Genomic DNA, 72,089 nt, shown 5'->3' on the forward strand with positions numbered 1-72,089 from the left:
ATGAATAGAGAAAATAAAAACAGAATAAATGAAATTAATGAAACAAAATTAGTGAAATGAAATAACCAAGTAAAATAAGTGGAATAAAAGTAAAAACTAAATAAAAGGAAATAACTAAAATAAAGTAAAATAAGTAAAACTAAACGAATATGAGAAAATAAGTAAAATGAAAAGAAAGGAAATTAATCAAATAAACACCATAATCGTTGAAGGAAACTGAGTAGCTTATTTGTTGGGCAGGATGCACTTTCCCACCTGCATCCTTGGGCCCCCGGGTGTCCGCCAGGGGTAAAGGTCGGCTCCAGGAAATGCTGGGTCCCCAACACTGCACCCCTCCGACGGGAGTGGGTTTCCAAGCGGGAGAACCGGAGCCCTGCCGGGGAGAAGGGGCGCCCCGGGCTTGCCCGGACCCGGCTCTTGCCGGGCTCGGTCACGGGCTGCCCGCGCCGCCGGTAGGTGGCGCTCGGCGCCCCAGCCGCCCGGCGCTCCAAGCCCGCGCCTCCGCCCCGCGCCCCCGCCCCCGCCCCCGCCCCCGCCCCGCGCCCTTTGGGCCGCGCGGCTCCCTCCTCGCCCCGCCCCCGGGCTCCCGGCTGCTCGCAGCCACGAGCCCCGCGCCAGCTAGTTTGCAGCCCCTGCAAAGTGTCACGTCGAACGCAGGGTTCTTGCCACCAGCACGTAAATGGGAAGCTGGACATCGACGCTGGAATACGCTGTTTGATATAAAATAATTGAAAGTGTTAAATAACATCTTGAAACTGGAGTAAAAAACGGTTCACCTGCCCGGCGCCTCGGGAAAGCTGTTCATTCGCAAGGGTCCCCAACAGCCACCTGTGGCTGTGGCGGGGATCGGGGACCGCCGACGACGGCAGAGCAGAGGACACCGCGGGCGCGCTTCGCGTCAGCCCCAGAAGCCCCGAGGAGCGCCGCGCTGGGGGCGGGGAGCGGTGGGGGCGGGGTGGGGCCGGGGCCGCTCGCATGCAAACGCCGCGGTGACAATCCCCGGGCGCCCCGCCGCGGGAGGCCGAGGCCGGGACAAAGCGCCCGCGCTCTGCATGTGAAAAGCCCGCATTCCTGCGCCCCGAGGCGGCGAGCGCGCCGCCCCCTCTCCCGGCTCTCGCCCGGACCACACAGAGCGCTTCTCCGGCCGCATGCTCGAAGGTTCGTTTCAGCTTTTCCTTTGACCCGGGCGATGCATACGAAATGGAGATATTTCCCTAAACGCCGGCTTTGACATTTAATGCGATCCTAAGTAGTCTGAAATGTGGACCGGATTAGGACGAGGCTTGGGGCCCACAGGGACACTTGGCCAAATCCCCCTAAATCCTCTCGGACAATTGTCTGTCACCACACGGATCCCCTTTGCCCCAAATGAGGGGGCTAATGAACTTCGCTGCCTCCTCCCGTGGCACCCCCACTCCTACGCCCGAGCCGCTATGTCGGCCCCGGTGTTCCCAGGGAGACAAGGAAGGGGAGTGTGTCACCTGCTTGCTCGTGTATGTTTGGGCCGGTTACCTTGGGCGGGGCCAGCGGGGTCTGACCAGCGACCCACCTGGGTTGGGCCACTGTTTAACCAACACTTGATAAGGCTCAGAGGGTCAAGGATGCTGAGGCCCCCTGAACCTGGGGATTATGTTAATGGGCCAGCCCAACCTTGCCAGTAGCAGGCCTAGGGAGAGACACTGGCAGGCCTAGGGAGAGAACATCATCAAAAATCCTGTTCAGCAGATTTTGTTGTTCATAGAGAGCAATCCACGCACTGTACAAATGAACAGCCCTGTCTTCGAAGTGCTCACAGTCCAGGAAGGAGAAAACAATTGACAGAACAGACATAGACTGTGCCTGCACATCTGCCAAGTCACCAGCGGCCTCAACGAAAAAGCTCATCAGCCCAGAGCCTGTCCTTGGTAAGCACGCATGGAACGAAGGAAGGGCTGGGGCAGAAGAGGCATCTCCTTGAAGGTCAGGGACACGGAGGGGCAGTGTGAGATGGTGAGGCTGCGGACACAGTGACACTGGAAGAGAGTTCTGGGGGTGCAGGAGACTGAAGCAAAGCTCTGGGGGTGGGAAATGGTGACTACTTTTGGGAGATGGCATTGAATCCCGCTTGGGTAACACGGGGGGGGGGGGGGTAAGGGAGGGATCCATAGAAGCGAGGTAGGAGAATGGAGCAGTTACCATGAGAAGACCCTGAAGCTCCTGAAGGAAGCCCTGGGCAGGAGTCAGAGATGTTGCAGGAAGTCACAGGGTGGTGAGGAAAAGGTGGGCCAAGGGACCTGAGGCAGGGAGACTTGGGACCTCTTGTCTTCACAGGAGAAGTGCCTGAGCAAGGTAACACTGGGATAACACTGCTGAACCAGACACTGGGCATATCCAGAGGAATTTATCCCAGAGCCCCCCTCTCCCTACCCTCACCCCGCTGTCCGCAGTGCTACCTCTACAGCGTCAGCGGTTCAGAAAACAGTCTCTGCTGTGATATCCGATATATTGCACAGTGAAAATTACGGAGTTTCTTTTTGAACCTGTGGAGTTTCAGGCACATCCAGCAACAGCAACAATGGTCAGGCCATTACACCTCATTCCAACCCTGTGTGGTAGGTACTATCAGTATCCATTTTACAAATGAAGAAACTGAGGCACAAAGAAGCAAAAGGATCTCTTCCAGATCAAACTTGTCCCAGTAAGAGTACATAGATTTGAAGTCAGTCGGAGTCTGGCTCCAGGGTCTGTGATGTCATCACTTTTCTCTAGGTGGCTTCCAAGGAACCGATGGGGGGAGAGGAAAACACTAAGTGCAGAGGGTGACTGGGCTGAGAAGGTCCTTCAGGCAACAGGATGGGTAAGTGAGCTCACCTGTATTCAGTGGCGCACTTTGCATTCACCATCTCATTCTAATCCTCACGCTGGGCACTGAGGAAAGGTTCCCTCATTTTGCAAACTGGTCTGAGAACTTCAAGAGAGATCCAGCAATTGCTCCAAGTCACGTGGGTTGAGTAAGGGGCAGAGCTCCTAGCTAACTAGTCAGATAAGGGACTATGAGTGCTGGAAGGATCAGTCAGGGCATATTGTTATGACAGATATGGCAGAATTTGAGCAGTGTCCCTGTGCAGGCAGGTGGAAGGGGATCAGGAAAGGCCACTGAAGGTTGCTTGGCCTACACGCCAGTCAAGGAAGTGGCCAGAGTAGAGCTCTGCGTTAACAAGGGAGGCAGGAAAAATAGGTGGGAAGAAACCTTCCTGGCTGACGCAACCAGGACGAAGTCACGGAGGTGAAGAGCTTACCATTAATGTGCTGGGACCTGCCAAGGGTGGGCAGTGGAAAGCAAAGCTGAGCTGCTGGAATCTTAACTTGACACAAGGAATCAGACGTAGTTCTCAGGCTGGGACAGCATTTAACTGGGCTGTTCCAGCAACTGCAGCAGACACTCGTAATAATTTCACTTCTTTCCCAGCCTTCCTTGCAGCTAAGGATGGCTACATGACTTGATCTGACAAAGTTGACGTAAGCTGAGGTCTGCTGGGGTTTTCTGGGAAAGCTTTGATCCCGACAGTCTCCTATCGAGATAGGTTGCCTTTGCCCTCTTCTTGTCTTCCATGTGGGTATAATACTGGAACATCTTGTGACCACAGGGACAAAAGCCCAAATGCTAAGAGTGACGTGGGAAAATAGAGCCAAGTTCATGATGGCCCCTGTATGCCCCCTTCTCAAGTGAGAGAAAAACATTCATCCTTTAAACCACGGACCCATCTTTGCTACTTGTAGCCAAATGTGCTCTTATTTAACACACCAACATGAGGTCTAACTGGTCTCAGAGTGATTCCTGCTTTCCCACAAACCAACCAGCAAGCAGGGAAAGTTCTGATTTCTTGAGATTTCTTCAAAGGTGTCTTTGAGTATAATTACAGGCCTTTTCCCACGTCACACAACCAAGGGCCCGGTGGGGCCCTGGCAATTTATGAGGCCTGTAGACTTACTCTCCAGAAGGTGCCAAGGCCAAGCAACTCTGAGACCACCCTGCAGCAGAAGAATGGGTCCCACAGAGCTGGGGCTTGGGGAAGCAGAGACTGCACACTTGGACCAATGACCAGTATAGCGTAAGGGTCCTCCTTTCATCTCATCTAGAAAAGGCTTTGAGAGGCCCAAGGAAGCTAGGGCCTATATTGTGTACCTACCTGGAAAGAATCTCTTTTGTGTATAAAACTGTAATGTGACAGCCATGGTTGGGTAGCTCAGTTGGTTAGAGTATTGTCTCAATATGCCAAGGCTGTAGGTTCGATCCCCGGTCAGGGCACATACAAGAATCAACCAATGAATGCATAAATAGGTGGAACAACAAATTGATGTTTTTCTCACTCTCCCTCCCTCCCCTCTCTAAAGTCAATTAAAAGCAAAACAAAAAAACTATAATGTGACAAAAGAGCAACAGAACCTGTGTGCACATCCATCCCATATAAGTGAAGGAAGAAACTCCCCCACGTCTGAGTCATTTGCAGGCAATGTGTAATATACCACAAATACTCAGTTCTGGATATAGCCCTATATACTCTGTTTGATTTCAGCTAGAATAATTCAGATAAAGTTCTGGATAAATCTTGTGCTATGCAAACATTCCCCGCTCTAGCTATGAAACCCAGGAAGCACATGAATTTAGCTAGTGTGATACCCTGTTACACCTGGTCTTCAAATCTGGGAACTGAAGAGATGTACACAGCAAGAGATACTCCTAAATGACTAGCGTTGATGAATCTACCAAACATGATTTTAACTGGGAGGTCACCCACTTTTTCTAAAGCAAGTCTATACTATGTTTGTGCGGGTTTTTTCCTACCTAGGGTTAGTATATCGACCCTATGCACAAATTTTTGTCTTGTCAATCCTGCAATACTTACCTGTCTCTTGGAAAGGAGCTTTTACATTTTTGTTTGCATTTGCAAAGGGGTTAGCAATAAACCTGGAAAAGTTTGCTGAGGGACTCCAGATTAATGCTTCTGCCCAAGGGTACAGGAGGGTGATGCAGGACCAGCCCTGAACCTTGTCTTCATTCATGATTGTCAAACAAACTGATTCCTTTCACATCAGTAATCTCTTCTTTTGGGCAGTCAAATACTTTACTAGCTCTATGGGTTTTATTTGCATTTTCTGGTCCTTTTACTCATAGCTAGGCATAAAACACACAATAACTTCTCCCCTCTGCACCCGGGTCAGTTTCTGGATGGGCTACTCATCTATTGCTGATGTTGTTCTCTCAATTTTATAAACCTTAACACTAAATCTCAGATGCCAAAATACTCTGAACACTTGCAAGAAAGACAAAATATGTTATATGAGACTGTTCTGATAAGACCATGATTTAATTGCCTCTGACACAGATCATTACATAATAGCTCCAAATTAATAGTCTAGCAAAGATTAAAGAAAAACAAATGAAAATGAATTTGTGAATCCTTAATTTTAAGAAAGCTTCCGGCAAAAGAAAATCAGAGGTTAGAATCGCTTCAAATTGTATCTCCAAAACTAGCACCCTTCACCATCTGTCTTTATTCATTTTGCTGTGATACAACTAAAAAGGCCCATAAGTACTCCCCTGGGTCTCAGGTAACAGTTTTCCAAGAGCAAAATATCACTTTCTCTGCACAGTGAAAGCCGGCATTTGGATGGGCTGGATCGGGTGGACGGGCTGAAACACTGGTTTCTTTCTCATTTCAGAGAGTGTTTTCACTGCAGGGAGCAGCTGATTCCTTTTGATGATCTGTAAGGCCAGCTGGGTATTACCTATAAAAACAGTTCCCATTAAAAAAAAAAAAAAAAAAAAAAAAGGTACGCTACAATACCACCACATACAAAGCATATCATCAGAATCCTGCAAAGGAGGTAAAAGATGTTCTAGAAGAGCTATACTCTGGAATCACATAATGCCTCTGTCCCATCCCCACAAGTTCGATTTAAGAGATCTCAGGTATGACCTGAGCAATGGGATTTTTAAAGCTCCCCAGTGATTCTAAGGTGTAGCACAGGTTGAAAACTTGTCTACAGGTAGGATGCACAGAAGGGATCTAGAACCATGCACTGACCCTAATTATGCCTTTCAGGAGGCCAAGGCCTGCTGGATGCCAGGCACTTAACGCCCCTTCTTCAGCTATAAAGAGGGGAGCCTTGTAAGGATTCCCACAATCCACAGGAAGGTACCACTCAGCTCTTACTATTTGTGTCTGCTCTAATTTCTCCCATTCAAATGTCTTTTCTACTTCATGCTACCTCTCATGTAGGACCCGTAGCCTTTCTTCCAGGGAGCCACATCCTGGAGGTTGTATCAGTGGTATACCCTGAATTTAGGTTTGGATAAATAATTTTCAGCAAAAACTGGCTTCCTGTAAAACTCATTAATGACACTGTTCAAAGTACTCAGGTATACAACTCAGAGCAAGTGGCATTCTGACTCACGACCGCAGAGTCATTTGGCTGCCTAAGAGAAAGGTTAATCAGTAGGGATTAATTGTAACTGTCAGAAGTTATGCTATTCTGCATTTTCACAGATAGAAGGAAAAACGCTTAACTTGCTAGAAGCAGGAATTTGTAAGATACCAAAAATTCCCTAGCTACATTTTTGTTTAGAAGAAACTGATGGGTAATGTCGTCAAGGAAGGCAAAGCTTCCATTTCAAAGAGAAAAAGTGGACACCAACAGGAAGAGGGCAGAATTCCTTACCGTTCTGCAGTTCGAGGTAGACTGCCAGTAGGATGGCTTCAGGGGGCACCTCTTTAGGATGGATCATTGAGGCCGCCTGTGCGCAAAACAAAAAAGACACCCATGACACCAGCAGCTTAGGATTCCAGCTCCAAGTAATGCCAAAAAAGAAAGGAAAAAAAAAGGGCATCAGCCTCCCAATACAAGTCAGCACACTTTTGAAGCTCATTCCCACATGACCTTCCAGGGACCACTACAGTTCTGCCCTGATGGCTCCCAGATGTCTTTGTCTTGATCCCTACCAATGAAACCAGACGTGTAGTTTTTAGCTAAGTGTTTATCTCCCCTTGCCTAATCCATAATGAGCTCTTTGCAGGGGAAAGTTTTTCTTTCCCCTTGGTTTTCACCTGCCTGGGGTTCACCTCTCTGCTGTCTTTATTCGGTTTTGAGATGGGGGATCAGACCCTCCCGACTGCAAACTCCACTCATCAGCCAGGCCTGCGGTGGCTTTCCACCACGGGTACAGTGGCACCTACAGTAGAATCTGCACGCCTGTTCATTCATTCGTTTTCCTAACAGGTCAGGACTCGAACCTGCAAGTTCCCAATGTTCGCAAAAGGTAGTCACACTTACAGGGCGGCGATAGAGAAAAGGGCATACCACTACGCATATCCCATGTTTACATTCCTAAGGACTGACACAGTATGGGGGGGGGAATTCTCCTCCAGAGCACATGCTCCTAAGTTCCCCGGGGAGGAAGCAAGGAGCTTTTTATTCCTCCCACCACATCACTGAGGTGTAACAACTCAGTTCAGAAAACGAGACTTCGTACTTCCAGGGCCAGCTTTATACAAGCAAGATCACCTTTATGGCATTTTGTGAATATTAAAGTCTCCATTTTCCCTCCAACCGGCTATTAACACAGGCCAGTTATTGTTCTTTGCACTGACCACAGTCTGTAGCTTTTTCTATTATGAGACTTAATGGTATTTTGCAAACTGACTGTTCAGAATGGTTAGTGGTGGGCAGGCAACCTCAGAAACATATACTCGGGAGCCCTTTCCAACCTCTCAATTCATTGTTCTGTTCTCCCAAGCAGGGTGGGCCTCCCAGTTAACAAAGGTCCAGCCATTGGATTAACCTAAAAACCAAGGGCCCAAAACCAACCCCTCTTCGGACCCAGAACCAGGCCTGACCCCATCTGTCTCCCAGAGTGGCAGCCACCATGGCCACCTGCTGCACGAGAACCTGAACTGCAACGTACACGCTGTAACTTTAGATCAAAAGCCCTGTTTGCTGCAGTCATCGGTCCACAAGCACATTCAAAAGGGCTGTTACACACCCCTGCCTTGCCACTGAGAACACTGAACCACTGGAACTCTTGCCCATGTAACTTGCGTATTCAACTCCTAGATAACATCGAACGTGTTTCCCTGGATAGTCCATCACTCTCAACTGTTCTGATTTTGGGTCAGAAATGCTGACCAGATACCAGTAAGTTGACTAAACATCTTTCCTGGTTATTTTCTGCATGGTAAGCTCCATCACTGCTGGAAATTTCCTGAAGCCACCATATCCTGAGAATAGGTTTAATTTCTTTTTTTAAAAAATATTTTTATTGATTTCAGAGAGAGGAAGGGAGAGGGAGAGAGACAGAAACATCAATGATGAGGGTCATTGATCAGCTGCCTCCTGCACGCCCCCGACTGGGGATTGAGCCCGCAACCCTGGCATGTGCCCTGACCGGGAATCGAACCATGATCTCCTGGATCCTAGGTTGATGCTCAACCGCTGAACCATGCCAGGCCGGGCGGTTTAATTTCTTTTAAAATATATATACATATTTTTTTGTTGAACCAAAAATGAGAGAGAAACATCAATCAGCTGCCTCCTGCATGCCGCTTACTGGGGATCGAGCCCACAACCAGGGCATGTGCCCTGACCAGGAACTGAACCAGCAACCTCTTGGTGCATGGGATGAAGTTCAACCAACAGCCACACCGGTCGGACAAAATAGGTATAATTTCAATTTCAGTTACTCTGAAAGCATGTAGGGATGTGGGCTCTCTCGTGCTGCTGGTCAGTATATCATTTGGCACAAACTTTCCATATTAAAAATCTTACAATCCGTATAACCCCGACCTTGCAATTCCTTTTTTAAATTTTTAAATATATATCTTTATTGATTTCAGAGAGAGGAAGGGAGAGGGAGAGAGAGAGAGAAACATCAATGATGAGAGAGTCATTGATTGGCTTCCTCCTGCACGCCCCCAACCCGTGATCGAGCCCCCATCCCGGTCATGTGCCCTGACCGGGAATCGAACCGCGATCTACTGGATCCTAGGTTGATGCTCAATCACTAAGCCATGCCTGGCAGGGCACGATTCCCTTTTTAATAAAGCATCTTCTAATTGTAAGGTCCACGGGGGCAGGGTTGTATCATGCCCGCTTATTTACTTATTCCCATGGCTGAGCACAGGAGTAAATGCTCAACAGGAAACTGATGAATTAATATCTTTTGGAGGAATGACTCCTTTCCGATTCTGTGAGATCCCTCTAGGGCTGCCAGTGGTGGGACCTGTTGCCCTACTACAGGTAAAGGTCTGTGTCCATGACTGGTTCAGGGATTGGCAGGTGACCTAAAGAGGTCCAGTCAGAATCTTCCTTGGCACTTGCTGATGATGCAACATTTCCATGGTAGAATTCAGGAGTCTATGTTAGTTACACATTGTCAGTAGCTTTCTTTAGCGTATGTGGAGTTTCTTTGGTACCAGCTTCCTGAACCCTGTCTTTCTGAAACTATAGTATATACTGTATAGTATATTTGTAATTTAACTTTTTGAATAGATATAGATTCACATAATTCAAAATTAAATTAAATTAAATTGAGCCACACCTGGCTGGTGTGGCTCAATTGGTGGAGCATCATCCCATGCACCAAAAGGTCGCCAGTTCGATTCCCAGTAGGGGAGGCAACTGATTGATGTTTCTCTCTCTCTCTCTCTCCTCCCTCCCTCCCTCCCTCCCTCCCTCCCTCCCTCCCTCCCTCCCCCTCTCCCTGAGCCACACTGGCCGGGGCTGGTTTTCAATCTTTTGAAATTTAAATTATTAAAACCATCAGAAAAAAACTCTCCATTAAGTGCCTGGGTTCATTTTCCTTTTTTCCTAAAACAAGTCCTAGGTTCATTTTCAATAATGATCAGTTGTTTACCTTGCATTTGTAAGCTTGGAAAATAATATTCCAGTGTTCAACAAACTCACCAGGAACCTCAAACAAAATAACAAAACCCATACTCCACACCCTTTGCTGGCTGCTCTTCCAGAGGGCCTGACCCTGCCCTCTCCAGCCTCACCTGGTGCAGACACTTTCGGGCCTTGTCGTACTCGCTCCTCAGGCAGTAGGCGCTGCCAAGGTTAAACAGCATCACGGTCCTAGCGGAGTTGACGGAACTGGGGTAGCACTGAGGGGCCCGCTTCCCAGCTGGGGAGAAAGAGCACACATGCTGGTGAAGAGGCCAGGCCAAGGGCAAGGGAGCAACCCAATCCACTGCCCCAAGAACTGCTCGGGATAAAGCACAGCTCTGCTCCCCAGGCCGACAAATGAAGGACACAGAAGGCTCAAGTCTAAATCTTTGGGATGCGGGCCAGGCTACGTAAGTATTTACACAGAGCTTCTCACTTACAGGATTCCATTGCTTCATTTTCTCCTTTGTCTGATCCTACAAAAAGTGAAAATAAATCTGAGGAAGCAGTACAACAGAGTATATATTCTAAGAACCTAATTTCCTTTATGAAATGAAAATCTAATATCCAGGCAATTGTAGCGGTATCTACTTTTCTTGTAGTGGAGGTTCTGTTAAGAGACATCAGGCCTGCCTGGGCGTGGCTCAGCGGTTGAGCCTTGACCTAGGATCCAGGAGATCATGGTTTGATTCTCACTCAGGGCACATGTCTGAGTTGGGGGCTTGATCACGGGTCAGGGGAGTGCAGGAGGCAGCCAATCAATGACTCTCTCATCATTGATGTTTCTCTCTCTCTCCCTCTCCCTTCCTCTCTCTGAAACCAATAAAGGTATGTCTAAAAAAAAAAAAAAAGACATTAGAATGCACCTACCACCCCATGCCGGAGACATAATCTTAAATAAAATGAATGCCAGTCTCACTCCCTCAAAAAAACTGAGCCATGATTTAAAACCATAGTTCTAACACTATCAGCCTTTTAAAAGATAGAATTTAGACCATATGATAACTCCTAGGTCTACTTAGCAAACAATTACTACAAAGTCAGTACAGACAAAAATGTGGAAAGCTGGCCTAAAACTTCCTTCCCTTCACAACTGTGCCCTTAAATTTCCACACATCCTGAGTTACAACAGGAAGTGGAAATGGTGGCCACTTCTGATCAAATGTGTCCTCACTAACCTTGGTCCTGCTCATTTGAAGAGATCCCTAAGGAGACATCAGTGACATTCTCCGGGTTCAAGTGAGTAATGGCATCAGATATTCTGTCCAGAGAGATGAGGGCTTCTGCAGCATATAAATGACCCAAAAACCTAAAATTAAAAAAACAAAAAACAGATTTCAAACTGAAAAGTAGGTGATCACAAAAGTACCCAATGTATAGTAAGAGTTGAGTGTATATTTCAGATATTCCAAGTCCTTGAACTGAAATCTAAGTTTATAAATGGATCATTTAAGGCTCAGTTAAATTTTATCTCTTTAAAATGATCTTAAAATATACAATATAATTGCCCTGTTTGGTGTGGCTCAGTTGGTTGTTCTCATGTAGGAAAAGTCATTACAATTGTGAGCAAGGGTGTAATATGCCTAAGCCGTACACCAAAAGGTTGCCAGCTCGATTCCTGGTCAGGGCACATGAACAGGTCATGGGCTTGATCCCTGTTTCACTCTCACGTCAATGTTTTTCTCTCTCTTCCTGCTCCCTCTCTCTAAAAATCAATTTAAAAATCTTAAAATACATATACAATAATCATTTTTATATTAGCTAAGTAGGAACAAATTACACATATCAATTAAGAAAACAGTTCAAAACTGGCAAATTTATGCTGTTCTATTTAAACACAAAGTAACACTGCTGTAAGAAGGTAATGAGCTCCTAGAACAAGAGGCAGATCCAAGGAGGAATACCCATCATGTGAAGAAGCAGAACTAGAGCTCCCAGTCCCTGCTGCTGGGAAAGCTAAAACACACCGGAGCACCAGGCCAGACTGAGACCAGACTGCAGCTGCACCATCCTTACTTCCATTCTAAAGGTTTCCGCTTTTCTGATCATCTATTTTCTGTCCACTGATGCTAGAGCAGATGCATATCCTCCTGGCTTACAACAGCCTGCTGCTTCCGGTTTCTTACTTTAACCTGTTTTCCTCATGATCCCGATTGATTTTTCAAAATTAAAACAGGCTTAGGCATATTACACCCTTGCTCACAACTGTAATGACTTTTCCTACATGAGAACAAAACAGGTGAAACTAAACTTTTATAAAAGCTTCCACAGTTTGGTCCCACTTTCATACATCCAGTCAATATTTACTCCCCTGAAGATTCCTCTGTTCCCATCAGACAGTGTCCCGGGCAGAGAACACCCACTGCTCCCCTGTGGCCTTGCCTTCCTGGGCTCAAAGCTGGGCTCATCTCCACAAGCCATAACTCCCCGTTTTAAAGGGCCAGCTCAGGTCTCACCTCCTCTAGCTAGCCGGCCCCAACTAGATAGCTGCAGGGTAAGGGGGGAGCGGACGGACATGCAACAAGTGAAAAAATTTCACCATCAAACATGAAATTACCAGTTGCTTTCCCTTAATATGTATTCATTCCACTGGAGGAGTAAAAAGAAGTAACATGCACCACAAACTAACGGAAAATCTCCAAACCAAACAAACCAGGGACACACAGGGCAAGTCACACTTACTTAAGAGATCCTGACAGTTTGGGCTGCTGAAGAAGTTTATCTGCGTGATTCAAAGCCATAAGATTATCACCCAAAGCCAGAGCCACGTAAGCACTACAGGCCAGGATGGAGCATCTGCAACATAAAAGGGGAGGGCTGAAAACCTGAGTTACAAAACTGACAATGGTTACATTTGTTAAATAGGAAAGAATGCCCTCATTATGACTGTGACAATCTGGACACCAGGAAAGCAGAGAGGAAGCCACAGTGCTAATGGTAAATAATTAGAAGGATGTATAAAACGAAATACTGTCTGAAGCACAGTATAGCTGTTTACCTAAATCATCTTTAGCTTCCATCCAATTGACCCCAAACCAATCTCCAACAAATTACCCAAATAGAGTTACAATATATATTTAGCTTGTAAGAAAATAATGTAGTTAATGGCCCAGTGAGAACTTAATTCCATAGGACATTTCTTTTAACAGCCTAGAAATAAAGCTATAGAAGCAGATGTTATTTTTCCTACATATATTTGCCATTTTGCTAAGAAACATAATTAAGTTACTAAAAATCCACTTAGCTACTGGAAAGTGTTCTTCTCTGAGCCCATTAAGAAGACTAGTTCTTACTAAGCAATAATATCAAGAGTAACAAAAAGAATTTCAGTCACATAGGTACTTATTATCCTAAATGAATATTCAAGAAAAAAAACCCAGGCTGAATAAAAACACGTGAGAATGAAAATTTTTAAGTTACACTGATTTTGCTAAGTTGAGCTGGAAACCTAAATTTGTTTGATTTTCTACTTAACGTGCGGCTCATTTAAAACAGTCTAGCTAAAGACTTGACACTAATAGATCACTTGAATGTTAAACAACCGTTCTGCAAAGCAATCTTAAAATAAACCCTTGTCAAATAGAAATGAAGTCTGAATGGCCGGCTGCAAATGACCTGACTCAGACATAGGGTTTTGAGTTATGTTTACAAATTACAATACATGTGTATATCATTAAGTGCATTTGGGCTATAATTTCAGTCTAAGGAAGAATGCAATCGTATCACCATACAGTTTTCTAACACTCTGAAGTCCTCCGAGTAGAAATGGCCCTTCCAGTAAAAGCCGGGCTGGGCCAGTTTGGGAGGGCTCTGCTGTTTCCTCTCACTGGCTCATCCCTGGCTGCTGGAACCTTAGAAAATTATCCACTAAAGGAAAAGTAGCCCCTCAACTTCTAACAGCACCAAGTAGACTGGTCCCAGAGAAGGCAAAAGGAAATTGAGATTTATGGCCATAGGCTACAATGGTAGGGCTGAAGGACTGCCTAATGCGGTTCCTTGTTTTATCAATGGAGAAACTGAGATTCCAAAAGTAATTAAATACACTATTCTCTAGCTTAGAGGGTGTGATTAGAGTCAGGCTAGCAGTCAACACAGTGGACTCTCATCTCACTGCTTTCCCCCATCCTATCACACTGCGTCTCTACCAATTCACAGGACTGCCCTAAAAATAAAGCAGAAGGGTAAGATTACATTATGATTTCTCTAATGCACATATAACTATGCACATATATATGCACCTACCATCTTTTTGAAAAGGAAGAAAACAATTTAACCAAATATTACAAGTTTAAATTCTGTTACTGAGCACAATTGAAAACCTGAACCCTGTTCGCAGAGAATTTGAGAGCAGGCAAGTGGAGTCATTTCCAAACGGATTTCCCTGACAAACCTACTGTCAGTATCCCTGTATCTCCAAGAGCTGTCCTCACCAGCAAGACCACCCTGTGGCCAGGGCCCCTGGGGGAGTCCTCTCCCTGACAGAAGACTCACAGGCCCAAAGGAGGGAGGCAGCGACTACTTATCTCCCATTCTCAGAAGCACTTCAGTGGTTAGCTCACCATGTAGTGAGATTAGGGTAACTTAATTTCCCCTGTTGGCTTACTTGTAGTTTTTATTTTAAAATGGCAATGAACATTTATCGGCCAGGTATGTATTGCTTATGAAGAAAAAGACTTTTAAAGCCCTGGGTCGGATTTTCCAGAGGCCTAAGAAGACTATCAACTCAGGGTCCATATGAATGACAATCACAGAGCTTAATACCCATTTTCATTGGTGACTTTGCCAAAGATGGGGGCAAAACATAAATAAGCTCCTTAAAAGCAGAGGCCCACGTCTTTTGTTCCCTCCACAATTTCTCACCACCTGCAGGAAGTGTTTAATATGTATTCACTGAAGACCACCCTTTTTTGTTTGTTTGTTTTTTTAAACATATCTTTATTGATTTCAGAGAGAGGAAAAGAGGGGGGGAGAGAGAGAGAAACATCAATGATGAGAGAGTCATTGATCGGCTGCCTAGCCCACAACCCGGGCATGGACCCTGACTGGGAATCGAACCCCGATCACCTGGATCCTAGGTTGATGCTCAACCACTGAGCCACGCCCGGCCGGGCTGAAGACCATCCTTTGTAATGTTTTAAATTTGTGGCTTCTGCCCTGGTCAGTTTTGCTCAGTGGTTAGAGCATTGGCCTGTGGACTGAAGGGTCCCAGGTTCTATTCTGGCCCAGGGCACGTACCTCGGTTGCAGGCACGATCTCCGCAATTGATGTGTCTCTCTCACATCGATATTTCTCTCTCTCTCCCTTTCCACTCTCTCTGAAAAGCAATGGTGAGGATTAAAAAAAAAATGTACTTCTTCAGGCACCCAGAGCGATGCCTGTCCCCCCAGTAGGCCACCTTGCTGACCAAACCCACTCCTTCCTGGCTCCACAGACAGGAGCCATCCTGAGTGCCCAGGTCCTAGAGGCTGGGACAGCCTCACCTCAGGCAGGCTCGCTGGGAAAAGCCTGCCCTGGCCGCTTCCCACAGTAGGGGGCTATTACTGCTCCAGCCCACTGTCAAGCCCACTTTGGGTCCAGAATTCAGTCATGTAAGATCTGCAGCAAGGATTCTGTTTCCCAGGAAGTCCAAACTGCAATTATGTACAAGGTAAAAATCTGTTTTCCTGAACTTCTGCCCCTTTCCCCATAAGATACCATATCAAATCACAGCAGGGTAAAAAGAGTCTAATACAATAATATTTCCATTAATAAAACTTAAATATGTAAATGCAAAAATTGAAAGCTGGCTTTTTGATCAAGAAACATTGGGATTGAGCAAGTTCTGCAGCATGAAACTTGAAGTATCATTTACGTTCCCCTTCTCCTAGCCCCTTACAGGGACTCTAACTCGCCTCTCATCACCCTCTCACTCATCCTGCTTTCTTCATAGAAAACAATCCTGTTGCCTCCTGCACAACTCCCTCAGACTGGGAACACTGCAGACGTGCACGGTTTTATCTACTAAGTCCTGGAGGACACACTTTACTTTTGATAGTTGCTACTTAAAATACTGACACCCCCCCACACCCCACTACTTCCTCGAGTCACTGTCCAATCTGCTTTGCCAACCCTTCAGTGGATCTGACAGTTCAGCAGACTGGAAGGACTGTACCTCAGGGGAAGAGACACACTAGCTTCTGCCCCCTGTGGAGGACCTGACACAACCCCACTCTCTCCTCCACATGCCGGGGAGGCTGGCTCTAGGTCCACAGAACGCTGACCCTCAGAAAAGAAAAAGACCAAGGAAAGAAAGAAAAGGGGGGGGGAACCCCTTTCCTTAAAGCACCAAATTACAGCAACAAGCTATATAAGACTGGGCATTAAAATTTGTCAAGCCATGTATTCTGTAAATTACATGAATCGATGACAAGTATCTAAGGTAGTTTAACCCTTATTAAAGAGGGGTTAGAACGGGGTAAACCCAGTAAGTCACCATTTGTCAAAGGAAAAAAAATTCACAAGGCAATCACATAGCAAACACTGTTTGAAAGCTTAACTGCAAAAAATTCAGTAAGATAATTTCTTCCAAAAAACTGCCTATGGTACTGGATTTTAAAATTTCCAAAAAAAAAGTATTTTTTTCAGGCTTTTCTATTTATCTGTTACCATCTAGAAAGTGTTAACCCTGTCAACTTTCAACTCTTAAGAAAATTCAAAAGTTAAATTAGGTAAGTTTTTCACTACATGTCTTCTGTAAACATTTTGCTTTCTATTAACAGTTCTGTGCAAGAAAAATCTTACTGACAAACACACCCAAATCCAAAACAAATAGAAGCCCAGTACAAAGAAGCTGGAAAAGTTTCTTCTTTTTAACCAAATCTAGCATCTCAGAGAACCCAGTCCACCAAAGGCAGCAAATAAATGCATAAAGTCACAGACGTCACATTTTATACATGGACAGGACCTTAAGATCACCCCATCCAATTTACTTATTGGACAGAAGAGAAAAGTAAAGCCTAGAGGGCTTAAATGATTTGTCCGATGTCAGCAGCGGCCCCGTGGGGTTTCCACAGAGTGGCAGACCTGTGAAGAATGATTCTAACCCTGGCCTTGATGACTCTGATCGCCAGTTCAGCTAAATGAAATCCTGGGACGCACATGTGAATCATGCCAATGTGAGCGTAAGCTGCTGACAACGTGAAGGAAATGTCCTACAGGCAGGTTCCTTCTTTGGTAGAGTTTATTAGATGGACGGGTTTGAGCAGGAGCACGCTCAGTTATGAGATTGAAGTGGGGCAAGGTCTCCAGCAAGAACAATAGAAGATTCCAAAGGTTACTAGCCACAATCCTGTTTTAGGCATGTTTTCCTGAGATGCAACAGAACCACTAGGCTAACACCAACAGAAATGTGATTCCTTAAGGACACCAAAACTGTCTAATATTTATGTTATCAACCATTTGTTTGATTCATTTTTCTCTTATATACACTGGGCCATGGGAGGTCCCTTTTAACTGAATGAGAAATAATTCACTGAGTGTCACATCAGAGTCTAAATGAACTAATGAAGGTTCCACAGTTTATGTTTGTGAAATGACTGAGCTTAATTGCATTTGGCCTGAATATTTCCTTTTACCCATTTCTGAGCCTCTCATTTTTAAAAAGACAAATTTCAATTTCAATTTTATTTTGTAGGCTTTAATTTTAATTTCTCATATAGACATTTCCCATGTTAGCCTCGACATTATTCTCCAGTTCTGTTATACTTTTTTCCAGGTTCTAGCGTAGCCTCCATATTAGTTTTAGAAATTAAAATTTCAGCTAATATCACAATCTCAGAATGAACAACAAAGATGTCCTACAATATGCTAAATGGAAGACTGAGTACATACCCATGACAGTTATTAATCCACTTTGCAAACATGAAATGTTAATATGTGACCAATCCTATGAACTTATTTAATATTATTAATAACATATCAGCATGCAAAAGAATTAAGTTGAGCCCTTATCTCATACGATATCTAAAAATTAACTCGAAGAAGACAAAGAGAAAGAAAAACATCAATTGGTTGCCTCATGCTTGTGCCCTGATTGGGGATAGAACCTGAAACCTGGGCATGTGCCCTGACTGAGAATAAAACCCGAGAACCTTCAGTGCATGGACGACAGTCTAGCCACTGAGCCACACTGGCCAGGGCTGGTAAAGGGTTCTTAGATATGACATAAAAAGCACAAAGAAAAATATAAACTGAACTTCATCAAAATGAAAAACTTCTGTGATTCAAAGGACACCTTCAAAATAGCTTAAAGACAACCCAGAGAATGGGAGAAGATATCTGCAAATCATATACCTGATAATGGTATTATATCTGGAATATATAAAGAACTCTTACAACTCAATAACAGAAAGATAAATAACCCAATTGAAAAATAGGCATGGGATCTGAATAAACATTTCTCTGAGGAAGACATACAAATGCCCGACACACACACACACACAGACACACAAAGCTGCTATACATCATTAGTCTTCAAGGAAATGCAAATCAAAGCCACAAGGAGATACAACATCACACCCACTACAATGTATAATCGATGCCCAGTTACAAGTGCTGGTGAGGATGTGAAGAAGCCGGAACCCTCAGACATGACTGGTGCAGCCACTTTTAAGAAGTCTGGCGCCCGCCAGCGTGGTTCAGCAATTGAGCATTGACCTAGGATCCAGGGGATCCGGGTTCGATTCCAGGTCAGGGCACATGCCTGGGTTTCGGGCTCGATCCCCAGCAGGGGGCGTGCAGGAGGCAGCCGATCAATGACTCTCCCATCATTGGTGTTTCTCTCTCTTCCTCTCCCTCCCTCCCTTCCACTCTCTCTGAAAAAGCAATGAAAAAAATATCCTCAGGTGAGGGTTAACAAAAACAAACAAAGATATCAGTAGATAGTCAATAAATGTTTGACTCTTTTTCTAAAAAAAGAGAATCTTAAAAGTACACCCTTATAATATAATCAATCACTGCTTAAGAAAATCATTATCTCCAAAAGCATGTGGCAACATTAATAATTAAATCAAAACATATGGCCAAAATATCAATCCTGCGCAACCTTATACATTCTAAGATTAATTTGGACATTAGGCCTTTTAAAGACAAATTTTTTTCTGAAGAGATTATCCAGCATGTGAGGAAAGTGGCATAGCAACAATATTACACATTTGCAGAAACCACATATCAACAATACAAACACTTCAAACACAGTTTGAAAACCCTGGAGCAGCACTCACTGTCCAATAGAAACATAACTGGACCATAAGTGTAATTTAAAATTTTCTAGTTGGCACATTTAAAAGAAGTAGAAAGAAATTGGCAAGATTTAATTGTATATATTTTAATTAACCCAATATATCTCAAATATTTCAACATACAATCAATACGAAAAGTGCTAAGATATTTTACATTTTGGGGGGAGTAAGTTCTGAAATCTGGGCATCACCCACTTAAAAAGCACACTTTGTGCCAGCCACATTTCATGTGCTCAGAAGCCACATGTGATGAGTGGATCAGGTACTGAATACTGCAGCCTTGAAAACTAAGAAATACATGTTAAATACAAGTAAAGGAATTCTTTTTTTATTTTTGGTTAAGAAACCAAGTTTTTTATGTCATGGCACCTCATAACATTATATTTCCCAAAAGAATGTATTTAGAATTATATTAATTTTGTAAAATTTCAAAATACTGTAAAAAATTATAAGTGAGATATAATTTATCTACATTAAAATACACAATTTTAAGTGTATGATTTGATGAATCTGAATTTTTTTTTTAAGACACAAGAACATTTCTGTCCCCCTAGAATGATCCCTTCCAGTCAATTCCCCAACCACTGTTCTAATTTCAATCAATATAAGTTATTTTTGTATAGTTTTGCCTGTCATATAAATGGTATAAATGGAATTATACAGTATGTACCTTAGAGCAAATAAAAAAACCCCACACAAACGTTTTGAGATTCAAATCATGCTAACTTGGGCATCAGTAATTTCTTTTTTATAGCTGAGTAGTACTCCAATAGGTAGAGTGAATTACAAACTGAGTTATCCATTCTCCTATTAATGGATACCTGGGTTATTCTCTAGTTTTGGTCTATCATGAGTAAAGCTGCTATGAAATTCTTGTGTGGACAAGTTTTCATTTCTCTTGTATAAATACCTAGAAATAGAATCTTTTATTTTAAAAACTTAAAATCAGAGCATTTATTTAATTCAAGGCTGCAGAACATGTGTATGTGTTTTCCTAACTGAATGAAAACTGACAGCTCTGCAGAGCTTTGTAGCTCAGGAACTGAAGCAATATTCTCACAGTGCCATTATATACATACCTTTCCTGATCCATGATATCAACACCTCTAAGTTCAGCTGAGCCTCCCAATTAAACTATTTAACTTCTGAGACATTTCCTTGATTTGGGGACAAATTTCTGTTTTAACTGTCAGTACAGAGTCTCACAACTGATTCGGGTGTCATATGCCTTCTGAAAACATACTTGTAACCTGGTTAGAATGAGTATTTTTTGGAGCCATCGTCCTTTGTGTACAAACAAGAAAAATGGAAAATACTCCAAAGGCTGTGAACCCATACCCTAAGAAGTGGCCATCAGAACAGTCCTGATAATTTACTACGCATTAGTTATGCTGGAAATAGGAAATGAGGTTTTGCATTGGTGCCTTGGGTATTATAGAGCACGAGGGGTCAAATATAATAGTCCATAAAAACTAAACTATACACTAGTCACACACATTTCCAATCACATACAAGAATTCAGGTCAGAAATAGATGAAATCTCTGAGAAGTTACCATCTTAACAGAACCAGTGTGCTCAGGCTCCTTCCCTCGATAGAAGACAGCTGGCTCCTGCCACAGAACTGCCCTTTATCACACCCAACTGCATTGTGAGCTTTTATAGCCTTAAAAATTACGACACCAATCTTTTACTACTCCTTCCCTGCACCATTTGTCTGCACATTACCATGACTACTGTCTTGCGTAGCAGTTCTTTTTATAAATCTACCCTAAGGCTTCTTCCATCTTGTTCCATTTCCTTTCTCCCATCTGCTCCATAAGAAAAAAAGGTTAATATATACCAGCAAACTCATCTTCGCCTCACTTTATGATGATAGAACTCCCTATGGAGATCCTTTGCCCCTTTCCGCAAAAATAGGGAAGTAATTTTATTTTCCCTGAAAATCACCAGTCCTCCTGCTAGGACATGTGGGAAGCAAAGAATCATGCCACGAGAAGTGCAAAACTCTTTGAGAGTATGCCACCCTGCACATAACCTCCTCTTTAATGCCATTTTCAGAATATAAAGTTAATTTACACAATTCTGCAGCTGTGCAATCATTATGAGATAATATGCTTAAGTTGCATGCAGAACTTAAGAATCCCAAGATGAGTGAGTACTCATTCAAATAAATCTGTAGAAATTAAATCAAGTTTTAAAATGGTTTCAAATACCTTTTTCTTGAAGGAGTCCCCATACAGATTGTATAAAATGATATTTACTGTAGCACTATTTGTAATAGCAAAGACTGAAACACTATATAAACAGCTAAATATAAAGGAATGTTAAATAAACTGGATACCATACAATGCAATTCTTTGCACCCATTAGAAAGACTGAAACAGAGATTTGCATTGATATCAAACAATCTTAAAGATACACAGTATAGTCAAACGGGAAAAGGAAGGCAGAGAGAAGTGTGGACACTATGCAACTGCTAGTATAAAAAGCCCCACCAAATATACTGGAACAGACAAATATGCTGTAACAGACATATATATAACCTACCCAAACTGACACAGATGAGACAGAAAATGTGAATAGAACTCATCTGTGGAAGAGTCTGAATTCATTATCGAAACTTTCCCACAGAGAAAACCCTAGGCAGATGGTTCCACTGGTGAATTCTATCAAACATTTGAGGAAAAAATAATATTTATCTTATATAAACTTTCAGAAAATAGAGGAAGAGGCACTTCCCAACTCATTTATATGTTCAGCATAACCCTGAAACCAAGACATTACACAGAAAGTGTGACCCAACCGTACTCGTGAACGTAGAAGCAGATATTCCTAAGAAAAGTATTAACAAATTGAACCCAACAATTTACAAAAAAGGTAACACATTCTGAATAATGGTGTTTGTCACAAGGCTGAAAGGCTGGTTTAACATGTGACATTCAATCAATGTCATTCATAATCTTGAGAGAGTAAGGGAGATTAAAAACAAGGTGCTCATTTCAATTCATGCAACACTAATTGTTGGGTACTCACTTTAAGTTTTCCAGTTCCTGTTTCCTTAATGGAGAAGACGGTGGAGCTGGAATGAATTTATCTCCCTCATGGCTTTTACTGCTAAAATAAAAATGGACTCTTAATTATGAAGGGCCACAAATAATAAACAATTAAATGTAAAATTCTGTCTCCCTATCTGAGCTCCCATACAATTTTTGTGTGACAAAAGTGTAAAAGAGCCAAAACAATGAAAAATGCTTATAACCTGGTATCACTGACGTGTTAAAGCTATCCTCTATATTAGTTTCTTTCCCCCAGCACACAATACTGCTTTTAAAAACCTCTCATTCAAAACAGTATCTCCACCATACAAAGAAAACCACTTCAAGATTTTCACACAGTTCTCATTCTGATGGCATTTTATCAACTACCATCAAATATAACTCATTTAGGGAGGGGGGGGAATCCCACAATTTTGTTTCAGATTTTCTGTATTAAACACATATTCCTATTGTAATTAAGAAAAAATGCTGGGATGGGAGACTTGAGTTTAAAGGTGCATGTGTAAGAACAACACTCTTGATATAAAACGGTATTTATGTATTACTAAACAAGCTGTCCCAATTTCTATAGATTGGTATAGTTTTAGAATTTAAGTATTTCAATAAAAGTAAAAAAATCTGTCCATAGCAACAGGATTTCTTGCAACTATTCCTCCCGTTAATAAAAAGCTGTTACGTTCCACTTTTCTCCTTCGAGGTTCGCTCCTGATTTAGCCTTCACCTATTTTTCTATTCCAGAGATACTTAAACATTCGTACTTTCCTTCCTTATCATTCAAAATAGAGAATTTTGGAAATTCGGGGTGAAGATTTTAGGAATTCGCCTAAAGCACAAAGAGGCTTTTACTAATCAAGTCTGAAAGGGATTTTGCCAAGGAGGCTCAAGGGGATTAGAATACCTGCACGTTTCACTGCTTTCGCTGCTCTCAGTGTTCCCACCTAACTGGGTACTGTTTTTAGACCCATTTTCCTGCTTCAGATCCTGCTGTTCTTCAGGTAACAGCAACAAGGCATTTCTGAGACAAATGGCTGCAAACTCCATACTGGCTACAGGAATGGCTGAAGACTGTCCGTCACTTAAAAGAACAAAACCAAATTAGCTAAGTAAAAAACATAAAAATAAATAATAGTTTTCCATTAGCAAAAATAAAACCAATATGACTGTAAATGAAAACTTTACCCTGTGATAGAAATGTTAATATGAGCAGTTATAAGAAAATGCTAAAAACCCAAATTCTAAATAGAACACACAAGGTACCAAGAGTATCTAGACTGCAAGTATATACATTATACTCATCACTGTTGTTGGATTAGAGGAGTTACAGACAAGGAAAATTGTAATGATGGCCAGTACAGATATAATAAGAATTGGAAACAAGGGAAGAAAGATTTTCACACTTGAGTCTTGTTTTGGTTGATTTTTACTTTTGAAAATGCCTTTATTTTTAAGTTTTGAAAAAGCAGCATTGCTTCTTGTCTTCTAATTTTGTTGAGGTTTTATATAACTTTACTTGCTTTGATATCAAACTGAATCAAAACTGAGTCAGTTTTATTAGGAAAATATATAAATGAAAATTAGTAACAATTTTGAAATTGTAGAAAAGTGATGTGTTATATATCAAGTCACTTTAAAAAAATCTGCATCATAGTTGAAACAAATTAATACCATATTGTGTGCCAGATACTATTTAAAAAGTTTGGGAAGCCCGGCTGGGCGTGGCTCAGTGGTTGAGCATCGACCTAGGATCCAGGCGATCGGGGTTCGATTCCCGGTCAGGGCACATGCCCAGGTTGTGGGCTCGATCAATGACTCTCTCACCATTGATGTTTCTGTCTCTCTCTCTCCCCCTCTCCTTTCCTCTCTCTGAAATCAATAAGGATATATTTAAAAAAGAAAAATTAAAAAAATAAAATAAAATAAAAAGTTTGGGAAAACTTTTAAATGATATTGAACAATTTTATTTTTTGAGAAAAAAATTAAAAAGCAGCGAATTTTTTTACAAAGCTTACTACTTTAGAAACAGTAACAACTCCAAACTCTTGATACAAGATAAAGATGTTCATATTTAAAAGTTGTTAGCTAAAGGTTTTATTTACATGTGACAGATTTATATTGCTTTGGATGTTTTATGTATTAGTACTTTTTTCTCCTAATACAAAGAATTAGCTTTAGGGACTCTGAGAAAATACCTAAATGAGAAGTTCACAATGATAAACTATACAAAGGAAAGAGCAAGATGCCCTCTTCTGGACATTCTGAATAATGGCACTGACTAAACCAAGGCTTCTTAGGCCATCAGTAATTTCAGCATCCCTGTATGTAACAAACCAAAATCCCATGTCAGGTAACATTCACTATGGACCTATTTTGAAGCAGCCATAAAATCTGGTTACAAGGTGGTTCCTCCTATGAAACAATAAGTCTAAATACACACACTTTCTCTTTGCGAATACTTACTTATACACAGTGTTCTGTATGGACTGTGATGCCAGAACGATTTTACGATGATAGCCTTGACCGACAATAGACTGTACGATTCCTTTCTTACTTGGAAGACCTTTAGTTTCTTGTTCAGAGGTCTACAAAATCCAAATAATTTCCATTTAATTTAATTGCACTGTAGAACAGTGTATGAAAAATGATCTAATATCTTTCCAGTTACTCTTAAGAAAGTTCTTAAGATGCATCAATGTGGAGTTTTTGGTGATAAGGGAAGTATGTTCAGTATTGAAGAAAAGAGTACATGGGGCTGAAAGTCTGTGACATATGCTATGTTTTATTAATATGAGGTTTGAGGTAATTCTAAGGAAAAAAGGCAATTTAAGAATGACTCAAACATATATTCAGAATGATTTATTTAGAATATTCTACCCCTCAGGCACCATGCTGCATATTATGGGCACGCTGACATCAGAGTCAAGAAAAAGAGAGTCACAAAAACACAGTGAAAAAGTAAAGGGGGAAAGCTCCACTTTCTAAAACACTGTTTTTTTTCCTTCTTAACTGAAAGTATTAGTTAAATTGTCAACAACATATGAACTTTAATAAGCTACATGTTCTACATGTTAAAATTTACATGGGTACAATTCTTGCCTTCCAGTAAATTAAAATCCTATAATCCTAAAAACATAAAACTGAAAATAGTAAAAGCTACTTACATGGTATGTATACATATAGTATATAAAATATATGTTAAAATATCCTAAAATACATAGAGAAATATAGGTATTTCACTAAGATACATTATCTCACTATGGGAGTTTGGGGCCAATTTCATTTCTCTTCCCCTTCACTCTGCCTCTGATTTACCTGTGGGTGGAATCCCAACTAGTTGTTTTGCCCTGCAAAAAGTCCTTCTCTAAACACAGCGTTTCTGCACTGTTACCGAGTGTTCCCTAATGTAACTGTATGTGACTTTTAATAAAACAAGGATTCACTATACATTTTTTAAAAAAGGAGAAACACAGAAAAAGACAGATAATTATTCATGGCAACTTTCCATTATTAGCACAGACTGAGTGTTCTGGTATCCACCAAGTTATGGCAACCATGTCATCTTGACCATTTTTTTAAAATTACAAATTTAAAACTTTCTAGGAAAAAATGGGGAGGGGGTGTCATTATCCACAGAACAAAGACAATCCTAAAAGTACTATTTCTAAAATTACATAATTTGAAAAGAAAATATTAAACCTTAATGTATGTATCTACTCCCAGGAAGATATAACTCCCTGCTTCCATTAACTGTACTACAAGAGAATGGCCTCTGACACTTAAATTCATGAATGGATTAAAGAAAACAACAATTTCTAGAGAGCCTTATATTTTCAAAAAGTATGAATTCTGCCTAAAATTGCCTGTCAGTTAATATAACAATTATCCAATAAGAAAGTTATGCTGCCAAGGGAAAAGCACGACGGGATAAACTGACGATGCAAACAGCCAGGCAAACGTACTTCTTTGAATCCTCAGTTCCTGCAGGTGTTTCGCAGGAAGTACTGCTTAGCAGGAGAGCCCAAACATCTTACATCAGCTGGCAGGCATGCCAGGCAACACTTCATACCATCCCGCTCCAATCTCCACAGACCCCAGGACCACCGCAAGGGTGGGGGGTGGTTAGAAAATGGGGTGATACAGACAACTGGTGATTCTGATACAACTGGTCTTCCCCCACCTCCCACTGACCACTCCTCACTTCAGTTACAAAGGCTTCCACCCCCTGCCATTTGGAGATAATCTAGACATGGACACTGGTGTAAACTGGCCTATTTCTCATAGCCACTGTGGATAAACATGTCAGAGGGAAGCAGCCTGGTAACTCAGCCAAGAACTCTGAGTCGTTTACTGAATGAAAAGTAAAGCTCCGAGCACCGAAGGAAATGCAGTGTAATGCAGCTCTCCCCACTCTCACTAGGTTGATGCCAGTCCTTCGTTAATCACCTGCAGGTGACATGGCCCCTGCCCCAGCAGCTGGCTGACCACTGTACCAACAGGTGCGACCTTCTGATTGGCTTTAACTCCTTAATGTGGCTGCTAATACATGCTGCCATACTTACCAAAAACCAGAATGTTAACAAATGATCTTATGAACCTAAATTTTTTGTCCAGTTGTTAAAGACCAGAAGATTATCTTTATAAATTCCCTGAGAGTTAAAAAGGGATGAGGTCTTCTAAGTTTCCAAATATTTTTTGTTTTCCACATAACAGTGTGTGTGTGGGGGGTGAGACAGGTGGAGGGAGTGGGTTCAAGAAGATATGCAGGCAGCACTCACCCCCTTATTGGCAGCGATGCAGCACTCGGCCAGCCGGAGCCAGAGGCGGGGATTTGCATGATAAACCTGAACAGCTTCAATCAGACACTCAAAAGCAGCAAGAGGCCTTCCAATGTGGAGAAGCTGAATGCCACAGTTATACAGCAGCTCATACCTCTTGTTAGTTAGTAATGTACACATGGGTCTTCCTGAAAACTTTTTGCCTAGTGATAAAAATTAGATGAGAATAAATCATTAGATTGAAAATAACAGTTACTTAGTGGAAAATGTTTATTCCACTAAGTACTTAAACACTACCTTGTTTAATACCACTGACCCCAATTTGAAGTTTAATAGCTCTCACCAGCGATGATCTCCAGCCCCAACCCACAAATATTCGCCAGAATCTGTTGCCAACAGATGAAAAGCTCCTCAGGCAACAATGTTTCAGGAAGGCAAAGAGAAGAGATAGGACCCACTCTTACTTCTTTGAATCTTACATGTTTTCAGAGTCTATAAGAAGATTCCACTCATTTTACTTTCATTTTGGTTAATCAATTTATTGTCATGTACTTTTTATTAACCAGAAGTATTCGGTTAATGTTAGGGTGTCACAGGATTTTACTATGGAAATAAAATTTAATGTGCTATACCTATGATGACTATCATTCACTCACTCATGCAAAGTTTCACAATCCACAATAAAATAAAACTATCAATGATTTTGGATACATTTTTCATCAATTAAAAAGTTTTTAAAAATACTTTTACAAAGCTAAATGATTGCTTGATTTTGAGCATTTTGAGTCAAGGATCTATCTATATACTATGAATATTAAATGAATAAGTTTCAGGAATTGCTTAAAGACTGCCAGGTGCTGCCAACAGTACCGCATGTGAAAAGAAGCTATAACACTAGTTTGGCAGTCAAGAAATCTTTGCAAAGTATTTTGTTTTTAACATTACCATATGGGATTACTGATTTTCAACTCCATGAAAAAGGGAATTTAAATGTCTTTGGTAATTACTCTTAACTCCTTATTATTTAAAGGAGCAATATCTACTAAAAATTGCCACAAACTTGTTGGGCAGGATGAGTGATAACTGTAGATGCACATGGCATGCATTTTGACCAGATGCTTGCTCTTTGAATTCACACTCTCCTCAGGTAGTAAAATATAAACTGTCCCCCAGCCAAGGGCATACCTGGGTCAGTGCTGCCAGCACTGAGCTGTGCACAGACATTGTCATTCTCCTGTAGAGCTTTTTTAAAGTAGAAAATTCCCAAATTGTGCTTGCTCATGGCAAAATGGATGCAACCAAGATTATTCCAGAACATACATCGCAAGCATTCACCTGAGAAAAACAAATACATTTGTTCATAAATTTTACTATTGATGTACATCATACAAGAATTGGGCTTATCTAACATGGGTTAATTCTATATGCAATTCCACATAGTCCCTATAGAACAGTTTATAAGGCATCTGAAATTTTGTAAACTCCTTTCCTTTTTTTAAAATCCTCATCTGAGGATATGTTTTTATGGATTTGTGGAGAAAAGGACTGGGGAGAAACATCAATGTGAGAGAGAAACATCGATCAGTTGCCTCGATACGCGCCGAGACAGGGGATTGAATCCTCAACCTAGGTATGTGCCTGGACCAGGAATCAAACCCGCAACATTCTGATGTGCGAGACAAGGCTCCAACCAACTGAGTCACCCAGCCAGGGTAAACTCCCTTTCTTTTTAAAAATCTCTTTTATTATTAAAAGTGATAAACCAACCCTGCATAATGATTTAATTAGCCTGCTTAGGTTTTTTCTGATGTAATTTTTAATAACTGTAGGCAACAGATACAAAAATTGCAAAACACACAAATACTTATTAGTAAATTTATATATATGTATTGAATCCACATAACAAAATATTATGTAGACACTGGAAAGAATGAAGCAACTATATATGGAAACAGTAAAAATACATTAAATGAACAATAGAAAAAATATGCAAAGCAGGAAACATAAAATATTGCCATGGCTGAGCACCTATTTTCTCATGTTGGGCATTTGTATTTCTTGTCCTGAACCCTGCCTCTTCCTGTTTTTTACTCATTTTTTTATTTGATTACAGATGTTTTTCTATTGGTTACCTGTTATAGAAACCTTCTGTCACATCTGTTTCAAATATTTCCCTCACTGCCAGTCTGTCATCTGTCTTCTGACTTGGTCCAGTGTATGTGTGTTTATGTTTATGTTTTTAATCATAAAAAGTTTTAAATTTTTATGTGGTCAAATTTAGTAATCTTTTCTAAGTGCTATGGTTCTTGAATTTTGGCTAATATTTAATCAAGGCTCCCTCACCATGAAATTAATATATTCATCTCCCTGGATTGTATTCTGGTGTAATGGAAGCAATCCAAGTTTTAGTTTTCTTTTTCTAAATGGCTTCCCAAACATTCTAAGCAACAAAGGGTAGAAGAGCCAGGAAAAATACAAAAATGTCACAATTTTCTTTTACCTGTTTTCAAGAATCCTGGATGCTCAGCAATGTTCGAACTATTTAATAGCTTCACAGCTTTTCGATAGTTGCCTCTTAAGTACTCAAAATTGCTTTTAAGAAACAGAGAGGGTGCAGACTGTAAAGAAAACATAAGTTACTTTTAATTTGCTTTTAGATGCCCAACGAGATCATAGTGACACTGTTGTGCTGGCCTGTGTTCAAGGGCATAAATGAACCAGTTAAGTCACAGCCACCAAAAGGACAGTCTCTCCTCCAATAGTGTTCCCTGACTCAGAGGATAACTATTACTTTGCATGACAATAATTTACTTTCCTGTTTGTCTCTTCCCTGACTATGGTATCCTTTATTTATTTATTTTTAATTTTTTTTTATATCTTTATTGATTTCAGAGAGAGGAAGAGAGAGAGACAGAAACATCAATGATGAGAGAGTCATTGATCGAGCCAACAACCCAGGCATGTGCCCTGACCAGGAATCGAACCCTGATCGCCTGGATCCTAGGTCGATGCTCAACCTCTGAGCCACACCCGGCTGGGCTGACTATGATATCCTTTAAAGCAGGGATTATGTTGTGTGTTTTTTTAATCTCAAAAAAGGTTTCATAATGACTGGCTGGCTACTTAGGCCTTTCCTCTTAGGTCTAGGCTACAATTGTTCTTAAAAATCACTTGAGTCCTGACCCAGTCGCTAATCTGAATCCTGCTTGAGATTTCTAAGGTCAGTTTTCCTGAACTATTCCTACTACACACCGTATCTCCTCATGACTTCATACTTTTAATGAACAGTTATCCTAAAAGCATCACGACTGTTCACAATTCTGTCTCTTCCCACTGCCATCTTAAAAATTATTTCTCAGTTGGGGGTTGGGGTGAAGGGGGTGGAAGGAAGGAGGTGGAAGGAAGGACTAATTATATCTCGAACTCTCTAGCATTAGTCAAATTGAAGGCATTGTCAAGCCAAAGATCATTTGGAAGGGGCAGGTTAGGGCTACAATTTGACTATCAATCTTTAATAAATGTTTTCAGTATAATCTAAAAAAAATCCTAGTGTCTAATAACAGTGAATATTTATGTGAACTGTGATAAACCACTCACAGAATACTAGGTAGCTATTAAAATGGTGGTTTGGAGGCTACATACCAAAGGGAAATGCTTGTTATAATTTTAAGTGAGAAACATATTACATTAAATTGTAGTAGACACAGTAGATCACTACTTCATAGCTCACTATCAAGGTTTCTATCTGGTAGTATAATATAAATAGACTAAGATACATTATTTAAAACTGACAAATACAAATTGTTCAAATAAGAAAATTTTAAGACATAAAAGACACAAAGTGAAAAAAAAGTCAGGAAGAAACTTACGTTTCCAGCTGTGTTCATGACTGACTTGATCTCCCTTTTGCATGCTTTCAGAGACTTCATTTGGATGTAAGCTCTTACTTTATACTGTCAGAGGGAAAATGCTAGTATGTAAGAACTATGGTGCATTTACACATACTAAAGCAGTTCTACTTTCTCGTTAAAGAAATGAAACCCAATCTGTTTACAACATGGTTATGCCAGTTTCTTGCAAAAGCAAGTTTAAAATTATCTTAAATAATCTATTTTTACTGTACTCTCAGAATACACCCTAAAAAACTAAAAACATGGTAGAATAAAATGTGTCCTTAGGTTCCAAGCAAAAATCCTATTCTTATCTGCACATGGCTAATTAACAAATGAATTTTAAAACTCTACAAACTCATTTCATCATCTAATACATTCCCAGACCATTTTTCTCAATCCTCTATCGAGTATACAAAAGAAATGATATTGCATTATCATCTTAAGCAAAGTATATTTAGAAGGATTAAATGGGCTTCTACACTACAATACTTCGAAACCGAATGCCTTAAATGACTTATTTACCACCTTAAATGACCCATCACAGTCTTCGTCATTTATAACTACAAGTAAACACCCATGATGTAAAACTTCTCTGAAGTTATGTTACCTGGTGTATCTTTGATTTTGCAGCTTCTATTAGAGCTCCACTTTCAGCTTTATGATTAGATCCATCTTTGTTGGTGTTATTACCAGTCTGGAGGGTGGTGAAACAAAGTTAACCAAAATTAAGTATTTCTGACCATAATTTAAATCACTGATTTCCAAGTGAGCTAATCTGAATCACCTAGAGCATATTTTCAAAATTCAGAATCCCAGGTCCTAGTCCCAGAGATTCAGGTTTAATAGCCTGGAGTGGGTGACAGGAAATTCCACCTATGAGAAGCTCAGCGTTGAGCATAATGATAGACTAGGTTTAAAACACATGGATATTACTCGGGCAAAACTCAGGTTATCTTCTTTAAAACGCAGAAGTGATAATGTCATTCCTCCTTAAAAACTTTCTCTGGCATAAACACTGCCAACATCATATCCTAAATCCCTAGCAAAGTATTCAAAACCCTTCATAGTCTGACCCATATTTGAGTTGCCCATGTCACCTCCTGCTGCTCTCCATTACATTTCTCAGGCACTACTACCCATTTCAGATGATCAGAATTCCACCAGCATGCCCGTCACACCTTTTGTTATCCTGCTCCATTCTCCCTTTTCTGATTTGTCGAACTATTGCATCTTTAAAGGCCCAAAGCAACCATCCAAACTTCTCTGAAACATTCCCTACCCTCCTTCCTCCCAGCTCCTGAACAGATTTGCTCAGTATTTTCCTCCCACAGACCTGAGTTCCTTGAAAAGCAAGAACTGCAAGGTCTTCACTGTTGTTACCTTAGCACCCAGCAGAGCACACAAGCATCTGTTGAACTGAATTACACTTCACCAACTACTACAAATACTGAATATGAAAATGAAATATTTTACTACAGCTTATGAATAATGCTAAGATTATTTAACTGAACTCTTCTTATATATTCAGTTGTTAAATTGAAAAGAAGAATGCTAGATGCTAACATACATCTTTAGTAATTAGGGTTATCAAAACTATTATGACATTCCCACTTCATATCCATTGTCATGGTTACAAAATTAAAAAAAAAAGATAGTAACAAGGGTTGGCAAGAATGTGGAGAAACTGGAAGCCTCATTAAGTTGTTGGTAGGAAAGTAAAATAGTGCAGCTACTTTAAAAACAGTCTGGTAGTTCCTCCTAAGGTTAAACATTAGAGTTACCATTTGATGGAAGGAGATGTAACCTTAGGTGGTGAACACACAATGCGATATACAGACGATGCCTATCACTGAGCTCACAACGCGGGCATGTACCCTGCCTAGGAATCTACCCGGCAGCCTTTCGGTGCACGGGATGATGCCCAAACTACTGAGCTATGCTGGCCAGGGCCTTCCTTTCTTGTCATTAATCGAAACTTCATTATTATTTTTCTAATCTTCACCCGAGGATATTTTTTCCATTGCTTTTCAGAGACAGTGGAAGGGAGAGAGAGAGAAAAACATTGATGTGAGAGAGACACATTGACTGGTTGCCTCTCACATATGGCCCAAGGGATCGATCCTGCAACCGAGGTACATGCCCCCAGCCGGAATCGAACCTGGGACCCTTCAATCCGAGGGCCGATGCTCTAACCACTGAGCCAAACCGGTAGGGCAACTGAACTTTAATCCATTTGTCTCTATCTAGTTTGTGAGCCTCCTCAGGGTAGGCATAATTCTTTTGATTTTTATTAAAAATGTTTTTAATTAAGGTATAATTGATATACATTATATTAGTTTCAGACATACAACATAATTTACTATTTGTTTATATTGCAAAATGAGTAAGTCTAGTTAACATACCCCACACATAGTTATACTTTCTTTTTTCTTGTGATGAAGACTTTTAAGATCTACTCTCTAAGCAACTTTCAAATAGTCAACACAGCAGCATTAAGTCATCATGCTGTACAGTGAATTACATTTCAACAAAGCTATTAAAATAACATTTAATAACTACATATATTCATTATTATTTACATTTTAGTCTGATCAGCTCAGGACACTCACCTCGTTCTTTCCATTCTTGTTATTGTTACCCTGTGAGATCATTTTTTCTAGGACGGCAAGAAGATGCAAAGCTTTCTCAGCTTGGTAAGTTAATATATACAGGTCTACAAGTAAAAAACACACTGCTTGGGCAAATTTTTCTTCTGGGAGGAAAATAAAACAGAGAAAGAAAAGTTACAATCCAAAGTGAAGAAAACATCTCAGACCATTTCCCCCACAAAAAAGCTCTCAAGAGCAAAGCCTAAGTCTTTACTTAAACAAATGTTTATCACCTAGAGGCATAAGTGGAAACAACTTGCAATGTGGACACCATTCTACTAGGCATCTCAAGGCCTCTCATTTCACGGATTCTAGTGACTGAACACCCTTTGGCAAAATATCTACCAAACACCAGCACGTGAAATGAGGATTTTACTTTATGAGGAAGGGTATCTCAACTCCAGCACCTGCCTGGCTACTAGATGTGTGGCTTTTATACATCACTGAACTAATTTCTAGACCTCAGCTGGCTGACCTGTAAAATGTGGAGAACACTTTACCTGCCTAAAGGCAGGTGATTTCCTGAAATTCCTTCTAACCCTAAAAAGGTCTATGACTCGAGGAAATATATTTCCTTTCAAGGTACAAAGATGGGAAAAAGAAACAATTAGATTGTAAAAGCAGCAAGGTATGGACTGGAGTGTATCAGAAAATTGCAACAGCCAAGAGGAAACTATAAAGACAAGGACATCCGAGGAAGAACCCAAGAAGAGAGGAAGGGTAACCTGGTATGACGTAACACTATTCCTTTCCTTTCAAAGAGAAGACAAAAGGAAAAATAGGGACGGAAAGAAGGCTACTATGACTAAGAACAGAACATTTTAAAAGCCTTTGAGGGCCTCCTAACAAGTCTTCCGGATTCCATTCTTGCTCTTACACAGTAGCCAGAGTGGATGCCATTTAAAACTGAAATCAGTGCAGTTAACGTGCAAAGGTGGCATCTCCAAGGGCTTCCCTCCCACTTAAACAGTAAGTCTCTACCTAGGTTAGTGATTTACCTGCTCTGCCCCGGCTACTGCCAAGTTCACTTCCTACCATTCTCCCCACCTAGCACCAGTCTCAGCGACATTCCTGCTGGTCCTCTCTCAAAATAATATCCCCAGTTGAGCATTATCCTGTTACCCAATTTTAGCTTTTCTTCCCAGCATCTAACTACCTCATACTATACTTTGTGTGGTGTTCTCTACCATTAGCAGGTAAGCTTAACAAGGGTAAAGACTTCCTCTATTTCATTCACTGCATTATCTTCAGATCCCAGAACAGTGTTTGGCTCACAGCATATGCTCAATAAATATATGTTAAATGAAGAATCCAATCAGTAATGTTAAAAAAAGTTAAATGAATAATTTTCAAAGAGGAAAAATGCGTTTGAATATGAATTGGTTGCTAGACTCCACTCAACCACAGCAGATTAACAGGATTTCATGAACTGTTCTGGAAATTCTAAAAACCAGCTTTATAAGACACACAACATCTGTGCCATCCTAGAAGTATAATTCTGACTTCTAGCTTCTCAGAAGAAAAGAACTGGTCACGCGTTACACAACGCTTCACCACTGATGTCTCTCCTGGGCAGTTTGTCCTGCTACCATGCCCTCAGGACTGGGGGAAAGAAGAGAAGCACCTTGAAAATGCTTCCCTGGAGCCAGTAAGCAGCTGTTCGGCCAGCTGTCAGCAAAACGGACCCCGTAACTCTTCCCAAAGCATCGCTGGAGGGGCCATCACACTCCACTATGTGTCCTGTGGTGGCCACACCAGCAATTGGGTGCTTATAAATCAGGAATCTGCAGTGGTGTTTTGAATTTAAAAGAAAGTAACCACGGGGAAAAAGACAAATATGTGAATCACAACTGAAATCTGACTGCCTGTGGGTGGAAACCACCAGCCTCCTCTAACAACCATTTCCTGGGTCCAGCTCTGCTGCTTTATTTGCTCCTGTTCCCTTTGCCCTTACCTTTGCTCCTACTCTTGAGGCTAGTAATTGTAAGCTAGTTAAGATAACAAAAAAGCTAACAGTTCTGTACTACCTACTCTACTTCAGTTAGGCAATAGACAAAATAAATTACTATGTTGTCCCCTAACATTCCAAAACACACCTTCCTTAATACACTACTTAAGAAAGGGTCAGGTACACAACAAAAACTGCTACAAAAATCAGCAATTCTTTCATATTAGAAACAGCAATTCTAACAGTCATCGTCAAAAATGGGGCTGGGAGAATGCTAAAAGAAAACCTGGATTCATCTAAAAGTGATATAATTTTTATCTCTTCTAACCACTAAGAAAACCTGACACAGCTCTTTTTCTTTTTTACTGACAAGTAATTCTCTGATTTAGGTTATCTGGGTACAAACACCAGGGACCTTTACAAATATGAGAAGATAGGGAAATCACTGACTTGAAAGATAACGTACCAAAAGGTTCTATAAACTGATAAAGTTTTTCACCAACTGATATGGCTTCTGTATACTGCCGCAAATGATAAAGAATGACTGCTTGATTGTAATACAACATGCTGTTTTCAACATCATCTAATCCATCCATTTCTTCAACAGCTGAGTGGACCTATAAAACAATCACCAGGGATCATGCTCCAATAACAGTAAGAAAAGAGAGAGCAAAAGTGAAAGAAATCTGCATGTATAAACAGGAACACAGGCCCACATCTCTTACTCTGAATTTTTCCACATTTTCAACAGGGCCCCTAGATTTTAATTACTCTCACACAGTAAGAATTATTTCATTCATAACAAAATTCCATTTAGTAAAACATTTTGATGGGACTTGATTAAGTGCTTAGCACAAGGCAAGGTGATTCTCTTCCTTGCCACTGAAGATATCTTCAATGTTGACCTGCCAGCATGGCTTCTGGGTTGGAGTCCCACTTTGTAGACTCTGTAGCTAAGTTTCTTCATATATTTCTACTTTAATTCTTTCTCAAAACTCCAAAGCTCATTCAAATTTGGTATATTAGTCTATTTTGTTCAAGTTAAAAACCAATTAGAAAATAAAATCATTTGACATACCTTTCTTTTCCTGGAATAATGATTTTATACAAATACAATTAATACCAACAAATGTTTCAGATATATTTGAAACTCTGCTATGAATATCAGACACATTAATATTAAGTCACATTAATTTTCCTTAACTATTTTTACCTTACAATCTAGAGAGTATAATATTTTTATAGCTAAATTCATTTGTGTATTACCTGATTCTTCAGCTGGTTAAGTGTTTGTCTTAAACTATCTGTTGTTGTTTGGTTACTTTTAAAAAACTCAGCTACTGCTGTATTTAAAATTATTTTATAATCATCTTTGTTTATATCTTGTAGGCAGGCAAGGTGTTGAAGGCAGGCATCATAATTTCCAGCCTAAAATAAAAATGAAAGCACACATTCACAAAATTATATACCAGCTTTGAGGCCTATATAATCATTTCCAAATATATTTCACTCACCTTTATTTTACAACTCTTTAAAAAGACAGATATAATTCCCCCAAATATACTAATTAAAGTCACTAGATGAAGTAATATTTGTATCAATTAAGAAACTGTCATATGTCGCCAGGCCGGGCATGGCTCAGTGGTTGAGCGTTGACCTAGGATCCAGGCGACTGAGGTTTGATTCCTGGTCAGGGCACATACCCAGTTGGGGATGTGCAGGAGGCAGCCAGTCAATGACTCTCTCATCATTGATGTTTCTATCTCTCTCTCTCCCTCTCCTTTCCTCTCTCTGAAATCAATAAAGATATATTAAAAAAAAAGAAAAAAAGAAATTGTCATATGTCAATCATATCTCAATAAAACTGGGAGAAAAAATGAAATGGTGGCTATATATTTCCTAAGAATCAAACTCTAACACTGATATATGTGCATTATATCTATAAGACATACACATATAAATATATGTAAGCTATTCCTATATATATTATAATCATGTATAATATGTATTATTATATATTGGTACATACAGTATTGTTAGCAGGGTATAATAGCCAAGGCTAGCCAAGAAAGGTAATGTGATTACTCCAAATTTTAATTTCTAGTTAATATACTTTGAATATCTAAATATTAAGTTCTTCTGCTTACAGGTATATAACTTGGTAATCAAAGAAGGTGTTTTTCCCCAAATTATTTAATGTCAGAAAAGTTAATGTGTTTTTTGTTGTTGCTTTTTGTTTTTATTGATTTCTGAGAAAGGAAGGGGGGGGGGAGAGAGAAACATCAGTGATGAGAGAGGATCATTGATTGGCTGCCTTCTGCATGCCTCCTGCTGGGGATTGAGCCTGCAACCTGAGCTCACAACCCCCGGCATGTGCCCTGACTGGGAATCGAACCTCGATCTCCTGGATCATAGGCTGATGCTCAACCGCTGAGCTATGCCAGTTGGGCAGAAAAGTTAATGTTTTGACAAACTTTTGGGGCTCCATTTTAAAGCACTTTCGAGAAAAAAATTGAAGAGAGACTGAAATGAAAAGACTGACCCACATATTTACAAATCTAAATTTAAAAGACTTAAAAACAACACCGTGAGAGTTAAAATGTCTTTATGAAAGCACAAAAGCTTGGGAATGGCTCAGATTACTTCTATTCCTTTCACCATAGTTAAACTCTAAAATATTTCTATTTTAAAACTAAACCTACTCTCTAAACTTAACTCTTGAATTAGTGTAAAACAAAAATTATAAATTTAAAAATTCACTGAGAAATGATTCATACTTGACAGATCCTAAAAATAGAGCAGATTAAGAGAAACGTTTCTTACCGTGAAAGCTTGGAAAGCATTGGTGGACAGCTCCTTCTCTTGATCAGTGATCCCAGAGGACTGACCTGTCCCTTCATGCTTCTCTGTTCCCTGATCTGCAAATAGGAAAGTTTTACAGTTCTTTAGAAAAAAGAGCTGTGCAGTAATGTGCCGTTAGTTTTCTTCTTGTCTTCCTTCTAATGAAGTTGCCAAAGTTAGAGCTCTCTCAACTACAATGGCTAATCAGTGTTCTGAGTAAGAAGCCATTCCTCCAAAAACTTAACTAAGAAATGTTTCCCTTAGCTGTGGCCAAGCTGAATGAAGGCCCACCATTACTTATGTAAGGATTACAGTTCTGCCCACCAGGACATTAGGGTTGAGATTGCAGTGCTTCTTTAAAGATATTAGTTCTGTCCCTCTAGCAATATACCAAACAAAAGCAGGCCCTGGAGACACAAGGTTATAAATACATGTACAACGCCTTCAAGAAGTGTATAATTCAGTTGGAACATGATAGTAACACTTAACAATGAGAAATCTACATTGATAAGAACTCAGAGGTAATTTCCAGGCAAAGAATGCTTTCATAAACTTAGAAATTCAAAAGCAAGATTAACACATTTAAAAAGTGTCCTTAACATGAGTAAGTGTCCATATACATTCTAAAATTAATGATTCCCGCTCCACGATTTATTATTTTAAAAATTAGGGGGTTTTACCCTGGCAGGGTAGCTCAGTTGGTTAGAGCATTATCCTGATGCGCCAAGGTTATGGGTTCAGTCCCTAGTCAGGGCACATACAAGAATCAAGCAATGAATGCATAAATAAGTGGAGCAACAAGTTGATGTTTCTCTCTTTCCCTTCCTCCCTCTCTCTCAAATCAATAACAAAAAGTGATACTTCTGATACTTAAAGTTAGCAGATAAATTGGCATTTCATTTCACCTTTAGCATACAGATAAAGAGGTAGAAGGGGGGGATAAATGGTGATGGAAGGAGACTTGACCTGGAGTGGTAAATACACAATACAATATACAGATGATGTATTGTAGAACTGTATACCTAAAACTTGTATAATTTTATTAACCAATGTCACCCCAATAAATTCAATAAAAAAATAACAAAGAAATTAAGTTAAATTTAAAAAAAAAGAATTGAGTCCTGATAGGGAGGAGAAAACTAACAGTTTAATGGAACTGTTTAATTCTTAATTACTTTTAAACATGCAAACATGGGACAAAGGATTTCAGGACCCCAGAAAGCAAAGTATGAGTTTAGAGTGAAGCAGAACCCTCAACTCTATGTATATTTATCAGAAAATTATAACAATGAACACGAATACTTAAAAATTTTTTTGGAAACCTAAAGGGTTTTAAAATTTTATCTTCCCTCATAAGGAAGTACACTAAAATTAAAACAAATAACAACAACTCTTAGCTTGCCATCGAGTTACCTCCATAGCTTCTTCTAAAATAAATCCTCTCTGGACTAGATGACATTCTTTAATGGGATTTCTGGGCTCAACTGTCAAAGACTGACGTATAAATATAGGGCAGAGGGAAACACAACAACTCACAAAGGCGTTGAAGAATTTAAAATGCTATCTTCCTTCCACCAAAGGCAGATTGGCTCAGGTGGCCACTGCTACCACTATCCTCTAGGAACTGTAAAAGTCTCCTAAAATCTTCCAGGAAAGGAGAAAAGCCAACTTTAAGATAAATAAATCAATAAGCTAGACTCAAAGGCTGACGAGACTCCAAAATTCCCACGTCTGCAGACATTTCAAAGAAATGAGCTCAATAACAGCCTTTTACATGTTAACCAACATTCGTTTTACCTACATTCTTTTACATAAGATAAACTTCAATGGGATTACTATTTTTATTTTCCTTGTTCTCTCTCTCTCCACTTTTCAAGGTTTCTGCAAGGAATGGGTATTACTTGTATAATCAGTTTTTTAAATGTTTTTAAAACATTCATTTTTTGTAACCACTGACTTCTTACCAGAAAGAGTCTGCACATAATTCCACAATGTGTCTTTATTTGTCCAAAAGTAGTCTCCATTGCCAATTGAAAGGGTATATGACCGTTCATCCATAAGCTTGACTTTCCTTCTACTGTGGCCTAATGCACATGGCTGACCTTCTAGGCGTACAGAGCTCTTTGGTGCACAAACCTTAACATTCTTTAAGCCAAAGGGCTTCATTTTGAACCAAAGAATTGTCTTTAGGTTTGAACTAAGAAGAAAAGAAACACACTGCTTTTTCAAAACTGAAGAGAGTCAGTTAACTGAAAGCATTGACACATTCCATCAAAAGAATGTTAATTCAGCCCTGGTCACTGGTTTGGCTCAGTGGTTAGAGCGTCAGCCCGTGCACCAAAGGGTCCTGGGTTCGATTCCTGGTCAAGGGCACAAACCTGGGTTGCAGGTCCAATCCCTGGCCCCTGTCAGGGGCATGTGTAGGAGGCAGCCAACTTCTCTCACATTGATGTTTTCTCTCTCTCTCCCCTCCTCTCCTCTTTCCCTTTCCACTCTCTCTAAAAATCAATGGAAAAATATCTTTGGGTAAGGATTAACAAAACATACACACACACACACACAAAATAGGGTCTGAGATTTACCAACTCTGTGAGGTAGATATTACCATTTCTATTCCACACACAGGAAAGCTGAAACATCAAAAAGGTTTCTTAAAATTTGCCCAAGGTCTCACAAATCCCAAATGGCAACGCTCAAATGAACCTAGGCAGTCTGATTTCAAGCCCTATGCTCCCAACTCTTCATCAACTGTCACCTGGCTTAGTTAAAACATAAAGCAGATCACACCATGCCCTTGTTGAAATCTCCCAGTGGCTTCCCATTAGTTAGAATAAATTCTATTTTTTCCATGGCCTACAAGGCCTGAAATAAGCCATCCCCTGCCACACCTGTGACTTCATCTCTTGCCGTGCTTCCTTTGCTCACTACACTGTCATGTGTCGAGTGTCCTCTACATGCCAGCCATTGTTCTAGGTGCTGGAGAGAGAGCATAGCTGACACAGACAGAAGTCTCTTTCAAGGGGTCTTCTTGCTGTTCTTCGAACATTCCCCATTTGCTGCTCTGCCTACCTGGATCACTTTCCCTACATGGCTCCCTCTTTATCTTCAGGTTCTCTGTTCAAATGTCACCTCTAAGAGAGTCCTTCCTTCTCTAACCAATCTATTCAAAGTAGAGTCGTGCTCTCAGGGATACCTCCATCCTCTTACTCATTTTTCTTTTCACAATATTTATCACAACTTGAAATCATAATTATTTATTTTGCTTAAATGTATGTCTGTCTTTTATACTACATTACAAGCTTCATGAGAACGAAGGCTTTGCAGTGCCTCACAGAGCAGGCCATTGGTGGGTATTAACTGAATAAGTTAATATCGTATTAACTGGCCTTAGTCTCTGGGTTTCCAGTCTTGTTTCACTGAAATCCACCCTCTACCGCAGCCAGTGTGATCAGGTCACCTACCTTCTTAAATCTCTCTAAATCCTACGGGCTTCTTTTCTTTCCTAATGAAGAGCAAGCGCACAAGCCCCTCGATGAAAAGGGTCCTGGGCTCAGGAGCTCAGAGATGAAGAGCCTATCAACTAGATTCTGAACGAGGAGCATGTTCACCAGATAGAGAGACGAGAAAGCAGGGCATTACCACTCAGAAGCTCAAAAGAACACAATGCTTTCCAGGAGAGTCATTTCAGGTGTAAAGAGCTAGAAGAATGGACTGGACAGGAAGAGACCAAACATCACTCAAGAGGCTGCTTAATGGGAAATAGATCACACAAAGAGATGAAGGCCAGAATACAACAGCTGAAATGGGGATGGAGAGGAGGAACAGAGAAATTCAAGGGAGCCACACTAAACACTCAGTTACTTAATACGAACACAACCTTATCATCAAGGTAGGAAGTTTCCTACATCGTGGCCTATAAACTTAAGCCAATCAAAGAAACAGCTCCCTAGTCATTTAGGAACTTACTCTTCTATACATATTACATAGCTTTTCACAAATGGGAGTGCCATATAACCTGTCTGTCTCTAGCAGCCTGAATAATAGGTCCTCAAAGGCAGGGAGTATGTCATATCCATTTCTTCAACATCTAAGGCAGTACCTGGCACTCAATCTTTGTGAAAGAATGAACAAGTAGAACGCTTTATGACAGAGACAGGACTTGAAAACTAGATGAGCTTTAGGACTAAAAAGCTCATTCCAGGAAGTGGAATGGCAAACCTGGGAAATAGAGACACTGTCTTAAATTATGAAGAAAGATGTTGGGCCCCTCGGTTCAGCCTTGGACAGGTCATGCTTATGCCCTGCCTGGAACATTCTCCCCATCCGCATATCCCTATTTCCTATGGCTCACTCTTTCATTTCATTCAGCTGTCTGCTCAAAACATCACCTCACCAGAGGCTTTCCTGGAACATTCTCCCCATCTGCACATCCCTATTACCTATGGCTCACTCCTTCATTTCATTCAGCTGTCTGCTCAAAACATCACCTCACCAGAGGCTTTCCCTGACCAGCCTACTTAAAATTCAATGGTTCACTCTATTCTCCTCACTCTCTAAACCTTTTCTGTTTAGCAGATGGCTGAAGAGACCCTCCAACGATTTTATTTACCTGTACCTGTATTAGGATGAGCTCACTTTATTTCAAGTCAAGTTAATCTGTCAGGTAAGACCAGGACCCCCTAACACCTACAGCACATTAAAGCTGTTTTTTCCTTTCCTTTAATAATTTCACTGTAAAGTCTAAGTGTTGACTACTTCTAACTCCTCTTGCTTACGTTTCTTCCAACAAAGCCTAGATGCCACCGAGATCACTAATTTCTTGCAGGAAACATGCCACCACACCTGTTCCAGAAGTAGGCAGGAAAGAATTTTTTTTTTTTTTTTTTAGGAAAGAATTTTATATTCCTTAATGGGAAAGATTCTAGGAATGGGGCAGTAATTCATAAACAAAATCGAGATTAAATTAGTTAATCACAGGGAACTAGGGGGGAACAGGCTCTAAATGCAAGATGTTAGAGAACGCAGATCAGAGTGGCACACAGTTTCAAGTCTATTTAAATACGTGGTTTAAACAGTTGATTACACTGGACGTCGCTGACCACAAGCAAAGTGATGCGGCCAAAACAGCCCAGGTGAGCCGGCCTGAGCCAGGACACCGGCGCTGCGTGTGCTCCGGCGGGGTTCCCTTGCTCCGCCTTCCCCACTGGGAAGTCGAAAAATCTATGAAGCGGCAAAATAAATTTAGGCTTTTTCAGCCAGAGGCAGTCTGGAGAGGGGGGCAAAGGCGGTCAGTAGCGACTTCAAGCTGCACTTGGGTAAAAAAAACTATTGGACCTGGGGCCCAAAGGCTCGCAGCAGTGACGGCCGAGGGAGGGCACGCGGGAGGCCAATGCAAGCCCAAACCGAAGTCGTCCTGGGGCGCGACCCCCCGGTCCCCAGGCGGGGCCCCGCCGCCTCGGCGCGCAAGGTCTGCACCCCCCGCGCGTCCCGCCGTCCGAGCGCGCAGGGCGCGGGCGCCTCACCTGCAGCCTTGTCTGCAGCCATCTTCCCGCCTCGGCCGGGGTTCTTCCCTGCAGGTGGCGCGGCCTCCACTCCAGCTGCGGGGCTGCCTGCAGTCCTGGAACTCTGAGGACGCCTCTGTGCCCACCCAGGCTCCGGGCCCCCGAGTTCCGGCCTGGAGAGCGGGGCAGACCGCGGGCTGAGGAAGTGACGAAGCCTACTTCGCGTCGTCTAGCAACAGCAGCGGCATCTCCGCCCCGGCGGCGACACTGCATCCTGCCATGTACGGCCTCCGCCCCGCGGAGTCCCGGTAACGCTACTTCCGGGGGCGTTGGCCGGCGTGGGAACCGCGGCAGGCCCCGCCTCACGCTGGCGTGCCCACCGCCGCGGCGCCTGTGCGCATGCGCGCGCCCGGCGCCGGGGCGGGGCAGCTGGGCGGGGCCTGCGCGCGACCGCCTCTTGCTTCTGCTGGTGGAAGTGCTCGCTCCCGCCCCTCGTTTTGCATCAAGTCACCGTGGCCGCGTCTGACTTTCTGTGCTAAGCATTGAGCCCTGCGCTTGGCTTTACGTTCTCATTGATTGCCCACGACTCTAAGAAAGCACTGCTGTGGTTCCCGTTTAAACAAAACATTTTATTTTAGAATGGTTTTAGACTTACAGAAAAGTTGCAAAGATGATACAAAGAATTCCTGTATACTCCTCACCTAGTTTGCCCTGTTGTGGACTTCTTAATTATTAAGTTACTGTGGTACATCCGTCACATCCAAGAGATCACCTTGATTGGTACATTATTGTTGACTAAGTTCAACACTTTTTTTTTTTACTTGGCCATTTTCCCATCAAGTTGTCTTTCTGTTGCAGGAATGGGATACATTAGTTTGTCATGTCTTCTTAGTACATTCTTTTTTTTCTTTTGTCTCAATTTTTAAATTGAGGTGTAACTGGCATACATTATATATTAGTTTCAGGTATACAACATAGTGATTTGATATTTTAATTTATTGCAAAATGATCATCACATTAAGTCCAGTTAACATCTGTCACTATACATAGTTGCAAATAATTTTCTTGTGATCAGAAAATTTTTTCTTGATATGAGAACTTTAAAGATTTTCTCTCTCAGCAACTTTCAAATATGCAGTAATGATTAACTATAGTCATCATGTTGTACATTACCTCCCCATGACTTATTTATTTTATAACTGGAAGTTTGTACCTTTTGACCCCCTTCATCCATTTTGCTCCCTCGCTCCCACCCCCACTTCTGGCAACCACTAATCTGTTCTCTGTATCTATGAGCTCTTTTTATTTTTTAAAGATTTCACATATAAGTGAGATCATATAGTATTTGTCTTTCTCAGTTTGACATATTTCACTTAGCATAATACTCTCAAGGTCCATCCACGTTGTCGCAAAGGCATCATCTTTGCCAGCCACTGCCCCCCCACACTTTCCTGCTTTGGATACAGTCAGGCAAGGGCACGATGCTCAGAGCTGTGGCAGTTACCTTGGGCCCACCAAGGGAAGACAAAAAGAATCCCAGGGATGTCAAACTGCATCCTGACATTGTTGAGTCACTGATCCAACAACGGAACAGCCTACCTGCAGATTTCTCATCAGTGAGATAATTAATGCCTATATTATTTGAGACTTCAGGACCGTTGGCAGTACAGTATCTCTTCACATGGAGTGCCACTGTTGTCTCAAGAAGGGTCATTCTGTAGGCTTTAATTCTGGCACTTTCTAGATCTTACCAGAAGATGTCACAAATGGTAGGTTTTCAGATCAAGGTTGCACATACAGAGGGAAGGACAGATAACCCACAACAGCCATCTGATAGTGATTCTGAAATGCTATTGATTGTGAGAACCCTGCCAATTTCAGAGATGAAAAGTTGTGTTTTAGAATCAGTGAAATATGGTGAATCTTTCCTAGAAGACTCTCACCAAAATTTCCCTTTAGTTCTCATTGGTGGAATTGGTTGCCTGCCAACCACCACTGGGCGGTTACTGGCAAAAAGAGAGATTCCTGTGCATGCCTTGGCTTCATCATGATGCATCCACAAACCAATTCCATCAGGGTATCAGGATTTTATTGACCACGAGGAATGGGGAATGGCTGCTGACAGGACAACCTCTTATTACTCTGCCTCAATTTATTTATCTCTTCTCGACAGACATTAATTTCCAGTTTTCATTTTACAAACATGGCTGCAGAGCTCACTCTTGAACATGCGCACAGGTAAAATAGTTTCTCTAGAATAACAGCGTACCCATATTTTTTTTGGGGGGGGGAATTTTATTGTAAAACTTTCCAAATATACTCAAAAGTAGAAAGTATAACAAACTCCAAGTGTTCATCCCCTAGCTCCATTTTACCATATACTTGTTTCATCTACTCTTCCTTGTTATGTTTTTTTTTTTTTTCTGCTGGAGTGTTTTAAAGACATCGTGTAATTCACCTCTAAACACTTCAGCATGCAACTCAGAAAGAAAAAAAGCCAAATATTTTCATGCATAACCACAGTGCCATTATCACATGTAACAAAATTCAAAATATTTCTTTAATATTCAATTACCAAGCCATACTCAAATTTCCTCTATTGTACGAATTCTTTTGTAACTTGTTTAGAATGTGGATCAAACAAGGTCATTTTGATTGTTACGTCTCTTGTGTTTCTTATGTCTTTTAAGTCTTACATTTCTCTTAATCTAGAACAGCCCCGTCCCCTTTTATTTCTTTCATTGACTTGTTGATGAAAAAGGTCCAATATAAGATCCCTCCTTTGGGATCTGGTATGTTGTTTCCTTGCGGACTGCATCCTTTATGCTCAACGTTTCCTGTGGACTACAGGTCAGTTCTAAAGGCTTGATTATGTTATTATTCAGAAATTATTTCCTGAGAATCCTTCCTAGGTGGTGCTCTCTTCCTAGGTGTACTTTTTGCACCCACATCAGAAGGTACATAATGTTGGTTGTCTCACTTTTTGTGACATTAGGATTGATCCTTGGGTTCAGATAGTGACAGCCTTATTTTTATACATTTCCTATCAGCCTTTCTCCTAGTGGCTTTAGAAGCATTAATGACCGCTGCCTGAATCAGTTATTTCATTAATAATTGAAATGACTTTCTAATTTGGACACTTGTGCATTTGTTAACTAGATTTGGGGTTGAGTGCCTTCTTAAATTTTATACCGACTCACCTTTACCCTACTCCCAGCCCTAGGCATAATTCTTCTGTACTGAAAATCTTTCCCTTTTCCACAGGGATATTCGGTTACACTTAAATTCAGTTTATATCAGAAAGTTTAGTTCTTTCCCTATAATTACCAATTTTCAGAGGAGTAAATTTGATGTTCCAGCAATCTGTGGGACTATTTCCTTTCTAAAAAATTATTCCAAACTCATGGTTTTGTATATATTCAATATGTTTTCATCAACTGCAGTTCATCTTTTTGAAATTAAAATTATTCCATGTGTGTTTGTGGGAGCACACAGCCCCAATGATCGTGTTATTATAATCCTGCCATGCTGTTAATCCCCTAATTTGGCTGTTGCTGTTGTGTGTTTTAAGTATATTCTCATGTTCACCAGCTTCTTTGCTCATCTTTGCTTCTTGTTAAAAAATAGCAATATTGAGATATAATCCATATACCATAGAATTCACCCATTTAAAGCATAGTTTGGTGAGTTTTAGTATATTCACAAAGTTGTGCAACCATCACCACTAATTCCAGAACATTTTCATCACACCTCAAAGAAACCCTGTGCCCATTAACAGCCATTTCCCATTCCTCCTAACCCCAGCCCCTGGCAATCACTAATCTGCTTTCTGTCTCAAATTGACCATTTGAGGATTTGCTTTTTCTGGACATCGCCTTTAAAGAGAATCATCATACAATGTGTACCTCTTGTGACTGGCTTTTTTCACTTAGCATAATATTTTCAAGGTTCATCCATGTTATAGCACGTATCACAGATATTATTTCAGATTGTTCATTGCAAGTACATAGTAATATAATTCATTCTTTATACTGATCTTGTATCCTGCAACCTTGATGAACTGGTTTATTAGTTCTAATAGTTTTTCAGTTAATAATTCCTTAGGATTATGGGCCCTCTTTAGGTAAATTAAACAGGGTTTCTCTCTTACAGTGATTTTTCTTTCCAGAACCTGATGTTTCTCATTCCAGTCCAGACTCCTTTGGGAAATCCCAGTTTACTGGGCAAGTCTGTACCTGTAAATCCAATTGCAAATTGTTTCAAGTTCTTTTTGTGTTTAGGATTTCTGGGCCATTGCAAATTAAGAGGTGAGGTTAAGCAACTGTTTTAAGTGTTCCTGCATTATCAATGATAGTTAAGAAGTGCTTTGAATCTATTCCAACAGAGAGGAGGCTGATCTGCCCCAGGCAAATGGGAATTCCCTAGGTGCCTCATTTTCTCACCCACTGCCTGTCAGCTGTATTGATGAATGTTATAGTTGGCTCCAATTGGAGGGAAGTCAAGCCCAGTTGCCCCATTGGGTCAAACAGGTTTTACATACCTAGGGGAACCAGAAGGAAATGAGCAGAGTCAAAAACCAGCACATTGATCAGCAGCATTTTTTTGGATAGAGTAAAACCCTAGCTTCAGAACTGAAAAAAATCTCACCATAGATTTGCGTGTGCTAGTGGTGGGGGTGAGTTGCAGATGGAAACATATAGGTAAAACTGGGTCACGTTAGGCCTTCAGGAAGCTCAGCTGTTCCTCTTAGGCCCAGCCCTGTGCGTGTATATATCAGCCTGGACATGTGCTGTGCCAGTGACCCTCATGAAATCTGGGGTTAAACAATATATAATGGTACTAACGGGCACATTCAAGTACCCTCAGCATGAAAAGTCTTCATTTGTCACCCTCCCCGACCCCAGGTAAATGGTCCAAAATGTTCTTGAATTCAGAGCTGGAAACCTAGAACAAGGCTCAGTGCCCCAGAGTCTCTGGATCATCCAACAGAGATCCTTAGACCAGATGAACCGCTTAGTTACAGGCATCTAGGGTCAAAATCTAGAATCATCTTTCACCATCCATACTTAGGAAATGCCTCTCATGACCTCTGCCTGTTTCCACAGCCACTGCTACCACCTGTCCCAAGACCTCATCATACTAAGCCTCAGAATTGGCCTCAGAAATGCCCTTCACGGTCCCTGCTTCTATACAATTCTCACACATGTGGCTCACACTATGGACAGTGCTGGTTTAGGCCTTTGCGACTTTGCTTGTATTACATACACCTCTAACTTGAAAACAAATTTACGACAGGCCACTAGGTGGCACCTTATCACAAATTATACAACATTGAGGGTGGGTCATGTTAAGACAGCTTTCTTTGTTTGAGAATGTCTGATCCCACCAGGAAAATGCCAATCTCACGTGTCTCTTCCTTAGTCCAGCTGGCGTAGTCTTAGACCTTTGCCAACTGGGAGTATGCCGTCCCCCTTTGCCCTTTCATTTATCAATAAGCCGGAAGGAAGAACAGTAGGACCACAAATCCTCTCCCTTAGGCCACCCAAGAAGGTCCTGGCCACGCTATTTATAACAGTAATGCAAATGGAAATAAGTCAAGGTGTCTTCTCCTGTGGCTTTGATTGTTCTGGCTCCTTGATACTGTTGAACTTCCTGTGGTGACTGTAGCCACAAGGTCAGACCCAGCTGACCTTGCTCAATTGCTGCAAATGCTGGGATATCCAACCCAACTCTTCTTTCATCTTGTCCCAATGCATTTTCAAACCCACGAGGCTTGCTATCTGGTCTCCTCCCATGGTCATGGCATTTGGCTTTATTTCATGTCCTTATTATTCTTGATTCAAAGCATTTTTTATTTTATTTTTGCAGTATGTGTCAAAGCCTCTGTACTCTACAGGCCATTCTGTGACGTTTGTTGCCCCTGGCAGAGTATTATAAGAGCAGAGTATTATAAGATTATAAGATGCAGGGGATTTTTGTTTTTTTAACCTCAGCCGAGGATATTCCCCCCCCCCCCATTGCTTTTCAGAGTGGAAAGGGGCGGGCGGGAGAGAGAAACATCGACGTGAGAGAGAAACATCGACGTGAGAGAGATACATTGATTGGTTGCCTCCTGCACCCTGACCAAGGCTGGGATCGAACCTGGGACCCTTCAGCTTGAGGGCTGACGCTCTAACCACTGAGCAAACCGGCTAGGGCAGACGCAGGGGATTTTAAAGTAGGGAAAGCGGAGGGTGGGGTGACAGTCAGGTTAGTTAGTAAGACACAGCAGCCCTGCTAACTCATGTGGGAATCCCCTGCTGGTTTGCATTCCGTTTAACTCTCTTGAGGAAAAACAGACCGTGGGAAGCTAGCAAGGTGTGAAGAGATGCTTAGTGTTAACCTACTTTGGGTTTGTGGAATTAAAAACAGTTCTTTCTTTCCCATTTGGCCACTACATTTCTCCTAACAATAGGTTTTAGTGGCCATGCTTAGGGGTAGATGAAACGGCTGTGATCTGAAGAGGGAGGGCTTATCAGTGTCCTCTATATGAAATGGCTGAACAAAAATCACAAACAAAAAATCAGTTCTTCCCTTCTGATCACAAACCTCAGGTTTATCTGCAGATAGCAATTTGTACACGCAAAGCAAAAATGACATAACATGTAATTTGTGGGGACTGGTACTCTGATGCTATGTGAATACCTTATGCCTCACCAAGCTGTCACTCACCAGTTCTAGCATCCTTTCATGATTTTCTCAATCCTCTGTGGTGTAAAATGACTTCCTACTCAGACTAGAAGCTGTTTAAATATATTATTGTCTTACCCCTAAGTTAATACCGATTCCTCTACAAGAAGTTTTTTATTTTTTTTTAAAAGAAGCCCTGATACTCTGAATATACATTTTCTGATCACAAGAGAGGCATTCAGGCTGAGGAAAAGTTTGACACCAAGAATTAAAAAACAGCAGGGTGCATTCTTTCTGTTCTCTTGTTTTCAACTGTAAGCTCTGTGTCTAGACATAGAAATAAACACACAATTGTTCAGGGTAATTATATCTATTGTTTATGGGGCTGATAAGTCTGGTGGGGGAGGAGAGACTAATGAAGAGGTTAACACTATTTCTTCCTTCCCACTCAGGCACAGAATGAGAGTACAGCTTTGGAAACACAAAATAATGCTTTCGATGTCTTTATTAAACCCATCATTTGATTGCCTTTTATTGTAGCCCTGATGATGGTGGGTGCAGATTTATGGTGAAGCTAGTGGCTCAGGAGATATTCTGGAAATAAAATGCCACAGAAGGAAGCATTTGGGGCTCCACTGACGGGGCAGGGCTCTCAGCATCACTGCTTCCTGGCTATTTATGACCTTAACTTCAGCTTTCCAAGCCTGTTTCCTCATCTGAAAAATGGGAAGGGGGTGGTAATAATAAGATCCAACTAATTGTTTAGCATGTTAAATGAGATAACACATGTGAAGCGCTTGATATGGAGTTGGCACCTAGTAAGAACTCTGTAATGTTTGTTATTATCATTATCACCGAGCAGTCTTAACTGGGCTGGGGTATGTGCGTTGACAATGTTTTTATTTATTTTTAAAATAATGCTTTATTTTTTCAATCATAGTTGACACACAATATTATATGAGTTTCAGGTATACAACCCAGTGATTAGACATTTGTATAACTTACGAAGTGATCACCCCAATAAATTTAGTACCTGAAACCATACACAGTTACTACAATATTATTGACTATATTCCCTATGCTGTACTTTACATCCCCATGACTGTTCTGTAACTACCAATTTGTACTTCCTAAACCCTTTTCCACCCCTCCCCCAAGCCCCCTCCCATCTAGCAACTGTGAAAATGCTCTCTGTATCTGTGAGTCTGTTTCTATTCTGCTTGTTCATTTATTTTGTTTTTTAGATTCCACATATAAGTGAAATCATATGGCATTTGTCTTTCTTTGTCTGAATTATTTCACTCAGTACAATACCCTTTAGGTCTATCCATGTTGTTGCAGATGGCAATATATATATATTTTTTATGGCTGTGACATTTCATTGTATATACCCACTCATCCATTGATGGCCACTCAGGTTGCTTTCATATCTTGACTATTGTAAATAATGTTGCAATGAACATAGAAATGCATGTCTTTTTGATTTAATGTTTTGGGTTTCTTCAGATAAATATCCAGCAGTGGAACTGCTGGGCCCTTCTTTGTCCTTGTTATAGCCTTTGTTTTAAAGTCTATTTTGTCTGGTATAAGTATTGCTACTCCAGCTTTTTTTGCTTCCATTTTCATGAAAAAGATCTTTTTCTATCCCTTTACTTTCAGTCTGTGTGTCTTTTGATCTGAAGCGAGTCTCTTGTAGAGCATATGTAAGGCTCTTGTTTTGTTATCCATTCTTACTAAAGGTAGGTGGTGTTGGTAGATATAGAATAGATCTGGGTTAATCTGGACCAACAAGGAGAAATCCTAAGTGGCCTTGATAATAATGACCTTTTTTTTAATATGTCTTTATTGATTTCAGAGAGAGGAAGGGAGAGGGAGAGAGAGAGACAGAAACATCAGTGATGAGAGAGAGTCATTGATCGGCTGCCTCCTGCAAACCCTCTACTGGGGTTCAAGCCCAAAACCTCGGCATGTGCCCTGACTGAGAATCGAACCGTGGTCATCTGGATCATAGGTCGATGCTCAACCACTGTGCCATGCCAGCCAGGCATGACCAATTTTTTTTTATAACCCTTACTAAGTGCAAAGCACTGTTTAAATACTTTACAGCATGAATCCAGCATGACCTCATCAAAAGCCCAGGATGTAGGTTATATTATGATCTCTGTTTTGCAGATCAGATGTCTCAGGGGCAAAGGGGTCACAACTAATAAGAGGTGGAGCCATTCAAACTTAGGCAAGTTCATGCTTTTCATCAGCAGGCTGTTAATATCCAGAAACACAGCATCACTAAAGAGTTAGATCATCATAGATGGTCATCAGGCACTTGGCTTCTGGAGACAGGAACTCGCTACAGGGGTTTGGCACCTTGGGAATTCACTCCTGCTTTGTGGAGCTTGTTTAAACTGGAGCCTCTGTGCCAATACAACACATCATTCTCTCTGTGAAGACTGTATGCACAGGGTGGGAAAGGCTCCTGGTGCTTTTTAAAAATTAAAAGCTTTAAAAATCCACAGCTCCGAGATATATTCTCACGGATGGAAACAAGCTCACCTCAATTTGATAAATCTGGCAGCCGTAGGCAGTGGCTGCTCAGCTCTTCTGGCCTATGCTTCCTCCTCGTGACCCAATTTTTCTTCCAGAAGTTGCTGCAAAAACCTGCTATGAGAAAGTGTAACCTGACGATACCTATCCTATTCAGATAGCCAGATTTTTTTTTTAAAGCCAAATCCTATAAAATTCTAAGCAAGAATTCTTGCTTCAAAATTCTTCCTACATTCTGCTAAGGATTTAAGGGAAGACCCTAATTTTAACTTAGAGTAATTATTTTAAGAGCATACATTCTTGATTAAGGCTGCCTGCTTTGGAATCCATCTCCACCACTAATTGGCTGTGTTATTTTGTACAAGTTGCATGATCTCTCTGGGCTTGATTCCCCCATCTAATAAAATCAGGGTAGTAATACTACTTAATTCATGGGATCATAGTGAGGAGTAAATGAAATAATACTTTAAAACAGAACAGTGCCTGGAATGTGGTTAATAATAAATGTTCTTTACTTTTTGTAATCCTGTATTCTCAATTCGCTGTGAGTAAATCATGTTTTAGTGTATTTTAATTACACCCAAGAGGCCATTTAGTAAGATAAAGTTTTTGGCATGCAAATAAATCACCTCTTAATCGACCTGTTTAATTTTAAGAAACAGTTGTTTGTTTCACAATGCTTTTGAGGGAAGTATGACAGTTCCCCTCACTAGGTGGCGCCAGAGTGGGCTCGGGGAGAGTGAAACAAGGGGCCAAAAAGAGCATCCCACCCAGCTGCCAGATAGCATCATAGGTGTGGTTAATTTGGCCTGCAAGGAATTCACAGAATGTTTTAAAATTTACTTGCCAGCATTAAAAAAATCAGGAGATTTCATATATCCTATCCAGATATCCTATCCAGCCTGTGGATAAATCAATCAGGAGATCTGTTAACCTCAGGCCAGCAGTGGTGCCTCCTGTAGACTGGGCTGGTGTCCTCCAGTCCAACAATGCCCTCAACTCCCCCCAGACCACCTGGGTCTCTCATTTGTTCCTCCCTGGCTCCTCTAGGCATTTGAGTTTGTGACCACTATTTCATCTAGTCCTTCCCTTTTCAGATGTGGAGGCTGAGGTCCTACAGAGAAGTTGGGAGCTGGACTTGCACTCTTTTTTTTTTTTTTAATATGTCTTGATTGATTTCAGAGAGAGGAAAGGAGAGGGAGAGACAGAGATAGAAACCTCAATGATGAGAGTCACTGATCGGCTAGCCTGCAACCCGGGCATGTGCCCTGACCGGGAATCGAACCCTGATCGCCTGGATCCTAGGTTGACGCTCAACTGCTGAGCCACACCCGGCTGGGCTGGACTTGCACTCTTAACACTCAGGCTACAGCTCCTTTTTACACCTAGTGTTCTTTCTTTTATATTTGGTTGTTTTCAGAGAAGGTATGAAGTAAAAAAGCAAGAAAGAGACATAATGGGAGAACTGAAAGTTGGGGGCTTTGAGGTGTACCAATTAGGTGACTAAAATGAGATGTGGGAAAAAGTGGAAGTCAGAAGGATTCCTTTCTTTTCTTTGTGGAAAATAACTTATTTTGAGGGGAGGTGGGAGAAGTGATATAGGTTAAGTGCAAAAGATGCAAACAATATGGAAAATACAAAGAAGAGGGTAAATGTGATTGCGGGGGGGGGGGGCGGTGGAAGAGAGTACAGGAGGGATAAATGGTGATGAAAAAAAATTTAATTTAATTTAAAAAAAGAGGGTAAAGATTTCCCAGAACTCCACTTTCATTTACAACTTCCATTATCATTTTGGTGTCTATCCTTCCAGCCCTCTTTGTGTATTTATAGATACACTTAATATAGGCACTGTATGGGCTAAGGAATACCTGAGAGTGTGGGGCTTTGGGATTCCACATAATCTTCATCAGCTTCTCTCCAACTAATTCTTCAATTTGGCCAATTGAGAGTTTTTTCAATTATATTAAAGTGCTTAAGCAAATGCAATGGTAAGCCTCTTTGCTCACCTCACCCCGTTCCAATCAGATTGTTATTCAGCCCACCTCCATAGAAATTCTGGAGCTGCCAGCGTGCATGTTTAAAGTTTTCCTAACTGAGAACATACAAGCTGTTCTGTAAATGGAGTTTTCCAGTAATAGTATTCCTGGAATATCTGTCCCCAGTTTATAAATGCAGACTTAAAAAAAATCTCACCTTCAAGAACATCCTTAGCATCCTCAAGACAAGCTAGTAGGTCTCTTAAATAGACTTTGATCCATCTGATTAATGACTGGAAAGATGGGGACCAGCTAATTGGAACCCAGAGTGCACATTTCAAAGTCTGTATGACTGCTCATGGTAGGCATTATGGGAACAATTAGTTTCTCAATGATCGTATTAGTCAACTTTTGCTGCAATAATGTTACATAGCAAATAACCTCCAAATGTCAGTGATTTATAACAACAAACATTTATTTTTCCATCACTGGCCTGTGCACTGCTTGTGGGTTGGCCAGGCTTACCTCGGCCTTAGATTTTGGTCTGCTCCTTTTGTTTCTCCTTCCAGGAGCCAGGCTAAATGGGTAATGGCTGCCAAGGGCATTCTCTCCTCATGGCAAATGGCAGAAATTCAGGAGGTCAAGCCAAATTTCACAAATTTATATAAAACCTGTGGTCAGACGTGACCTATGTTATGTCTACCCACATTCTATAGACCAAGTCCAAAGTGAGTGAGGTAGAGAAATGTACTCTATCCATAGCAAAACATGGCAAGGGCGGGGAAGGAAGAAAGAATTGTGAACAAAAAATACTGTCTACCACTGGGACCAAATAAGATGCAGGATAAAATGAAATTTAGACTGAAACCTGCTGCTGAGCCTTATAAATGCAATTTAAACCCACATTGCTTAGGAGCCAAAGCAGCTTCATCTAGTAGGTCCCTTAATCAAAGACCTTTTGTCATCAAAGATCCTTGATGGAGCTTCCTCTCTGATTGTACTCCCTCTGCCTTTATATTTAAAATGTTTATTCTCTTATATATATGCTTTCTATGTTCTTTAGGGTTATGGAGGCCTCATTTGGGTCTTTAAAAAATATTAAACTGGCCTGTCAATTTTTGAGTGTTGAGAGAACTAGATTCTCCTTTCCCTTTCCCTGCCAAAGTCACACCAATCAGCAAACATAAATTTCCCTGTGAATAAAGCAAAGTACTACTGCCAGGCAACAAATAAGAAGGTGCTATTTTTATGTTTTTTGGGAGGTATAGCTTCTTGCTCCACTGTTTCCATGGAGAATCTCAATTGTCAAGATTAATCAGATGCTGGAAAATTGAAAGTTATGCAAAGAGCCTAGCTTAGTAAGCAATTATCCACGCTGAGAAAACTAGGAGAAATATTTAGATGAGACCTCTTACCACAAATCATGCATTATCTCCTGGCATCCACTGGCTGAAGTTAACCCTTTCCTGTGCGTCAACTGCTTTTCTAAAGTTATTGCAATACTATTTCATTAAAATCACAAATTACGTGTATACCATTTCCAGTGTCAGTTACCACTGGATATTTAGAATGCATTTGAACAGCATCAAATACCGTAAGCAGTCGGTAAGGGGTGGTTGTAAACAAAGTTGTCTCTAGTTTGTTAGCATGATAATGTGCCAATTTTTAAAGTTCTCCCCAATGAATTAATAAGAGAATATCCGAGACAATTCAGAAAAAGTAAAGGAAATGGAGGGAGGGTGGAATTCCGAGAGTAGTCCTATGAGAAAACGAGGAAGGAAGAGTGTGGCCCTGGTGAAAGAATAGGCAGCTGAGTGGAAGAGAATAGTTGGGTATGAAAAAGAAGACATAAACATAACTGGGGAAAAGAAGACAGACCAATGACCAACAGGCACGCGGGAAGATGCTAAACGCCACTGGCCATCAGGGAAATCAAAACGTGATGAGATAACCATTCCACACCCACTAAGAGGTCTGTCTTAAAGAGGATCATAATGGCACCAAATGCATATCCCTCCAAAGGCACAGGCAACAGAAGAAAAAAATAGATAAATGGGACTTCATTACAACTTAAAGCTTTCATGCATCAAAAGACACTGTTAGCGAAGTGAAAAGGCACCCCATGGAATGGGAGAAAATATTTGCAGATCATATCTGATGAGAGAATAATACCCAGAATATATAAAGAACCCCTACAAGTCAACAATGTAAAAACAACCAGCCAGATTAAAACATGGTCACAGGACGCAAATAGACATTTCTGTAAAAAAGATACACAAGTGGCCAATAAGCACGTAAAAAGATGCTCAATATCACTAATCATTAGGGATAGGTAAATGACAGTGACACACCACTTTATGCCCACTGTGTGTCAATCAAAAAATCAGAAAATAGCAAGTGGAGAGTATGTGGAGAAATTGGGACCCTCGTGCACTGCTGGTGAGACTGTAAAATGGTAAAGCTGTTATGGAAAACAGTATGGTGGTTCCTCAAAAAAATCAATCACAGAATTAGCACATGAACCAGTAATTCCTCTTCTGTATATATCCAAAAGAATTGAAAACATGTATTTGAAAAAATATTTGTACACCCATGCTCATAGCAGCATTATTCACAATAGCCAAAAGGTGAAAAAAACCCAATGTCCATCAGTGGATGAACAGATAAACAAAATATATCATATACACACCATGAAATATCATTCAGCTTTAAAAAGGAAGGAAATGCTGATACGTGCTACAGAATGGATGGACCTTGAGGACATTATATTAAGCGAAACAAACCAGACACAAAAGAACCTGAATATAATTTTTAAAACCCTAAATGCTGCTGCTATGCTATTGCAATCTTCACCGTAATCATGGGTTTTTGTTTTTGCTTTTTCCCCCTTCCACAGGAAGGAAAAGCTGCAGACTTTTCCCTCTTATTAGAGTTAAGTGATGGTTGGAAGGTGAGGTCAGTTAATTATCTGAACTGTTTTAAAATTGGGGAGAGTTATGTTTACAGGGGCAGAAATTTTAATATTCCTACTAGAAATATGCAGGAACTGATTTTTTTAAAAAGGGACTCCATGACGTGTGTGTAAAGGTTACTGTCCCTGAGGCAGGAAAAGCAGTAGTGGTCTACCACCAGCCCAGGCAGCTGGTTATGAACCATCAGTGCTTTTGGGAGGAAGTTGCATGAATTGAACCTCCAGCTCAGGCAGCCTTCCTCACTGAGGGGGAGCTGCAGGAAAGGGAATCTACACCCACGTCGGGGTCCTTCTTACTGGAGTCAGTGAGGGTCAATCACTGATAGCAGGCAACACAAAACATGTTGATCATTCAGGAAGAATGAACCTGTGTGGACAACACCTAGCACAACAGTCCAGGGCAGAAAGTGAAAACTTGGATGTTCAGAAGGATCTGGTGATAAGACAAAGGAAAGAGTCAGCATTTGACTAAGGTGGGACCAGAAGGAACCAGCCACAGAACCTTTTCTATAACACTCCTGCTGCATATGATGGACCAGATTCTGCTCTAAAAAACAAACAAACAAACAAACATACGTACATAAGGTTGTCTCAAAATATACGCACCCTCGGCTCATTGGAGCAATTTTATAGATGTCCAGAGGGACAAATGCCTTTCCCAGACAATTATTTCCTAGTAATTAATCCACCTGCTGGTTAAGGGTGTTTTGGTGGTAACAGTGAGTGAGTTGTTGGTACCACTCTCTGAGGATGAGTTTAACCAACTTGTTTTCCTAAAATTGAGCTGTGGTTCAGTGAGGGGATGGGAGTTTTGAAGGGCAAGGGGAAGGCAGGGCAAGAGGAAGCCAGGAAACGAGGCGGATGGGAAGTTCAGAGGGGAAGGTGTGAGAATAGGACCAGGAAGGCAGTTAGGGAGAAAAGGCAAGTTGGGCAATGGAAAGGGAGCAGCAAAAGAAAAAAAGTGTATCCACAAGATTTTTGTTTAGGTGGATGTGCCTTATAACCCTCACACAGCAAGAATATCATTCGAACCTTGACTTTGTGTCCACCCTATTAGATTTACCATGTGCCCAGAGTTGTATCAATACTATAGAAAATGGATTTTTATCTTCTATTTAGACAAATATTTCAACCCATAAATGTATTGTTTTTCCTTATGATACCAAAAAACTGAAACAAAAATCTCATTTGACTTAATCTGCCTCCCCCCCCAAAGGAAATAAATGTGGTTTCAGAAAAACCCAGATAAGTCTCTTTCTCTTTAGAGGAATAATGCCTTGTTTGGCAGTCTGGCATTATTCCAGAGAATGCTGTCATGGCTGGAGGCACCCATAATGGTCCAGAAACAGTCACAAACCTGGATGAAAGCAGAAACTGGCTTTGGAGCAAAAGGGAAATACCTGCCTGAATAGCTGAAACAATCTTGAAAAAGAAGAACAAAGTTGGAGGTTTCAAATGTCCTGACTTCAAAACTTAATATAAAGTTATAGTAATCAAAATAGTGTGATATTGGCATAAGTAGAACAATACATTAGTGGAATAGAGAGTCCATAACTAAACCTACATATTAATGGCCAATTGATTTTCAGTAAAGGTGTCAAGACCATTCAATGGGGCAAATGATAATCTCTTTGACAAAATGCTGGGACACTGGGTATCCACATGGAAAAAAAAAAAGAATCTGGATCCCTATCTCACACCACATACAAAAATCAACTCAAAATGGATCCACAACCTGAATATGAGAGCTAAAATCATAAAACCCTTAAAAGAAAACATGGGGTAAATAGTTGGTAAATAGTTATGACCTTGGATTTTACAATGGATTCTTAAATAGGACACCAAAAGAACGAATAACAGCAGCCACGTGTGGCTGTGTGGCCAATGAGTTATAAAAAGTATTGTGTGGCAGCTTCCGGGGAAATCACTTAAGAGACAGTGTCTCATATTTTCTTTTGTCTAAGTGCAGAGTGAAAAAAGATCTGGGAACAGATCACTACTTCAGAAGAAGGTAAACTGAGGGCTTCTGAGCTTTGTGAGGAAAAGCCAACTGGGCAGCTCTCCTTGCTTCAGTGAAGAGGTAGGAGTTTACCAAACATCTCTCAACTGGCCAATTTACACCTGGATCCTCTGTCAGATGCTGAATTAGTTTCCCTTCTGAGAAAGCCGGTGTCTGGCTTCCAACCTCAAAACTCTACATTTCAATCTGCAACCTCCCCTCCGTTGGCATTTTCCCTTTTCTTATATGTTGAGGCATTTTCCTATATGTTCATGTAAATATCCTGAAAACATCCTTTCCTATATGTTCATGCAAAAATCCTGAAAACAGAGCAATTCAACTGCATGAAGATAGCTGTACTTCCTAATAAAAATATCTTCTGAAAGAAAAGAATCTTTCTTATGAGTGGAATTTTTACCCCAAAATTGTTCAGAGTTTTGTTCTTTTTTTTAATTGTAGTGAAGGAAATGAGCTCAACAGAAAAGCCAAAATAGACACACATGACTCCAGATGAATCTAAAGACAACCCTCTGGCCAGAGTTACCAGGCAACTGTCTCTCCAAGGATGCTGCCACTTTAATTTTATAGAATAATCAGGCACGTGCTTTTCTGACTCAAGAGATTGTGGGATAATAATGAATTCATCCTTTAAGGTTAAAAAAATTATAAGCAGAAACCTCTCTCTTGCCTGGAGCCTGTTTTGCTGCTTTTTTCTCTCACAGTTTCTTTGTTGTGTGCCTTCAAAGCAAATAGGTTTTCATGTGTTTGGGATGTTTTTTGGATCCTGCTGAAAGTGGGGATGGATGGAAAACCAGTCAAGGTGCTGATTTTAGCTGCTTTGGATTCTGACCCTCTGGTTATTAAGATATTTTATCTACAAGGAACTAAAGAAAAAATTGCATGTAAACATCACCTAAAATAGTAGTTATGGTAAATTCATCCTTATGCCTAGAAACAAGGTCACTGCACGTAGGTAGACAAACTATTATTGGATAAAGAGCTGGACAAAGAAGTAGGGCATTCAGAAGAGTGTTTTCATCAATATGTGAAGAAAAAAAATTCCCTGCAGTACCACAGTTGTCTGTTTGGGTACTTGTGTGTAAAATCACAGAAAAGAGGTTTAGAAAAAATTGCATGCTAATTTTTTGGTCTGTACCATGATATGTTCCTCTTTATTCATTTGCTCATGTGAAAGCCAAATTTGTGCAAGGGTGTCTGCTAGACGTGGGTCTACTTCAGTGGAAGAGTCCATAGTCCCAGCCTTCAAGGCGTTTACCCTCTAGAGATGGAAAGCGACATGTCACCAACTCTTGACCAATGATATCAGAGTGAAAATAGGATCTGCTGTCTGTGCCATTACAAGCGGTCCCTTGCTTAAGACTTTTTGAAGTTGTTAAATATATTATTTAAAGTGTGAGCTTGTTGTATTTTATCAGCCAGGGTTTTTGGCTGCCAACAGTGGAAACAAAACAAAAAGGGAATGCAGGAGAAGGCTGTCAGGGAAATCAAGTCTGTATGGCCAGGCTCCAGGGGCCTGAATATCAGAAACCCTAGGGGCAGTCACACTCCTGACTGTCAGAGTCAGCAAGTCACTGCTGCCTGCAAGAAATGACCTTCAGGTGTCACTCACTTTAAATTCCAAACTCGGGTAGAGAACACTGCAGTGATCCAGAATGTTCAGGTCTGTCAGTTATGGAAACTAACACCTTAGATAACTGTGACTCTACTGACTTCCCAGATAGTTGGTTGAAGAAAGTAGGTTACTGTTCAGACTGTCTCTCTAGCTGCCATGCTCTTCACTACATCACTTCAGAGCTGACACACACTTTGGTCATGGTTGTTTGGACTAGGGATAGGCACCTACCTAAGCTGGGCCAATCAGGTTTTCCTCCCAGAAGTTTGAAACTTAAACTGAGCAGTTGGGACTTGTTGGCTTGAGTCACCATAATAGCATCAACACCCTAAGGGGAAGATCCATGAACACCTGGGTCCTGCCCTATCCAGGGCTTGGATGATTAACTCTTTCAGTAGTTGCTTTCCAATAAATTTCCATTTTTGCCGACATTTGCTAGAGCAGCTTTCTGTTTTTTGTAACCAGAAGACTTAACTAATATCCTATATTAACATCTGGAACAAGCATTACAGGTTTGTCTTGTTCACAGCCCCCAGCACCTGCATGACACTCCCCCGGGTTGAGCCCCACAACCCAGGCAAGTGCCCTGACCGGGGAATTGAAACAGTGACTTCCTGGTGCACGGGACGATGCCCAACCAACTGAGCCACACCAGCCGGGCACCTCTTACTTTTGTTCATACTTTTTCTTCATCAAAGTTTCCTCCCAACGAATTAGCCTATCTTTATTTCCTAAATATAAAACATTTAATGTACCAACTAGTGTTAAATAGCTTTAAGGTAAAAACCTTAGTTCAACTTGAATTAGGAGGTCTCTGAGATACAGATCAGGTTGGTGATCATATATTCACAGCTAGTGAAGCTTTGGGCACCATCTCTGACTTCCCCAAGTCATAGTCAGCCTTACTCCATTTATTTCGTTTCTCTCTTAACAGCTCTACACTCTATACCTCCCGCTGCCCAATTCTGATCTAAGTTAGAAATTGTAGCAATTGCAATTTAGGAATTTTGCCTAAAGGAAGAGAAAATGACTGCATTCAAGATACAGACTTTTTTTTATACTGCTTAAGTGACCAGGCCTATAAGTGAGGAGAAATAAATCTGGGGCTGTAAGTTAATGAGCTAAACCACACATGCTGTTGCTCCAACTCTCCCTGAGCATCTTGCATGACAAAGCCAAAAATTTCACCTCCAGAAATCGGGTGGTTGCTGTCACCACAGAAAATCAGGCCAACAGAAGGGTGTTTTCAGGCACAAAACAACTGGTTTTGCTGGTGGTGGCTTCTTAGCAACATGTGGGTGTTAACTGTAGCCGTCAAAACAGGCAGAAACCCAGAGGAAAAAAGTTGGGTAGTTCCACCTCCTGCTTATCAGCAGACAGTCCGTAGTTTTTTTGAAGTAATTTTGAAAGTTCAAGCAAACAAAATAAGCCCTTTAAAGGATCCGTGGGCATTGCAGCTTAATCAGGAAGTCTGGGAGAGCCAGAGGCTTAGGAATGGGGCATGTGGACCCAGAGAAAATGCTTTGTATGTATAAAAGAAAGTGGACTTGAACCCATAATAACTGTGAAATGTTTTCAAATTTTGGAGAAGGATCTGTGATAAAGGTGTCACATGAACTTAATAATAGAAAACTGTCAATGAAGGACACTTTAATAGCCAAGGGTGTGGTGGCTAATGAGAAAAGGCCTTCTCTCTGAGACTCCAAAGCATTACCTCATTTTGCCCAAGGGTGGCTCAAATGTACCCATCAAAGCAGAGAAACCATCTGCACATGGGGAGCACACCCACTAACACTGCTGTTTGTTAACTCTGGACCTGTGAAAACACAGCCTCGTCCTTACTTTGACTGTGTAAAAGCTGAAGAGAGCAGACTCTTGTTTCCAGTCTTAATTCCACCCTTGCCATAGGGAGACATGGCACCACTCATTGAGGTACTTTATTTATGAAATGTGCCAGCACTCTGCTAAGCCATCTTTCATACACAGTCACAAAATCTCTTGGACAATTCAGTGAGGTAGGTATTATCCCCACCCACTTTTTTACAAATGAGGAAACAGCCTCAGAGAGGTGAAATGACTTGCCCAAGACCACCCAGTAGGTGGAGAGCAAAGATTAGAACACAACTCCATCTGATCCCAAAGCTCACGCTCTTGGCTGCAAGGAAATGCCCAGAAAGATGGAGGTGTTTGCTGCCCTTCAGAGCTGCAGGAAGATGTCCCCAGTCTGTTCCTCACCTCCCTTGCTACTTAGTAGCATTTCCTTGCTAAGTGTGGTCTCCAAATCATCAGCATCAGCATCTCCTGGAACCACCTTAGATATGCAGAAACTCAGCCCCACCCCAGACCTACAAGCCAGAATCTGCCCTCTGAAGCTGGAGAGCTGACCACCTTCCTCACTGGAACATCTATGACAGGTCTTTGATAAAGTGCTAATTATCCTATGGTGGAATGTAACTCTGAGAAACTGTTTCTGTGCCCTTTGTCAAATCTTTGACTTTTAAAGGGTGTTCCTTTTACTTAATATGGGGTGTCACTTCTAACTGAACAAAAATCTCCATCAGACCAGCAGGCGGATGGAGCATGGGAAGTATTTAGAAAGGTTTTGCTGGGAAGCCTAGCCAGCTACAGTTAGTGGCCCCTGGGTAATAGAAGGTAATGCTAAATATTAACACCTAAGAAGATTAGTGGAGACTGCAGGAGGAGGGTTTTCATTGGGTTAAAGGGCATTTACTCCCAAATCTCTTCATTTCAAGGAGCCTCAAAGAGTCCTTGGGGAGGGACCTCATAGTGGAAGTGACAGTGTCTGCAATATACATCATACCCGGAGTCCAAGTTTCCATTCAACAAACAAGGAAAGTAGTAGCTGCCCTCGCAAAAGTGTTCTGCCTTTTCCAGGGTGGTTTTCACTAACTCGGTCTGACACAATGGGCTGTGTTTCGTCTGGTTTATTTTTGCTCCTAGGCCCTATCAAACCTCACGGCTCTTCCAAATGTAGGAAGAGATATTTTATCTTATGTATAGTCAGATAGATGGAGAAGGAGAGGCCCTTTCAGGCTCTGAGCATCAGAATATAGCCTCCCTTCTGGCTGGGGAGTCAGTTGACTAATCATTCCATCTTCTGTGTCATGATGTAATTTAATTTCTAAAAACAACCCAAGTCTGGAGTCTGATGGCCTGGCCGAGTCTGGCCCACTTGTGCTGCTCTCAGAGGCTTGTCAAGGGCTTGCATACATGTGTGCCAGGAAAAGTGGTAAATCATTGCCAAAAATTGCAAGTGACTTAACCTCTTTGAGACTCAGTTTCCTTATCTGGAAAATAACAAAGAGGGTGTGGGCGGAGACGATCTTTAGGGTTCCTGCAAGTTCTGATCCTGTATGTTGGCACACCTGGCCTGTCACTCCACAGCCAACGAGAGTTCTCTCTGTGTCACAGATTTCCACCAGGGAGTGACTGTAGGAGGCAGCCCCTTAACTCTGTCCCCAGACTTTTGGCCTCATTCCCTTTTGACTCTGTAATCCCACACCTGAGAGTACATTGCAACAAAATACCCAGAGGTCAAGTGGTCAGCACAAAGGTGTTCACCACAAATTCACAGAAGAACGGCCAAGTGGTGTACGGCACATCCAGGTGATGAAATATGACTGAGATGAGAGAAGCCTTTGCAAGAATTTTCAATGACATACAGAATATGTTTGAGCCCACTGTGAAAGGATTTCGACCTAAAATAGAATTAGAGGATATGAAATGGAGACTCTCAGGCATGTGCCCTCAGAAGAACAAACTGTTTTTAAACATTGAATTACTGGGGTGACATTGGTTAATAAACTATATAGGTTTCAGGTATACAATTCTACAACACATCACCTAGAAGAACAAACTTGAGAGTGATTTCCCATAAAACGCTTGATTCACAGACTGAGACTTATCTTCTGGCCAATGAACATCTGCCAAAAATCCCCTTCCCCATTCTCAAGCCAATGAATTTACTGCCTGGCCTCAGGCTGGACTTCCCCTTCTGCACTCCTCGTCCATGAATACAGCTCCCCACCTCCACACATACCCCAAGAGACTTGCTGGTAGCTTGCTACAGCATGTGCTTCTCGAATTGCAATTCCTCTGCTATTCCCAAATCAACTCAATTTCTGGTCATTTGAGTCTTCCTCAGCTTACTTTCTTTACTTAGGATAACACTATGGTGTGCTATATGAAAACAGGACACAAAACCATATATGTAGAAAGATCCCAACTGGTCCCAATATGGGACTATATTACAAACACTCTGAATTTTATTTATGTATTTACAGATTTGTCTATTTTGTTTATATATTTATAAAAGATCAGAAAGTGGAATTACAGGTGATTTTCCCCTTCCTTACCTTTTTCTGTATTTTCTAAGTTTTCTACAATTACCAGAGGTATGTATTATGTACATATTACTTTTATAAACAAAAACAAAAGTGTCCTTTCTTTTTGGAAGAAGAATTGAAACAGTACATATGTGGACCTTATCTGTCTGCAAGAGCGCTGATGTGGGTACCCGGCACTAGGCTAGCCATCTTATACTCATTGGACTTAATTGTCACGGCCATCACAGGAAATCAACATTGTCCTGCTAAAGATGGAGTCTGAGCCCTGTTCTTCCTTGCTTCTTGCAAATGCTGTTGTCTCGTTTTCTGCTGAGTGTCAGTGGCGTCATCTTCTGCCCACACTTATGCTGACTCTACAGGGAGAGGGTGACCTCATTTACTCTGAGTACAGTTGGAGAAGGGGGATGGAAATGACAAATGGTAAAGGCTTCCATTCTAATTTTCTTTTGCTCCACAGCCAGTGCTACAGCTGGGTTTTCTGCTATCTTACTTAAAGCCAAACAGACCCTGCAAGGCAAAAATGGTCTTTCAACAAAACAGACTATATTTTAAATGAGGAACACATGGCTTGTTTATGAATCTGACTTTGACTCTTGTAACAGATGCTGTCAGTGTCCCACTCATATGTCCTTTGCCTACCTGGAGGATTTCCCATGCCTCTTTGTCTGAGGACATTTTCTGACCTTGGATGGTGGGGTTGGTCAGTCCCCTTTAGGGCAGGCCAGAAGTGTCAGTTAATGTCCCAAGAGCAACTTTCAATCATTGAGGGGTGGGAGCTGGTATATCAATACCTCAACCCATCCCTCAATGGGACCATTTTGAGGCATGTTCCAGCAGACTCTCAGAGAGTCCTCAGCAGGATTAAGCCCCAATTGCTCACAACAGAAACTTGCTAATTAATATCTGCTTTACTGGCTCTCTACCCTTCCCTCTCCCTTACCCACTTCCACTGTGGTCCTGAATGAATTACTAGTACCAAAATCCTTGCCTCAGGGTCTGCTTCTGCTTTTGGGGGAATCCAAACTAGGAGAATCTCACTCCTAGTGAACCTGACAATGTTCTTGGAACATTTGGAACAGGAGACATCATCTTTATCCTCCCAAACCAAGGTGGTATTAGGGGTATTAAATTCATCTACTGCATAGGCCATAAAGCATGAAGGTGCCCTAAATTCCAGTGGTTTGAAACTCTCTAAGTTGGATATGCTTAGCACCAGTTAAAACCTTTGGTGCCAGTAAGCAGTGAATTGTTTCCTATTACTACAAAGAAAGAACTCATTCTGGTCACTGGCTGCAAAAGAAAAGACAGAACCCACTTCATTTCCCTAATGCGATGAAGACATTCTCCCCCACCCAAGGCAAGCATGAGCTTTTAAATTATTGTGCCCTAAAAATAACATTCTCACTCCTAAACGGGTAATAAAATGTGAAATGGTGGGGGCTGTGCTGGTAATGTGGAGCTAGTGACTGGTCAATGATGGCAGAGGTGGAGGAGACAACTGAAGCGACTTCAGAGCCAGAAGGGAGTGCAGAGAATCATCGTGGTGAACACAGAAGGAGCTCCCATTAAGAGCACCATGGAAAATCCCACCACCACCACACAGCACGCCAACCTCATGTACAACTTCATCTTGAAGGCCTGGAGCACCGTGTGTGAAACTGACCCTCAGAATGACCTCACCTTCCTCCGAATTCGCTCCAAGAAAAATGAAATTATGGTTGCACCAGATAAAAGACGATTTCCTGGTTGTGATTCAGAATCCAACTGAGTAAGCCACTTTCTTGGCTCCACAAGTCATTCCTTAATTTAATGCTCCCCAACCATAATAGTGTTAACCATGTCAATGGACTGGCAGGTGGAAATCATCTTAGAGCTCATGCAGACCAATCCAGTGCCCAAGGGGGGCTGCAGCTCCACCCCATCCCACCAAAGACATCCCTCTGCTGGCCAGTTGCCCGTGAGTTCCTAGGAGGGCCATCTTTCCTTCAGTCCAGGTTTTGGAGCAAGAGCTTGTGAGAAACCCACACCCTGCTTCCTTCTGACCTTCAGTTCACTTGGTTGCCCTTGGAAAAGGCTGCTTTTCTTTAACTAAAAATAATGGAAACTTGGGGGGAAACTGAAATGGTGGGTTATTTTCATCCACCTCCAGAGCAGCTGCTCAGGAACTCTGAATGCTGGAGGGAGTTATGCAATGACTTGGTACTGTCTTCGACTTGGCAAAGCAAATCGCTCTTCTGTGATGGGCTTTCAAGGTAATATAATAGGACATTTGAGGATCCATGCAAGGAGGGGAGAAGAGGGATGGAGACTGGGAAAGATGAAGAGAGGACTAGGTGTCTGGATTACAGGCAAGGCCTGTCTACCTTCCTGCTAACCTTCTTGAGCCTCCTGCCCTTTCTGCTGGCATCATGCTCAGAAAGGCCCTGATCCTCTCTGCCTTGTTCTCCCTGTCTGTGATTTCCCCCATAGTACCCCTGGAATTGATCACTGACCTAGACTTGATCACTGACCAAGAGTTAACCACTGACCTCATAGTGTCAACCATTGACCTATCATTGACCACTGACCTAGAGAGTTTGCTGAACTAGAGTCAACTACTGACAGGTATTTGGAGAACACACAGGCTTTTGAATTGTCTTCTGATGTGGAGCTAAGCACCCCCCTCCCCCCCAGCTCTGTAGAAGAAGCCACTGAGGCCACAGTCAATTACAATTCACACAGAGTTTTTGAGTAAAGATTACTGCAGATGTCACTGCTACTTATCATGACTAGAGCACCAAACCATCACAGCACCTCTACAGGAAGCCACTCACATACTGTGGGCAGATTTTTCCCATCTTATTATTCCTTCAAAATGAGCTGTCCTTGGGGCCATTCCTTTAGGGTTTTGCTTTCTCTCTAATACGGATTATGGCTAATAATAAATAGCACTTTCTATGTGGCAGGCACTGTTCTAAGTGCTTAACAAAGTTTAACTCGATCTTCACAGCCGTGCTATGGAGTAGGTACTACTATTATATTACTATTAATATTTTCTAGATGAAGAACTGAGGCACACAAGTTAAGTAGGGGTCCCAAATTACAGTTACTAAGTAGAGGAGTGAGGATTCAACCCAGGTAGTTTGACCCTGTACTCCAAGCTCCCTCCATTGTCTTCTCCTTGATAGCAATGGGTGAAATGGGTAAACTAAACTATACCAACACTAATTTGCTATCTAATACTCATTTACTCTTTCCTCAGATAACAAAAGGCCATAATTTATTACTTGTGTAAAGGGTTCCGAGGAAATTAACCTGATGATGGAATTTTGCCCTTATGACAAGCCACCGAGGAGATAATTTGAAAGTGATATTTTTTCTCATGCCCCTCAGATCACACTCAAATTTCAAGGAAGGCAAAAGATTCAGCAAACTGAAAACCTGAAAAAAGAAATTTGGGGGGGAAAGGTAAGTGAATCCTCTTTTGACAGTGACTCCACATGGGGAACACGCAAAGCGGATGGAGATCAATGAAAACAAAAGTATCACTTTGGGGCTTTCTTACCCTTAAAGGTTTGAGAAACTTGGCTTAAATTCTCCTTCCTGAGGCTGGGCAGCTCCAGTACCAGCCCAGGACTTCAGACTCCACTTCCTTGTGCTTCTTTGGATTCTGGTCCCAGTGGTTACAAGGCAGCTTCAGTTCCATTGTCCCCATGTCATATTTGGATACAAAACTCCACCTCCTTAGTGGTTCCTGAAAAAATATCAATGAGACTAAGCATGTGATGGTTTTCTATTTTTACTAAAAATGTTAAGACACAGAAGAGGGGGATCACATCACAGATTATGCAGCCATCTGCCATCCCATTAGGCCCCAACCCATTCCTCAGGTCACATCTCTTTCAAAAATTCTTACACTCTCTACACATGGAGTTTTTGGCGGCCAGTCCCCCAGCTCTGGCTGCTCCTTTCAAGAGGAACAATCCTACAAAGCCACCTGTTTCTCTGGCTTTCAGTCATCCTTCCAGTCCTTTATCAGAATTCTGATAAATCCAAATTTTTAAATTTTGTTACAGAAAGAATTATTAAGAACAATGAGAAACTAAGATAACCTAATTACCATTCCCTCACAAGAAAGTCTACAGATTTTCTATAGATAAGCTGTTGGAATAAATAAAACAGTTCAGCAAAACTGGTGGATTATAGGACTGATATATAAATATTAACAGCATGCCAATGAGCCAGCAACCAACAATTACATACCCTTAATTTATTATCTTAACAAACAATAATAAGTAATAAATGAGTCAATATACATTTACAAAGATTCCATTTAGCCTATTTGCAAAAACTATAAGGTACCTAGTGATAAGTCTAACAAAAGATGTCCAATAGAACAACCTAACTGTTCCTCTGAGAGAGAGTAAATGAATTAAACTGTGGTTTATCCATACAGTAGAATTCTATACAGCAATTAAAATGAATGATCCAAGATCCACCTATATATCTATATGGCTCAATCTTGACAATATTGAGTAAAAATAGAAATCTGCAAAACATAATATATAATTCATATAAACATTTAAAACATACAATTGTATGTATGAATATACATCTGCAAAGAATGAAATTCACCTATATATATATTTTTTAATCCTCACCTGAGGTTATTTTTTCCATTGCTTTTCAGAGAGAGTGGAAGGAAGAAAGAGAGACAGACAGACAGAGAAACATCGATGTCTCCCATCGATTGTCTCCCACACAGGCCCCAGACCGGGGCTGGGGATCTAGCCTGCGACTGAGGTACGCGCCCTTGGCTGGGGGACGACGCTCTGACCACTGGGCAAACCAGCTTGGGCATGAAATTCACCTGTTTTTAAGATAAAAACTACCTCCAAGGAAGAAAGGATTGGAAAAGGGTGGGAGTGGCCTAATTTTATAAAATTCTAAGAGGTGATATTACATTACTTTTATATAGTATTTATATTATTAATGTATCAATAGATGTATGTTATATTTGCTGTACTTATCTATTTGAAATATTTTATAATTAGAAATTGAAATGGGAATTTTATATGGGCTTAAAAAGGATTCCAATGAGATAACATTGAAAAGCCTTTCATATTCTTTAATAACTTTTTTTGCTCTAAACACATCTGTTTTGAAAAGTCTAAGACAAAAAAAAAGTTTAGCCCTTAGCAGGTAGCTAGAGAAACTAACCAAATGTAGTAAGAGACAAAACTCCTTTTTTTTTTTTTTTAAATATATCTTTATTGATTTCAGAGAGAGGAAAGGAGACAGAGAGAGAGATAGAAACATCAGTGATGAGAGAGTCATTGATCGAGCCCGCAACCCGGGCATGTGCCCTGACCGGGAATCGAACCCCGATCGCCTGGATCCTAGGTCTACGCTCAACCGCTGAGCCACGCCCGGCTGGGCGAGACAAAACTCCTTGATTGAAATTTAACAATGATAGAAAAGTCAGATTAGATGTGCAATACTTTGTCCTTATTTTGAGAGGTTTTTCGGTAATCATGAGACAGAACAAGTTATTTTACACTCCTGCCCCACAGTTTTCATATCTAGTGACTATGAAGTTCCTTCCAGCTCAAATGTTTTATGAGATCCTCGAACTCTAAGCTCTTTGTGAGAGCTTAGAACTCTGATCAGCTTGCCAGGAGTGGCCTGTTCCTGGCAAAAGTTAAAAGCAGTCTCCTATCAGCTGGAAAGAATTAAGCAGGGAATGCTCAGAATACAGAGGACAATGTGGAAAGGAAATTGACACCTAGACTTGGCAGACCAATTAGGAACCAGCAGGAGCAGTGAGAGGAGGGATGCTGAGAATGTCAGTCCCGCAGATAAGATGATTGTTCTGCTCTCTCCGATAATGGCAATTTTTAGGGAACAAGTATATCTACTTTGTTCTTAATTGTTGGGCTATTTTGAATTCCACATTATATATGTATCTCATTACCTATAATAAAATTTGATGGTAATTTAAATATATACTATAAATTCAATATTTGCCTATGTGTTTGAAATGACTAGCATAATGGTATCATGGTTTTGTTTTTAAAGAAAGAGTTATTTTT

The 72,089-nt window shown here is 41.1% G+C and overlaps 1 protein-coding gene, 1 non-coding gene and 1 pseudogene across 4 annotated transcripts; 2 read left to right on the forward strand and 1 right to left on the reverse strand.

Annotated features, from left to right (window-relative positions):
- Positions 1–5,327: 5,327 nt before the first annotated feature.
- On the reverse strand, positions 5,328–43,980 carry CNOT10 (CCR4-NOT transcription complex subunit 10). Of its 3 annotated transcripts, none has more exons than XM_016198832.2 (19): positions 43,884–43,980; positions 38,344–38,438; positions 36,787–36,948; positions 35,987–36,137; positions 33,534–33,676; positions 31,532–31,618; positions 30,901–30,984; positions 29,532–29,649; positions 28,217–28,366; positions 27,032–27,234; positions 24,717–24,838; positions 23,158–23,334; positions 22,237–22,314; positions 12,607–12,720; positions 11,103–11,233; positions 10,365–10,400; positions 10,035–10,162; positions 6,703–6,778; positions 5,328–5,769 (listed from the first exon to the last, which is right to left on the reverse strand). In XM_016198832.2, the coding sequence occupies exons 1-19, from the start codon at positions 43,903–43,905 to the stop codon at positions 5,618–5,620; spliced, it is 2,229 nt and encodes a 742-aa protein (XP_016054318.1). In that variant the 5' UTR covers positions 43,906–43,980; the 3' UTR covers positions 5,328–5,617. The 3 variants fall into 3 exon arrangements, with proteins under 3 accessions (XP_016054318.1, XP_016054316.1, XP_016054319.1); XM_016198830.2 differs by having other exon boundaries at positions 22,237–22,317; positions 43,884–43,979; XM_016198833.2 differs by lacking the exon at positions 43,884–43,980 and adding an exon at positions 40,326–40,542 and having other exon boundaries at positions 22,237–22,317.
- A 6,300-nt stretch (positions 43,981–50,280) lies between these two features.
- On the forward strand, positions 50,281–50,413 carry LOC148091411 (small nucleolar RNA SNORA29). Its single transcript, XR_015715742.1, has one exon. It is a non-coding gene; the product is annotated as a small nucleolar RNA SNORA29 (small nucleolar RNA).
- Positions 50,414–67,494: 17,081 nt separating this feature from the next.
- Positions 67,495–67,790, forward strand: LOC107526389 (dynein light chain roadblock-type 1 pseudogene; annotated as a pseudogene).
- Positions 67,791–72,089: the final 4,299 nt, after the last annotated feature.

Source organism: Miniopterus natalensis, chromosome 15 (assembly GCF_054644295.1).
Source record: "Miniopterus natalensis isolate mMinNat1 chromosome 15, mMinNat1.hap1, whole genome shotgun sequence".
In the NCBI taxonomy this organism is placed as follows: domain Eukaryota; kingdom Metazoa; phylum Chordata; class Mammalia; order Chiroptera; family Miniopteridae; genus Miniopterus; species Miniopterus natalensis.

Bases quoted from the DNA above. Each gene is read 5' to 3' on its own strand.
- CNOT10 (XM_016198833.2), bottom strand. From the start codon at position 40,527: ATGAAGCCCTTTGGCTTAAAGAATGTTAAGGTTTGTGCACCAAAGAGC. The intron at 11,234-12,606 runs GTAAGTGTGACT...TTTTAATTTTAG, and splicing joins AAACTGTCAGGATCTCTTAA to GTTTTTGGGTCATTTATATG. The intron at 10,163-10,364 runs GTAAGTGAGAAG...CTTTCTCCCCAG, and splicing joins AAATGAAGCAATGGAATCCT to CTGGGAAGCGGGCCCCTCAG.